This window comes from Schistosoma mansoni (assembly GCF_000237925.1).
Source record: "Schistosoma mansoni, WGS project CABG00000000 data, supercontig 0239, strain Puerto Rico, whole genome shotgun sequence".
Lineage (NCBI taxonomy): Eukaryota > Metazoa > Platyhelminthes > Trematoda > Strigeidida > Schistosomatidae > Schistosoma > Schistosoma mansoni.
In genome coordinates this window covers 2,724-74,812 of record NW_017386103.1, presented here as the reverse complement: position 1 = coordinate 74,812, position 72,089 = coordinate 2,724, and the positions used below count along the sequence as shown (strand labels likewise).

The window sequence follows — 72,089 nt, the reverse complement described above, 5'->3', positions numbered from 1 at the left end:
TCTCTTTAAACTGAACATCTACTGAGTCTTTCATGTGGTTCAACAGTTTATGTTTCACGGAAAAGCGTACAAGTGGAAGTATGCAAAAATACAATAATATGAGTATTTAATGATTAAAGAACCAGAATATAAATGATAACTTTATTTCTTTGAAAAAGCTTGGACCAGATTGCCAGGCGAAACGTTGGATTTACTTCAAATTCATTCGCTGAGATTTTACAAATATATTATTCCTATTTAATGTCTTACATCAACTCGGCGCCCAAATACTGTGGAACTATTCGCTCTAATTTGGACGAAAGTTCTTATATATTTATGTAGGACAGTTACGAAAATTTCATTCCGTTACAACAAGATGTCTATCACTTTTCATGTGAAACAGGTTGTACAAAGGAGTTTAATTTCAATTTGTTTATGATATGCTATCGATGAACTGTGTGAGAGGTAGCTTAATGGTTAAGATACTCAACTTTCAACCAATAAGTTCCATGTATGTATCTCGGTTCAAGTTGTCGTGCCCACATTGGCACAGCTAGATAAAATTGTCGGGGAAAATCCCCGAGTAGTAAAGGTAGTAACATTATTCGTGGTAATACAAAAGATTAATCACCAAAGATTCGAGTCAAGAAATAACTTGGTGGATAATCGAGTAGTATCGTTATTGTTTCTATAAAGGGAGTAGCTTAATGTCGACCACATAAACGTATGTTTTCTAAATGAGTTACTTGAAGTCAAAATTTATAAACCACTTAATGATAGAAAAGATTGTCGTCAAGGTGTATATATAATGTTTCTTTTTTCTGTCATCAATCACCAGTCATATCTATATTTTGAAGACTGTAATGGTGTTTTATTAGTACTGTACATTTTAAATGTGATGACCATCAAAAATATCATATGTTCTTCTTAAAAAGTCATCAAGTCTTTGTGTTATGCTTAGAGTTGAAGTTGGTGAAAAAGAAAGATATGTACAATTAATTGTATCGTGCCATATACATTTGATGAGCCAAATCGATAAATAGAAGAAATTTTAAACCAATGACGTTCGTACACATTCATGACTGTTTTTCAATCGTCAACATTTCACTTTATGCCAATCAAATGTATCATAAAGAATGTGATAATATGGATATGAATATGAAAATGATTGAAGCCAAATGATAGTCGGTAGTTACCAGCTGATGTCTTTAGTCAGTCAGTTAGCAACAACGTAGAACATCGTACGTACGTACATCAGTTCAAGTTGCCATACCACATTATCACAGAGATAGAATTTTCGATTCAAATCCCATAGTGATAGAAGTAGTAAGAGTGTAAGCATTAATGTGAAAGATGAGGGTTTGAAGATGTTATTGAAGGAGTCTAATGTAGTGAAATAAATTTGGGAAGAGAAAAAAAAGAAAGAGGCATGAAAAATTCGGAAGATTAGAATTTGGGAGAACACAAAGATAGGATGCACCTTCTCCATTGCAAACGATTTTGAGCCACGTCATTCAAGGTCTTTAACCATCGGTTTTTATCATCTCTCGGATCCCAACCAGGTGGTGTACACCTACCAACATGGATCAGTCCATTTGTGAGTGACTTCATGGATTTGTGCCACGTTTTGGTCTGGCCGCCCCTAGCTTTCTTCCAACCTACTCTTATACCGTAAAACACCGCTCGTCGGGGCAGTCGTTGGTTGGGCATACGAAACACATGTCCCAGTCATCTCAACTGATGAAGTTTCATTGCTTCATCAATCGAATTGCCATCCTCACCTAGTACCCGTTTCCTAACAACTGCATTACTTACTCGGTGGTCTCAGGATATATGAGCAGTGTTTCGAGAACACCAATGTTCGAATGCTAGTAACCTACGAATATCCTCTACTCTTATCGGTCATGTTTCACTGCCATAAAGTAAAACAGAGCGAACTGCTGCGCAGTAAACCCGTCGTTTGTTTGGTAAACTGATATCTCGCCTACGCTCTAAATGACTGAGGTTGGCGAAAGTTAGATGAGTCTTCTGTATCCGTGCTGAGATTTTGTCACACACCAGACCACAAGGGCTGATGAGACTCCCAAGATAAGTGAGGCGGTCGACACGCTCAACTGCTTCACTCCCTATCATTAGTTCAGGTGCCGATACGACCCAATCCTGAAGTAACATTTTACACTTCGAGGGCGAGAATCGCATCCCGAACATGCCTGCATAGTTGCTTATAGTGGTCAGAAGACTCTGCATTTTGTCAGCGTCTTCACCAAATAAAACTATGTCGTCGGCGTATTCTAAGTCAACAAGTGATCCTCCCGGTAAAAGTTCAACTTCTGGAGATTGAGATGATGAAAGTGTTATTTCTAATAGCACGTCAACTACGAAGTTAAACAAGAATGGAGAGAGTGGACAGCCCTGACGAACACCACTTGAGGTAACCAATCCTGAAGACAGTTCGCCATAGGCTCTAACTCGACCAGTTGTGTTCGAGTAGAGAGCCTTTATGAGGTTATTGTACTTCTTTGGTACTCCTTTCAGTGACAAACACTGCCATAGAACCTCACGATCAACGGAGTCAAATATCGCCTTAAGGTCAAGTAATACTACGATTGTGGGACGTCTGAATGTGTGTCTATGTTCTAGGACCTGACGTAGAGTGAATATCTGGTCTATGCAACCACGTCCAGGTAGAAAACCAGCCTGATTTTCTCTAGTCTGCTCTTCACAAGCTTTGGTTAGGCGTCCAAGTATTATTGAAGCTAATATTTTAGACACTATATTAGTCAAACTGATCCCTCTGTGATTGTCACAGGAGGACTTTTGTCCTTTCTTATAGGCTGGCACAATCAGTGATTGGGACCAGTCAGATGGAATTAAGTTCAGTTCCCAGATTCTACCTAAGACCTCAGTCAATCTCGCTGCTAGTACTGGACCACTATCCTTAAAAATCTCAGGAGTAAACCTGTCAGGGCCTGCTGCTCTCCCTCGCTTTAGATGTCCTATAGCTTTTTCAACCTCGTAGAGAGTTGGAGGACTTACATCAATTTTCCATTCAGGACGACTGGGGATCGTGGGTAACTGAAGTGTGGCTGAAGGCCAGTTGAACTGATCCCTATAGTGTTCTTCCCATCGATCCAATCTCCTGGATTGAGAATGAATGATATGTCCATCTTTTTCCGAGATAGTTTCGCTGACAGTTTAGCTCCTAATACCGGTTTCTTTAGCAAGTCTGAACAGTTGTCTGCTGTTACCTATTGCCGCTGCCTTTTCCATCTCTCTTGCTTTCGCTACCCACCACTGTTTACGATCATTTCGTAGGCTTCTTATTAGCCTGTGATTAAGCTGACTCCGCTCTTCGTTATGTTCAGATCCAGATGGGATGAGTTTTCGAGCATCTATCAGTGCGGTAGATGCTGCTGAGATTCAGTGTTTCTCCCTAATCTTATCGTTCACTGTACTATCAGATGTCACTGCTGTTTCCACAACTTTTCGGATGTCATTCCACGCTGCTTTGGGGTAGGCACAACTTACATGTCTGCCTAACTGTTTTTCTAGTTGTTCCTGAAATATATTTTAGTTTGCTTATCATTAAGTAGACCCCTAAGAGGTTTCCTTGTAGTGTGTTTCCTGAGTCCAGTAAGACGCAGACAGATACGTACTCACACTAGAGCATGATCTGAATCTAAGTATATGCTACAGAATGAGCGACAGTCTTCTATCGAGTCCCTTTATCGGTGGCTGATAGCAATGCGATCTATTTGGATCCAACGTTGGGACGAATTCGGGGGTCGCCATGTCAAATGATGTTTTTCCTTATGCTTAAAGTTAGTATTTGCAAGAAACAGGCGGTTATCTGAGCATAGCTGCAACGCACGACCGCCTTTATTTGTTCTTTTAGCCACGACACCATAAGATCCACCCAGCTGTCTTCCCCTTTCGCTTAGTTTACCTACTTGAGCACTAAAGTCACTAGCCACTATTTCTACATCAGAGCGCCTAGCTTTTCGGAGAAGGTCGGAAAATTTCCTGTAAAACCCACCTTTTACATCATGCAATGCTATACTTACGCCAGCGAGACCACGGGAAGCAGCATCAGGGCTTCTAGAAATACGAAGCCTGACTACAATACTCGGCTATCCAAACTAAATTACATAAAACGTAGCTTGGATTCGGAACTTACTTTAGTTGAAAAATGAATACTTTCGCCACTAAACCGTCGTTTCTCCTACAAACCATCTCAAAGAATAAAGTAACAAAACACCTAACGATTTGCTAGACTAGTTGATTTACAGTTGATGCTTAGCTTTATAAAGTCATTACCACTACTTTTTTCATCTTTTCCTTTAGATTGTTGGGTTTGGTTTTAGTAGTACGTGAAGAATTTATATTATTTATATTTCAAAACCGGCTTACCCGGATTATATCCCCATTCGTATAATCTGTGAAATGGTGGGTCATTGGTTATGGCGTTCAACTTTCATCCACTAAGTAGTAGGTTGAAATCCCGCTCCACCTATTTCAATTTAATCAACCAGGTAGTGTCACTAGCCTTAATATGCAAAGTGTGGCTCAAAACAAACCATACGAATCTGTATCAAACAATGAGTTTGTGATGTCCTATGACCCGTCAAATCTCACGTGACAAAATTGTCAATTAGAATATCGACTTCTATGACCTTGTTTCTGCGACAAACCAAAATAACATGTCAAACACCATTGTCAGCCTTGAGTAAACTCTCTATCCTTATTGGTCGTCTGTGTAGTAGCTTCTCGCCTAGCCCAGCCCGTCCAGTCCATTATACAAATAGCACCCGCCGCTGTATGAATCGTATATTTTATGCATACGTGGTTCATATACAAACAGACCAGACTGCATCATAACATAAAATGGAAAATAATAACTATACAAGATCAAGTCAAAAGTGACTGTAAGTGTGAGAGACTGTAGCTAATAAATTGGGAATAAATTAAGAGTTGTAAATCGTATTGCAGTAACCGACCGTTGCGGCTACCGTGACGTGGTGGCTGGGCTTACCTATCGTAATGAACTAATCGAGCTATACTGGCTGGAACAATCGTTCCTCAAGGTCCTACTATGCCAGACAGGTCGGTTGAAGGGCAGTAAGACTATAAGCCGCAAACCCAAGGTCCAAAGGCGAAGTCGTACTGAGCACTGTACATAGATGTGACGGCAGTAAGTTTTTTCCCTCAGGCAACCAGCATAACGGCGATGCTGTCTTCCCAAAAGGAGGGGTGGGGTTAGATAAGGTCGACCCTAAAAATGCACACCGACCTATCCCACAGACATCTGTCTCCAGCATTAAGGTCTCATCAAGTACGGAGCTAACACGCAAATTACTCACGAAAAGATCGTATGTGACCAACCTCAAGCAGTTGTCATTTGGACACTGAGGTCACGCTCTCAGGTCACAAAGACCGTCTATAACCCAATTTCCTTTCAATATACCTCTAGAAGAACTCTCCCACGGTGTGGGCAACCGGGAAATGAAAACCTCCTTCATACCTCTAACAGCACTCAATGTAGTTCAAATGAAAGCTTATGATAAAAGATATGTATATGCATATACACCATCTAGTAACCTAATTATCCAATTAGAATACATGTAACACCTGCTATAAGAATATATAATAATAATAACAATAATAATAATAGTCTCTAAATAATTCCTGGAAGTTACCACCCATATATTCGTCGTTCGAACATAACAGAGTTAATTACATTACGTTGTAATTTTATGTATTAATCTAGTAGTCAGTTATTATGGAGCCCATAGAGCTTTTGATTTTTTCTATCATAGATTATTTGTAATCTTGTTCTCCGTATAACATTTTACTCACAATTTATGGATGGTTTGCATTTAGTTTCTAAACTACTTAAGGTTACGTAACTTCAATAAGTCTTGAATCAACTAAAATAGCTGATTGTTGCTGCTTAGTATTCAGTTATGAACTTGTTTGATTGATCAACTTTCGATCATTATTTTAAACCAGATAACTTTCAAAGCAATAAATAAATTTCACTGTTAGTTCTCATAAAAACGTATTCATTGTTACCTTCCTGTAGTAATAGTATATATATATTCTTTATAGGTGATATCTATAATAGTATTGTTAGAACGATTAAAATATCCAAACAGGTGAAAGGCTTTGTTAATCTTCGTGTACATATGTAAACGATCAAAGCTTCTTCTTTGATGTCGACAAATTAAAAAATCTACGTATTGGTATTTCTGTTCATCACCACTTGCTTGACACGACACAGAAATGACTGAACTAATCTAGATATTCGGCAGCTATCATCTCATATATTCTAAAGTATAGTAATATTAATCACTTTAAAACTGTCGTTAATATTATTCAGGAAAAGTTAATATAACCAATCTATGTATCAAAAAGTGTTGCGAAAATCCGAAAAAGACCGAAGTAGTTCGTTGTATACGTCTTAAAAGTATAAGTCACAATATTAAGCTCAACATACTATCTGTTAACGACTACTAATGACGTAACATAACTTGTTTTAATGTAGGGAAACGCGTTAAAATTGTGACGCAGATACTAAGTGTGAATTAATGTTAGTGCACTATAAAGCATGTTTTTCTTCACAAACATCCGGTATAGATAAGGCTTACAAAAACAAACAACCCAGATTTAAAAATGTCTGATTTAGCGTACACTGGAACGCTTATATTAGTTTATAATATACGAAAAACAGTGTACGTGGACTTTCGTTGTGGAGACATATTTTAGTATGAGGTTTTAAAATTTGAGTTTTTGTCATAAGTGTAATTTTGAGAAAATGCTTTCAAATTTAGCACAGAAGTGATGATGAATGTACTTTTAAATGTTTTACATCAGCTTTGGATATAAGTTCGTTTTGTTCATTTCATAACCCTCTGAATACCCCAATACTGTCAAAAGTGAGGTGATTACACTAGTCTTCTAGTGACTTTCTCACCTAGCCATTCGTTTATAGCATCTACCAGGTGAGTCCCTGCTTACTGGCTTCATGTGGCATGGGTGTTGTCTAAGAAATTGAAAGGATAGAAATGGAACGTGTGGGGCTTACATTGCGTTGGTAGATACGGAGCATTCACCTAGAAGAGGTGAGAAACTCTGATTATAAACTGATAATACACATGATCTCCAGATTCCTAACAGGACGAATGGCTTATGAACTTGCTTTTTGCCTACCAGGTATCATGGGACGGTGTCTTAATGTTGCTCCATTGCCATATCGATTAAACTCCTGGGTCAAAACTACTGAGAATATGTCCCCAAAAGAAACCAACTTCGGTTTGGGTGCATGTGGAGTATTTTTCTATGTGGTACATACTATTTTCGGTGACCGGTTGTACCTAATTTTATGTAAATTAAATAAGGTAATAAATTTCTACTACTACTGATGCTGTCGTTACTTCTACTCTACTATATATCTTGATTACTTTGTCTGACTGTGATAATGATAACTTGAACCTATGTACACACTTGTCAAATCCTACGTTGTATACAACTGATTGATGACATAAATCAATGTTCTTCACGCAAACACTACTTCTTTATGTCCGTTTTAGGTTTACATTCGTAGACTGCCGTTGTTAAATTCATTTTGAGTTTTGCAGGCTTGAGAAACTTTCTTTAAGCGCAAAGTTGAACTTGTAATATAAGTGCAAAGTGTTTTCACAATCATACTAATTCATTTGTATGGAGGGATCTGCTTGTATTTAAATATCCTATTAAATGATCATTGTGAAACACAAATTTAGAAGAATTCTAGGTGTAGACGTTGTGATATGCAGCTGAAAGCATCAATTAATTGTTAGTATTGAAAAAAGGACTTGTACTTAGTAGTTCATACGTATTGTTTGTTTGAATTTTCTCATTGATGTTTAGGACTTTTATTGATCAGTCTCTTTTGGCATATGTGCATCGTTTACGAATGGCCTCGATATTGCCATGTTGGGGTTGCCACTAAGTCACAGACATTTTTAGCAGAAATAGACAGTAGCTAGCAGTGGAATTCAGGACGTGCCTTTCGTGCTATTTGGGACTCGTCAGCTGGATGTACCTGCATCCCAGTGTTACTGTTCACCCTGGGATTCGAACCCAGTACTAATCACTTCAAAACCATCGCATCACCCACTTAGCTACTGAGTCCATGTAGCTACTGGCTTGTGCGATAGGATGAGTTTTAATTCATACATATTGATTGTTTGAATCCTCCTACTTACGCTTAGGACTGTAATTGGTCAGTCTCTCAAGGTAATATGTATAGTAGAGTTTACTCAAAACACTTGTTACCGGTTAATTTTTGCTATCATCGTTTGTATTTTAATTTCGAAATTATTATTCAAGCATAGCATAGGGTATGAATTCTAGACTGATTGTCTCATTTATCGGGAAGTATACGTATACACTTAATGTTTATTTCTTTACCCACGTTTCATCGCATTACTTTGTATTATTACACAATATACACGCATTTAAATAGCTTTATTGCTCGAATTAAAATTTCATATTCAGCATCGTTTAATAATAAATCATCTTAGTGTAAAATTGTGCAAGTTAAATTCGACCTTATTTCCTTTCGTAGATTTGGATTGTTTCTTGTCACTCTTAATCAGATTGTATGTATGGTGAAAGGAAAGCCCTACAACTTATAAATAAATTGAAAATAATTCGCACTTGTAATCTACGTCACATAGATTTTTCTTGTTTTGTCCTATATTAAAGTCAGTGCTACATCACCGACGTAAATTAGAAATGCAGTAAATTTATTATTATTACTGACAGTAATAACATTTTTTGTAAGTTGTGATTGTCAGGCATATACACAGGTAACTGTTTTTATCTTTTTTGAATATTAAGTCCTTTCTATTCATTGATTGTATCATTTTTATCGACATTATATCATCGATATGTAGTACCAAAGTTATCAGTTTAACTAGAACAAATCAGAAAGTTACTATAAACAATTTCTGTTTCATGTTAAAGCCAATCGAATGGATGATATACTATCAGATCCTGGTTTATTCTGCTAAACTGAATCAACACCATATTACCGACAAGAACACTATGTGAGCCTATGTTGAAGTAAACATCGATGAACCATTCGTGGTGTTAAGTGGAATTCTCCTCTGTCTATTTGTTGAGCAGTGGGTTATTAGTTAAATCGCATGACTCCCAACTAGTAAGTTGTAAATTTGATCCTCACACCACTGGTTTGACTATCTAAGTACCACTAGCTCACACATTAACATTTTGAAAGCCCTATATACAAACACCTCAGGTAGAGTGTGTGCATACAACCTCCTTTCTCCATTGTTCCATTCAAGCAGTGGGGTTAGGCAAGGTTGCCCAATCTCACCATTCCTCTTCATCTTTGCCATCGATAACCTTCTGCAAACAGCTCTGATAGATGTAGATAATGATGGTGTGGATCTGTTGCCTGGAGAAGCATTTTTCAACCTTGAGTATGCAGATGATATTTTCCTACTGTGCGACCTGACCTCTCCGAGTTGAGGATGTTAGACAACTCTGTGTGTTTGATTACCACTGTCTCCAAAGGATTGCTAACATCCAGTAGCAACACCGTTTTAGTAATGCAGAGGTTCGTCATCGTGTGTTCGGACACAGCGACGATGATTCAATTAGTGTCGCTATCTTGAAACATCGACTTCGGTGGCTTGGACGTGTCTTACGAATGTTTACCTTGAAAATTCCACATCGTGCATCTTCGCCGACGCTGGGAACGGTTGGAAAAAAGCGGAGAGATGATCAGTGTATGACATGGTATCGTGGTATGAAAGAAAGCTGCACAGAACTGGCTTCTGTTGGTCCTTCACAACCCCTTGGTCGGGGTCCTAGAGATGGTCCAATACAGTGGTGTAGAGACGTTATCAGACATGGCTCAGAATAGAATCCAGGGGTGATGCTGCTGTAACTTGCTTTTAATTTCTTCATAAAAGTGAACGTAACTTCTTTAACTAAAAGAATTCCTTCTGATTGTATTCTTCCTGACTGAGGTGTCTTTTACTATTATTATTACTTCACTCTAGTGCACTAATTTCTATTCCGGTTTGTTCTTTTTCACTATACTCATCTTCCTTTCTCTATCACTTCATAACCTCATTGCTATCGTGTGGATCATATGTATTTGGTGCCCTTTTATCAGTGTCTATATCTTCAAATGAATAAATTTATTTCGCTATGCCAATTACTTTCTTATTTCACTATTTAAGATTAACAACTGAAAAATGTGAAACTTATTTTGTAATTTTTGTCGCAAGGTTGTTAATGACGCGTGGGATATATTGTGTAAATGACACAAAAGCACGTTTACATTGTTGTCCAGACTAATAAATAGGTAAATGGGTATGTTTATCTATAGACACGATTTATACTGTTGTTGCTTAACGAAGTTTAACAATATTCTTTTGAAAAATTAACACTAAGCCAATATAAAGGTGTAAATTGTAGAAATTTGCTCTAGTTTAAATGGCAATATCACTTATCAGTACAAAAGTTAATATCATATATTACTACAGATGGGGATAAGGGCGAAATAAACATTTAAGGTAAAATGATTATTATATCTAGCTATTTAATTAACCATACTGTTACTAACTATTTATTGAGATGTTAAACAAAATTATTATTTCACCGAGTTTTTAATGACCACTTTTCTAGTAAAGTGAATAAGGCCAATTTTAGCTTGGTAGTCTTTTCATTTGTTTTAACTATAATCATTTCACATCTGTAGAATATAATGTATATTCAGATGACAGTTCAGAGTAGTTGATGACTTTGCTTTTTATGTTTTGATAAAATCTATCTAAAATATTCCTTTCTTACGGTGTAACGACACTTATTATACTTTACAGTAGTTGATTTTCAATGCCATTGGTGTCTCACTGCCTTCTCGAAGCCACGGTGTTGTTTACGAAAAGCGAATGTCCAGCGCTTTAACCAGGTTAGTGGACACTCCGAGTCCACCTAGGGGAGTTGGGAAACCCTGATTCCAAACCAATGGTGCACATGGGCTCCAGTATCCTAAGGGAACAAATGGCGTATGAATCAATCGTTGGTCACCGGCTACCATGGGACTACATCTCACGATGCTCTATTGCTTTGTGGATCAGATCTTTAGGTCAAAGGCTCTGAGTGTGGCCCCCTAAGAAAACCACCTGCTTCAGTTTGGACACCTGGGCAGTGTCACAGCACTCACACAAATCGAATGAGATTTGTATGGCGCATATTTATCTGGTGCTTCCTTGTACCAATATTTATGTGTTTAAATAATAATGATAATACTTAGTGAAAATATTTTTCCCTGTTTAGAATAATGTAGTGTTTGTTAATAGAAGGGAAATTGAATTTTTTCTATTGCAAATTATTCTGAAGAATACATTGGAATCAGATTATTGTAGAGTTTTAATCGAAATATTTCATCAGCATTCTGATATTTAGCACTGCTATTATTAGAAACATACTAATTTAAGTCAACAAAAAACTTAAGTTTTAACTGAGTTCAGACTTATACTCTTCAAACAGGCACATTAGATTTGCTACCAACTTAAATAGGAGAATTGATTACTAACGAGTTTTCAACCTTTAACTATCTTATTCAATCGGTAAATAAACAAAAAGCCAGGTTACTAACTGCTTTTCATTATAGTCAACTCTACGTAACTATGTTTAGCTTAGTAAAAATAGTCATTCCGAGATTACTTACTTACTTACGCCTGTTACTCCCAATGGTGCAGAGGCCGCCGACCAGCATTTTCCAACCCACTCTGTCCTGGGCCTTCTTTTCTAGTTCTATCTAATTTTTGTTCATTCTTCTCATGTCTGTCTCTATTTCTCAGCGTAATGTGTTCTCTGGTCTTCCTCTTCTCCTTTGGCCTTCAGGATTCCATGTGAGGGCATTCCGAGATTACTTATTTTAATTCACGTGAGACATGGTTTGGTTTCTTTTCATTTCACTCAGTATCGAACAATCAAAGTTGTGTTAGATATCCCAACGAATGATCATTCATTTAATTCCAAATTAGAGTATTTTCCTATTTCATTTTCTACGTTTATTTGATCTCGCTGGTCTGTTTCTACGGTTTTATCGCTCGTTTCTTAAATGACAATTTCTCGTTTGATGTTTCTATAATTGAGTATGCAAATGTCTTTTTAAGCGAAAACGTCAGATAAATGTGAAGTATTTGATAAACTTTGAAAAAGTGTTCTTTCTACTTTTTGACTAAGATATCTTCAAATTGGTCTTGCTTAAATCAGCGCCTAGTTTTATAGTAATGACAAATGGTCTTAAATGCATAAAAAGTTAGTCATTCATAAAGTATCACCATTTATTTTTCAGAAACATTTATACGAAATTCATGCAAGTTGCAAATACATTTAACCGACTAGTCTAAAATAGCACAAAACGTACATTTTAAATTCCACTGCTATCCATTATCAAAACTTTCTTTAAATATACCTGTTACTTGATGTCACTATCGTGACAATCCGCTGAAAATGTACATCTACCTATAGAGACTGGTCAATTGAACAGTCCTTAACATCAAAAACAGACAAATCCAAACCCTTACAAATGAAATGTTATACGAAATATCGGTGTTACTCATTCTTTTTTTTAAAATTTAGTAAATATTATTCACAATCACTTCGATTTTATTAATTCATCGGTTAAGTGCTCTGGCGCGAGACTGGCAGGTCCTGGGTTCGAATCTCGCGAGTGCGGGATCGTGGATGCACACTGCTGAGGAGTCCCATAATGGGACGAAACGCCGTCCAGTGCTTCCAGGTTTTCCGTGGTGGTCTAGCTTCAATTGACTCATGATTTCAACTTTGAAAAATTCATCTTGTTTTATTTATATATCTAGCTTACTGTGTGATTGGTTTCGTCGATAAATATGTAAATTGTTCTGCATTTTTGAGACATTTTCCTAAACATTCAACCAATATAATGGATGGATTTGGATTATAGCGTTTAATTTATAAAACAAATCTAAACATGAATTCTGCATCAAGTAACTTTCAGGTATGTTCAATGTTATCTTTATTGGTTTGTTTTTGGAAAATACAAACTTTTTGTTAATTAACCTGTTTATCTTAAGTTTATATATAATTTTTAAGTTTTATTGCAACATTACGTTAGGCAGGTATCTGGTTAGTTGATGGTTCATCGTTTTACTTATCTTTTGTTTTAACTTCAAGCCCTCTGGTTTTAGTTTAGACGATATCCTCTTCAGCCAAAACTAGTTATTTTATGAGTAGTAGTGGAAACTATCATCCATTCATGTTCATTTAAAATTTTTCTAATTTACCATAAAAGTGTGCATCTAGAAGAGAAGTATGCACAATATATTTAAACCTGGATTGTTAAGCTCTACGGTGGGAGTGCGCAGACGACATAGTTCTATATTGTGAAGACTGGTAAACTCCAGAGTTTCCTAAGTGTTTTGTATTAGAGATATTCGTGATGGCTTTAATGGATTTGTAAGTCTAGATCAACTTAAGTCCACCTCAACATGTGTTATGTGTGACTAATCATTGTCTACCTCTCCGCGTAACAGTGTGTGGCTTAAGAGTAGGTGTGAAGAAAGGTTAATATACTGTTAGAATTGTCGATTATTAGTCTAATTTGTTATCAGAAGGGGTTTTGTGGAGATTTAGTATTTTCATAGTTGAAAGCGTGAGTCAATTGAAGCTAGACCACCATGGCTCGAGACTGGTAGGCCCTGGGTTCGAATCTCGCGAGTGCGGGATCGTGGATGCGCACTGCTGAGGAGTCCCATAATAGGACGAAACGGCCGTCCAGTGCTTCCAGGTTCTCCATGGTAGTCTAATTTGTGTTATGATGTCAAAAATAACTGGTTGGAATTCATTGGGTGTTTGTGATAAGTGATGGAAACCTTAAATGATCTGGGTTGAAGTCGGTAACGGTCCATCAGATGCATTTATCATTTTTCTTCTAGCTTGTGGGTTTCCATATCATTTCATACTTTTGCTCCACAAATTTATTCCTTCTTTTCAAACCATGTTCTCTATATTTATTCTTTTTATCACATATACTACTATTATTTCGATTATCTTATTGTTTATCTTGGTATCTTTATTGTTACACCATTTCTATATGTTGATGTGTTTTGGCAATTCGGACCACAGTCCATCTGTTCAAGGTTCTTAAACCGGTTGTCATATCAAACTAAAATTCGAGCCATCGATTATGTAGTTGCACTCAACTTTCGAGTTCTGAAAGATTTTAAAATCTACCATATTTAGTAATGATTTGGAAGTTTAATGAATCACATTGACAAATAGCATGAATGAATCAATTTCTGGAGTTCCTCATAATTTTTGTTTGCCTATATTGTATAGTATAGGTAATCCTCAGTCTAACATTAGGAATAATGACCATGGTTATTAATTTTTTTGTCCTTGAAATTAACACGTGATATGTTCACTTGACTTTTCATAATCCATCACATTTTCTCTCCTTGACATAAACATGTACGATTATGATACATGAAACCTAAGATCTGGGATTATAGCTTGTACAATGTAACGTAAATCTCATTGGTTATTTTAAAAAAATGTAATATAACCATATAAAAGAATTTGGCTTTTATTGAACACATTTCCCTTTGTATAATAAATTCACGTATATTCTTATTAAGAAGTGACCGAAACCCTCTCAATTTTGAAATTTTACGTGAGAAGATATTAATTAGTAAACAAATTAAATGACAGAATAGCATACAAAAGTTCACCATTTCTGATATTTTTCAGTAACAAAAAATATCGAACAACCGATAATTAAAACGTACACGGAAGTTGTTCAGTTCGAAGTAAGTTCTTTTCATGAACTGACGTCAAGTAGAGAGCTGTTAGAAACCAGGTAACAGCTGTTTTATCTTAGTTTGTAACTTTTCAGAAGTACTCATTCATAACCGTGCTAAATATTATATTTATTTATCTTCTGACATGCTCTACAACAATATTCTCAAATTATTCGAAGCTTAGCAACTTGTCCTCGTTTCGTCATAAGAGTTTTGGTCCTTTTAACCACTCAATTCATTGATTTTTACTTCGTTATCTAGCGATAGTTTACGATCTACAGGGTTCTGTTCTCCTATAAGGTCGTATCTTCACGGATCTGGTTTAGACAGTTCATGTACAATCGTTAAACTTTTGTTCATGAATCTTTTCTATTTTTCGTGCATTATGTTTCAATGTTAGATGGTTGGGGACAGTCAGCAAGTGACCATAGGACTAAGTCCCAACTAGCACGAAAACTAGGTCCAAGGTTCTCTACCAATCGCTTCAAATCACCCAACATTAGTTGATGGGTTTCAGTAGTCATTGTAGTCAAAGACCAATTGTCTTGGTATCTATCTATCAAACTAATTAGTATTGTTTTTCGCACAAATTCCTTTTTTTCTCTCATAAATCTTTATATTATTGTGAAGCGAAAGGTCAGTGTCTATTTTGCTGAGTATTATTCTGTGTATCTTGTTATTAAAAATTACTGTTTTATTTAATGATCACCAATACAATTCGTGAATAAAGTGCACAACTCTACTACCGGATTGTCTAAATTCTAATGCTTTAAAAACATCATCATTATATATGAGACGATGGAGAAGGCGTCAGTGTATAAAGTTGGAGACAGATCAAATTGAAGGACAGCAATGTCAACAACCACAACCACAACAACGACAAAAACCACTATGTAAGTGTAAAACTTAATTAATATCAAATGCAGCATGAACAAATTAACATTTTTGATTATTCATTCATTTTATTTACATAATTTTATAATAGGAATATTTATCACAGTATCTAAAATAGTTTGATGTTATGCATATTATAGCAAGCTTATAGTGAAGTGTAAATATGTGGGGTAACAAACAACGCATTGGTCACTTTCATAAGGCTATATAGAAAGTGAAAGATAAATGTGAGTGGCCCATTGTAATTAAGTGAATGATCCGTCTCCGTTTGGGCATTATTAGAATATATATATATATATATATATATATATATATATATATATATATATCAGGGTCTACATTGTTTGTGAGCACCCTATTGACTCAGTATCCTTTCATTATAACTTAGCGAAATTCAGGGAATTTGTGTAAGAAATTACTAAAGCATTGTCATGTTTATAAAACATTCTGTCTTTGTTCTTCTTCTTCAGAAAATACAGTGCATATAAAACAAGATGAGACTGTCATAATAATCTGATGGCCTAGATAACAAAATAGGGCACCTTACTTAGATTGTACAAACGTTATTATAGTTAATTCGATAAAGTGTTTAGTAGCAGTAGTAGAAATGATCAATCTACTAAGAAAAGAAAAATGGGTTTAAATTTTTGGCGTTTTAATTGTCAAGTTAGATCACTAGTAGTCTTTTTAAAACTGCTAATGTTCGGTATTTTAACGAAATAAAATTATCCTTACTTACTTGCACCTATTACTTGTTGTAAGGAAGCATAGGCCACCCACTAGCATTCCCCATCGAACTCTGTTCTGGGCAATTCTTTCCAGTTGCTGTTCAGTCTTTTAATGTCTACTTCCGGTTCTCCACGCAGTGTTCCACGGTCTTCATTTTCTGCTTTTGCCTTCAGGATTTCAAGTTAGTTCTTGCTTCGTGATACAGTTTGATGATTTCCTCAATGTATGTCCTATCCACTTCCAACGTTTTTTCCTAATTTCCTATCCGTGTTGTATTTGAGGATTTTCCTTTTCTCCTATGCTATCGTTGAACTGTGTGAGAGGTAGCTTAATGGTTAAGATACTCAACTTTCAACCAATAAGTTCCATGTATGTATCTCGGTTCAAGTTGTCGTGCCCACATTGGCACAGCTAGATAAAATTGTCGGGGAAAATCCCCGAGTAGTAAAGTTAGTAACATTATTCGTGGTAATACAAAAGATTAATCACCAAAGATTCGAGTCAAGAAATAACTTGGTGGATAATCGAGTAGTATCGTTATTGTTTCTATAAAGGGAGTAGCTTAATGTCGACCACATAAACGTATGTTTTCTAAATGAGTTACTTGAAGTCAAAATTTATAAACCACTTAATGATAGAAAAGATTGTCGTCAAGGTGTATATATAATGTTTCTTTTTTCTGTCATCAATCACCAGTCATATCTATATTTTGAAGACTGTAATGGTGTTTTATTAGTACTGTACATTTTAAATGTGATGACCATCAAAAATATCATATGTTCTTCTTAAAAAGTCATCAAGTCTTTGTGTTATGCTTAGAGTTGAAGTTGATGAAAAAGAAAGATATGTACAATTAATTGTATCGTGCCATATACATTTGATGAGCCAAATCGATAAATAGAAGAAATTTTAAACCAATGACGTTCGTACACATTCATGACTGTTTTTCAATCGTCAACATTTCACTTTATGCCAATCAAATGTATCATAAAGAATGTGATAATATGGATATGAATATGAAAATGATTGAAGCCAAATGATAGTCGGTAGTTACCAGCTGATGTCTTTAGTCAGTCAGTTAGCAACAACGTAGAACATCGTACGTACGTACATCAGTTCAAGTTGCCATACCACATTATCACAGAGATAGAATTTTCGATTCAAATCCCATAGTGATAGAAGTAGTAAGAGTGTAAGCATTAATGTGAAAGATGAGGGTTTGAAGATGTTATTGAAGGAGTCTAATGTAGTGAAATAAATTTGGGAAGAGAAAAAAAAGAAAGAGGCATGAAAAATTCGGAAGATTAGAATTTGGGAGAACACAAAGATAGGATGCACCTTCTCCATTGCAAACGATTTTGAGCCACGTCATTCAAGGTCTTTAACCATCGGTTTTTATCATCTCTCGGATCCCAACCAGGTGGTGTACACCTACCAACATGGATCAGTCCACTTGTGAGTGACTTCATGGATTTGTGCCACGTTTTGGTCTGGCCGCCCCTAGCTTTCTTCCAACCTACTCTTATACCGTAAAACACCGCTCGTCGGGGCAGTCGTTGGTTGGGCATACGAAACACATGTCCCAGTCATCTCAACTGATGAAGTTTCATTGCTTCATCAATCGAATTGCCATCCTCACCTAGTACCCGTTTCCTAACAACTGCATTACTTACTCGGTGGTCTCAGGATATATGAGCAGTGTTTCGAGAACACCAATGTTCGAATGCTAGTAACCTACGAATATCCTCTACTCTTATCGGTCATGTTTCACTGCCATAAAGTAAAACAGAGCGAACTGCTGCGCAGTAAACCCGTCGTTTGTTTGGTAAACTGATATCTCGCCTACGCTCTAAATGACTGAGGTTGGCGAAAGTTAGATGAGTCTTCTGTATCCGTGCTGAGATTTTGTCACACACCAGACCACAAGGGCTGATGAGACTCCCAAGATAAGTGAGGCGGTCGACACGCTCAACTGCTTCACTCCCTATCATTAGTTCAGGTGCCGATACGACCCAATCCTGAAGTAACATTTTACACTTCGAGGGCGAGAATCGCATCCCGAACATGCCTGCATAGTTGCTTATAGTGGTCAGAAGACTCTGCATTTTGTCAGCGTCTTCACCAAATAAAACTATGTCGTCGGCGTATTCTAAGTCAACAAGTGATCCTCCCGGTAAAAGTTCAACTTCTGGAGATTGAGATGATGAAAGTGTTATTTCTAATAGCACGTCAACTACGAAGTTAAACAAGAATGGAGAGAGTGGACAGCCCTGACGAACACCACTTGAGGTAACCAATCCTGAAGACAGTTCGCCATAGGCTCTAACTCGACCAGTTGTGTTCGAGTAGAGAGCCTTTATGAGGTTATTGTACTTCTTTGGTACTCCTTTCAGTGACAAACACTGCCATAGAACCTCACGATCAACGGAGTCAAATATCGCCTTAAGGTCAAGTAATACTACGATTGTGGGACGTCTGAATGTGTGTCTATGTTCTAGGACCTGACGTAGAGTGAATATCTGGTCTATGCAACCACGTCCAGGTAGAAAACCAGCCTGGTTTTCTCTAGTCTGCTCTTCACAAGCTTTGGTTAGGCGTCCAAGTATTATTGAAGCTAATATTTTAGACACTATATTAGTCAAACTGATCCCTCTGTGATTGTCACAGGAGGACTTTTGTCCTTTCTTATAGGCTGGCACAATCAGTGATTGGGACCAGTCAGATGGAATTAAGTTCAGTTCCCAGATTCTACCTAAGACCTCAGTCAATCTCGCTGCTAGTACTGGACCACTATCCTTAAAAATCTCAGGAGTAAACCTGTCAGGGCCTGCTGCTCTCCCTCGCTTTAGATGTCCTATAGCTTTTTCAACCTCGTAGAGAGTTGGAGGACTTACATCAATTTTCCATTCAGGACGACTGGGGATCGTGGGTAACTGAAGTGTGGCTGAAGGCCAGTTGAACTGATCCCTATAGTGTTCTTCCCATCGATCCAATCTCCTGGATTGAGAATGAATGATATGTCCATCTTTTTCCGAGATAGTTTCGCTGACAGTTTAGCTCCTAATACCGGTTTCTTTAGCAAGTCTGAACAGTTGTCTGCTGTTACCTATTGCCGCTGCCTTTTCCATCTCTCTTGCTTTCGCTACCCACCACTGTTTACGATCATTTCGTAGGCTTCTTATTAGCCTGTGATTAAGCTGACTCCGCTCTTCGTTATGTTCAGATCCAGATGGGATGAGTTTTCGAGCATCTATCAGTGCGGTAGATGCTGCTGAGATTCAGTGTTTCTCCCTAACCTTATCGTTCACTGTACTATCAGATGTCACTGCTGTTTCCACAACTTTTCGGATGTCATTCCACGCTGCTTTGGGGTAGGCACAACTTACATGTCTGCCTAACTGTTTTTCTAGTTGTTCCTGAAATATATTTTAGTTTGCTTATCATTAAGTAGACCCCTAAGAGGTTTCCTTGTAGTGTGTTTCCTGCGTCCAGTAAGACGCAGACAGATACGTACTCACACTAGAGCATGATCTGAATCTAAGTATATGCTACAGAATGAGCGACAGTCTTCTATCGAGTCCCTTTATCGGTGGCTGATAGCAATGCGATCTATTTGGATCCAACGTTGGGACGAATTCGGGGGTCGCCATGTCAAATGATGTTTTTCCTTATGCTTAAAGTTAGTATTTGCAAGAAACAGGCGGTTATCTGAGCATAGCTGCAACGCACGACCGCCTTTATTTGTTCTTTTAGCCACGACACCATAAGATCCACCCAGCTGTCTTCCCCTTTCGCTTAGTTTACCTACTTGAGCACTAAAGTCACTAGCCACTATTTCTACATCAGAGCGCCTAGCTTTTCGGAGAAGGTCGGAAAATTTCCTGTAAAACCCACCTTTTACATCATGCAATGCTATACTTACGCCAGCGAGACCACGGGAAGCAGCATCAGGGCTTCTAGAAATACGAAGCCTGAATGGAGTTGGTTCTTTATTTTGACATGGTGGGGTCAAATGAATGACGCTACTCGGATTCTGTATGCGTGTTTCGGAGACGCAGCACACATCGATGGTGGGAGATTCTAAAGTCCTAGCTAAGGAAGCCTCTTGTCCTGTTTGGCACAGTGTTCGGGCTTTAAAAGCTCTTATATGTAGTTTAGAGCGTGGTTTCAGGAGACCAGGAATAACGTTCCGTGTACCCGAATCGTTTTCCCTAACGGTGCGAGATGACAAAGGGACGTGAGGTGGGTTAGTCGTGGAGACAAGAGAGTTATTAGGAGGTGTAAGAAGGATTTGAATGTGACCAACTTGGTCTCGTGTGTTGTTACGGGTATGAGGGCCGATATCACTTCCCGGCTGCTCACACTGTAGAAGGATATTTCTTGAGGGACCTGAATGGTAAGTTGGATTAATGTTGGTCTTAACGACCTGGGAGCGTGACCGCAGAGTTCAAGGGACAACTGCTTGAGGCCGGTTACGCACGGACTTTTTGTGGGGGATTTTTGACGTGTTAGCTCCGTACTTCAAAGGACCTTACCTCCGGAGACGGAAATCCTTGAGGTAAGATGAGGTGTGACATTCTTATGGTCGACCTATTCTAACCCCTTCCTTCCTTCCTTGTGAGAAGGCAGCGTCGCTATTATTCTGGTTGTCCGAGAAAAACACCTCTGCTGTCATACCGCTCTACAGTCAGTAGTACAGCTTCGCCCTCAGACATTGAGTTGCTGCTTTTAGTCTTACCGTTCTCCAATCGACCTGCCTGGCTTGGTAGAACCTACAGGAACATATGTTTCAGCTTGGTTGGGTCATCACGATAGGCAAGCCCGACCACCACGTCAATGTAGCAACTACGGTCGGGGGTACCGGTAGTAGTGTGATACCTCTATGGTTTTCACATATTCTGAGATCTTCGTTTGGTATCTTGATGAGATATCTTTCTTTCCAGTCCATCAGTGGCACTTGTCCCTCCAAATCTTCCTGGATAGAATATGGAGCGTATTCGCAATTGCTTTTATGTCCCAAAACCTCCTGACACGTTGGAGTTAGTTCTTCTTTGATCCTTTCCCAATTGTCCTTTCTAGTAGTTTCTTCTTCTTTCAGCAGATCTTGTAAGGCTTGGAACCTATTGCTGAGAGCTATCTTGAATTTGTTGTTTGTCAGTATCTCGAATGGAATTCTGTATTATACCTTTGTAATGCTGTTTCCTCAGTTGCCTAGTGTTTTTTAGCTTCAGTTTCATCTTAGTAACCGCCAAGTGGTGATCTTAAGCTATGTCAGCTCCTCTCCTCTTTCTCACATCTTCCACTGACCTTGTGAATGTTTTAGTGATGCAAATATGATCTATCTGGTTCTCTGTGGTATGGTCCGGTGATATCCAAGTAGCTTTATTTTTGCGTTTGTATGGAAATATTGTGCCGCCTATAAACATTTTGTTGAATGCATATAGATTTGCAAGTCTCTCACCATTTTCATTTCTCTCTCCCAGTCCATGTTGTCCCATGATATCTTCATATCCGGTGTTGTCCATTCCGACTTTGGTGTTTAGGTCTCCCATCAGGATGGTCAGGTCGTTTCCTAGGCACATCACTATGATCGATTGCAGCCTCTCGTAGAACTGAACTTTATCGTCGTCATTGCTATCATTACTGGGTGCATAACATTGGATAATATTCATTGTAATTCCCTCTTTTGCTTTGATGATCCTGGGTCCATGAGATTATTATCCTATAAGTGCATTACGTGCTTCTTTGGATAGCATCAGAGCAACTCACTGGGTGTGCGCAGCATTTTCTTCTTTGTGAACGGAGTACAGCAGCATCTCTCCCATATCTAGCCTTTGCTGTCCAGCTTGGGTCCAATGGGATTCGCTTATTCCGAGGATCGCCACGTTGTATCTCCTCATTTTCGTTGCTATTTGACTGGTCTTCCTGGTCTCCTACATCGTCTGGACGTTGCATGTGTCTATATTGATTGTTGCTGCGGTTGTTATAAGTGGCGTCGGCCTCGTGACTTCCGAAGAATCTCAGCTTTCATCATGAGGCGTCGTAATTCTTCTGAATGGAGATCGTTCAACCCAGAGGACAGAGTTTAAATAGTTTAATTTATTTAATCTGGTAACCGTGCCCCCAAATGCCCTGGTACGGCCGAGAGTGGATAGAGTCCGCTCTCCCTCTCCAAATGCTCTCACATGGCCAGCGAATATATAGCCTCTGCCAGGGAAGTCCTACTCACTGCCTTCTCGTGGCGGGGGTGTTGTTTACGAAATTGAGAGGACGAAAAGCGAATGTCCGGCGCTTTAACCGGGTTGGTGGACAAGGCGAGTCCACCTAGGGGAGTTGGAAAACCCTGATTCCAAACCAATGGTGCACATGGGCTCCAGTATCCTAAGGGAACAAATGGCGTATGAATCAATCGTTGGTCACCGGCTACCATGGGACTACATCTCACGATGCTCCACTGCTTTGTGGATCAGATCTTTAGGTCAAAGGCTCCGAGTGTGGCCCCCTAAGAAAACCACCTGCTTCAGTTTGGGCACCTGGGTAGTATCACAGCCCTCATACAAATCAAATGAGATTTGTATGGCGCATATGTATCTGGTGCTTCCTTGTACCAATATTTATGTGTTTAAATAAAAAATAAATACAAATAAATAATCTGGTAACCTTAGAGAAGTTACAGTCTACAATGCCATCATAGAAACAAATTTTAAGAGTTAAGGACAACATAATATCTGTATGTTTTTTTTAAAGGATTACCACGAAATGTTTTACATCCAAAGGCTATAAGATATTTTGATCTAAATAAATACATTCATGTATTTCTTCGTAATTGCATATGCCTTTCTTTTTACGTTCTATAGATGATGATTTCGTTTCAAACACGAATCATTTCCAAAATTCAAGTGTTAATCTTAATCAATGTATGGACGATATTCATAGGACAAATTCCGTGTTAGCAATTAATGAACTTTCAAATTGTAGTGGTGATACTTCGATTACTACTACTTCTACTATTGACGTTATTTATACTAATAGTAATAATAATAATAGTGATCGAAGTTATCAGTCATTAACTACAAACACTTTAGTCGCTAATCGATCGAATACAGATGCTGAATTTTGTATGGTATCTAATTCGACGCCGGTAATGTTTAATGGTGGTGTAACATCTCCTGGAAATTATAAAAAAATATTAATTGATCGATACTTGTTGAGCCAATCAATGTCACATTGTGGTACAATCTATGAATCAATCAATCCATTTACTAAGATGGTAAATATTATTAGTGTATTTACTGATATATTTTCTTTACAACAGTTTTCATAAAAAATTAATTTAGTTTTTGAAACAGCTAAATATCATTCAGTCATGAACCTAAAGGTTTTTACACTTATCAACTTTTGGGAGTTTTCACCTCAAAGATAATCAGATTTTCTTTTCAAACTGAAATTGTATCGTATAGAATCCAAGCTGGTGATGTGCCAGGTTAGGCTGAACCTATAACATGCTTTGGAGAAAAACACTTGCTAAGTGAGTGATCTAAATGTGGGCGAGGTCACTGTGTATAGATTACTCACCCAGACAAGGTTACCGGCCACATATTCTTGTTTTGTTCAGTTCAGTGTTATACATATACGCATAACTTATACACATTAGTGGCTTAATTATGGTGATATCAATTAAATCAGGCTTCTTGTTTACAATATCTTTAAACTGTTCTTGTTTATTTTATCTTATTATCGTTTCCTAAAGTCTATTGTTTTACGGTGGAGAGATATTTTTTGTCTTATTATGGTAATGGTAAACAACTTAGATAATTAGGTAACAAAATACATGTTTTTTTATTCCATGAAGCGATTCGTACATCAAATGAATGTGGGAAAAGATAGTTTTCGTATATTTATTTGCTCATCCTCTTGAAATAGATAATTTTTTTCAATAAATATGGTCTTTAACTATTGTTCAGTATGAAGATAGTAGTTTATCACAAATTTATCCAAAAAATTATTAATATCAGTCCTTGATACGTCATAGTTACGTAGTTCCGATGATCTGAGTACTAGATTAGAACAGTTGTTCAATGCTCCCTGCTTTCCTGTGGCTGCCTGTCTTGCTAGTCGGATCATAAATTCAACTATAGTGGAAAGTATTTTCATTATTTTACTAAATAGTTTGTAGAGACTTGCTCAATTTAACAAGCATTTACAACAAAGTCCCACATTACCCAGAAAACCTTTAAAAACTTTTCTAGTTTAAAAATTCTCAGAATTACACACCCTCCGCAACTATACGAGATTATATAAAGTATTGAAGTTTAATAATACATCGACTCAGATTTTAAAAGTCATGTAAGAAATACAGGAAGTGGATAGGCGCATACGTTGGTAGAAGTATAATATAATGACGATTTTGGGCTATTTGCCAGTCTATCAAGAAACGCTGCTTAGATATGAAACAATTAACAATAGAAATTAGTAAAATAACAACTTTGGTCGTAATAATTAACCCTCACAAGTCAAATTATTCCTTGTAGTAAAGAAAGGAGAGTTTACTTATAGACGTACATATTAATAGTCGGGCTAGTGTTGTGCGTTAGGGTTATTATCACACAGAGTTTCCATCAACTGACATCAGTTATAATGCATAAGGGTTAGAGTTATGTATTAAGACTTAAACTGGAGTTATGAGGTAGGCTTACTAATAAAAGTCACAATTTTCAACACAAACTGACATCATCTATAATCCATTACCTTCCCACCTTCCTATTTACAAAACTGAGAAACTTAAGATTGAGATTTTGAGTGAGAGTAAGAAACTGAGAATATCATCAAACTTCACCAAATGCTTGATAACGCAATGAACAACATCATGTACTTTAAGACACAGTCGGCCTTGGGAGAAGGTATGCTATGTAACTTAGTCTAGCCACCGTTCAAAACTCACATTTCGGTTGCTGGGTAAATATTTTTCATTGGTTTCAAATATTTTAAAAACCAAATAGTGCCGATTTTCACGTGATTGATAATGATACGTTATCTATTACTGGCATTATCCTAATTCTGATTGGTCAACTCAAGGTCGTCGGCATAATTTACTTTCATCTATATTTGCTATCTTATACACAGGTATAAAAGAGCTACATCGCACGCGAGTAGTTGACAAGGTCAAATATTTGTTTGCGGAATAAATGGAAAGATTAGAATAATTTATCTGTCTAAAGGTTAAAATAAATCACACAGGCGTGTATCAATACTAGTTGCTACAACTTGTTAGGAATTACCCTGTCCCAAAATAAAAAAAATAATCAATGAGTTCGAACAACTCATTATACAAAAATAAATGTATTTTTATGCGTAAAATCTCAACTTGAAAAAACAAAATAATATGTTTGATAGATTGACATGCAACGATGTTTAGAGGTCATTTTAGCATCTAATAAATGTAGGACTATCAAATATTAGTCAACCTTTTATCCTTTCCAAAAGTTAAGTAGTGTTAAAACAATTCTCTGATTAGTGAAGAAAATTTAAAAAATCCATGGGATAAAGATTTTTTAAAATCATAAACAAAGAATTTTAAGTATTAACTTAACATGGTAATTTATTGGTACAACTGTGAAGCAAGGTGTTAATAGGACTATTTAGTAAATCCAGTATACAGTTTCAAATTGATCACGTGACGATTAAAAAAATTTTCAAACAGTGAAATCTGAAAGAGATAATTAAATTGAAATTTTGAGAATGTTTTTTTTGTTGGTGAATTTGAATATGCGTTTCAATCTCCCAATCAGAACCTTGGTACATGTGTTCGTCGGTCCGAGTTGTCATATTATGTCAACAAAATGAGATGAATTTATCAAGATAGATACCAGAGTAGTAGAATTAATAACAGTATCAATGTTAGTAAGCAAACATTAGGCATAGACGGTATGATTACAGAGCAAAGAAGGAATTCGTGAAGTAAAATTTAAATCTAAATGAATACAATAAGCGAATGCATCTACATCATCGAGACTGATTCTGTTTCATATCATCAACATCTCCAACCAATCCTCCCACCCTTGAACATTTTTCAGTTAATGATTTAAGTTACCCTAATTCTAGTACCTTATTGACTGGAAATCTGATACCAGGATCTCTGAAAAAATGACTCCATTGTTTTATTAGTTAAATAAAGCTATCACGCATATACATGAGATATAAAATAACTAACATTCATGTGAATAATTAAAACAAGGAAAATAGAGTGCTTCAACGAAATCTCTTTTTCAAAGATTTCATTTTGAATGTTTTACAAAATTGTGTTGGTTATGGACATCTGGAATCACAAACTGTACTTCTGAAATGAAAACTTATTCAATCTCTTTTTAATATCATAATCGTAATCTATGGCTTTATTTTTTCTCCTAATGACAAGCCGTGACCAGTGGAGCTAAACTGTGTCGGGTGTGAGACAATTACCCACCGACGACAATAGAAGATGGTTACGCGACATCGTAGATTGGTTGAGGTTAGACATTAACATCTGTGGATGCCGGCTCAGTGATCTGGAGGTTAAGTGTTTGCCCACGAGACCGTGGGTGCTTGGTTTGAATCTTGTGTGCGGAATCGCACTGCTGAGGAGTCACTTGATAGGACAAATGACCGTCCGATGCTTCCAGGCTTTCAATGGAAATCTAAAGTTGATCGATCCATGAGTTCAATGAAATTAATAATCTTCGTTTAATTGCTGATTGTTTGTTTCTTTTCTAATTTCTACAACACTATTTTATCACTCATTATACAATTAATACTTCTATTTGTGTATTATTTCTTTCATACTATAATCAATAAATTGTTTTCAGTAACAAGCAGGTTACAAATTATCACAGTTTTAAGAATGAGGTCATTTTAATGAGTCATCTTTCTTTCTTGGTTTGTATCTTATTGTGTATTTACAATTATCACAGAGCTAAAGAACTAATCAAATCCGAAACCAAACACCAGCCAATTGTGCGAAAAATTTGTATCTCAGGAGGATAATTTTACAATGACGTACTTTATGAGCTTGTTTGAACTCAAAATATGTCAATTGTCTGTATATTTTCTATCATATTTCCTTTTCCATTGCTCATGTATATGTCTAGTGGATTTCGTGTTATTTTGTACTCTTTAATACTGTACTTTTATGTTAATTAAGTTTTCATAAATTCTTAATTACGAATTGATCCTAGCTAGACCACCGTCGAAAACCTGGAAGCTCTGGATTACTGTTTCATCCTAATATTGGACTTCAGCAGTGCTCATACGTGCTCGGAATCAAACCTAAGGCCTTCGGTGTCTCGTAAGGAATTTTAACCTTTCAATTACGGTGCCAGATTCAATGGTTTACAAGTTTAAGTGACCATTTTCTACTACCTTCAGTGGATAGCTGTCAAACTCGATATGGTTGAACTCTGCTAGTCGCTGCTTCTCACTATAACTCCAAGGGTATCAATGTAGGGCATTGTGGAGATTATAAAATTGTCATAGATTTCAAACCACAAACTGGTCTTAATTTCTGTTTCTCTTAACCAATTTAAATTATGTCACAAAATTTCAAATATTAGATAATTCTATGATCGGTTATGATTTCATTTTCATGTCTTTTGATCCATTAATAATGCTACAAAATAATGAATCTTTTGTTTTCTGTGATATGGGAGTTGTGCTTGTTAGCTATATATCCTGTTCATTTATTTTAGCTGTGGTGTTTTTAATAGTTTTGTTTAATGCAGTTACGGTGTATTTCATTCCAAGATCTTTCGTATCGGAATGTGTATTTCATGTTCAATGTTCCGTGGTATTGATTATTTGTTCAGTTAGTATTTAATTTTTGGTAAATGTTCTTTCATTGTTCCTGTTTGTTATTTATATTAATTCTTTAACTTAATAGTAAGTTAAATAATTAATTTTATTTCTCATTGTTTCTCTGCTATTACGTTATAAGTGCTTTTTTAATATGTTTTAGGTACATGTCCCATTATTGCAAGGAGAACAGACAGATTTGAGCAATGAAAAAGCTATGAAGGTGCCGTTAAATACAGATACGAATTATCACTTGGAAACTAAAAGTACTATACCTGAAGAGTTGATCAATAGAAAGGAATCTAATTCATGTATTATCATACTTGTTATTTGTTTATGTTGTTTCAATCTATTTAGTATGACTGTATAGCGTTATTAATATTTGTCAGATCTGTTTAGAACTAAAATACGTTTTATCCTATTAGGGTAAAACAATAATATACTGGCGCTCTTGAGCGACCAATCAAAATTAAGCTAATCGTTGCATGAACTTAAAACGTTGAGGACAGCTTGCTGCACTTCTTGACAAAGTTGAAATTGGTAAAGTTACCAGCAGTTGAGTAAATCATGTTTATCTACAGAACGTTAAAAAATCATATGCAAGAGGTTTTCTGCGGCTTAATTAGACCAAGTTTCAGTTTCTTTCTGACGTTAGCGTAGCTTCTAAATGATAACGTTACTTTCTCAGTTACAATTTAAAAGAAATACTGATCCAACAGTTTCAGATAGCATCATATGACAAAAAATCTGTAACTCAAAGTTCAGTGTATCTGTTTCTATACAGTTGTCGAGTTATACTGGTATATTTGGCTTTAACATAGAAAAGGCTTTTTCTGTACCTAAACAGTGTTTTATTAAATAACAATAACTACTTACACAGAACAATGACTTAGTGGTTAAAATAATCAACGTTCAACCGAAAGGTTACAAATTCGAACCCTTTTTAACCTGCTTCATGTAATAAATAAAGAGATAAGTAATCAATGTATTCATCAGGTACTTAGGTATAGTCAAAAGTTCAAAAATGAGAGCTAATTATATCAATCTAGTTGCCTAGACTGAAGTAGGTCAAATATCCTAGGCACTCAACTACTGCTTGGTTTATGCAAACAATGCGTATCATTAGCTCCTAGTTTCAAAGTTTGTCTGAAAATGGAAAATGTAAATGTATATTTAGTGAATGAGTTTTTAAGTAACTTTCATTCTCCTTTTTCTCATAGTTTTTAGGTTTATGTTAATATTTTATATATCTTACGTTGTGCATAGCTTATATCACCAGTAAATTGAGTGTTTTGCATCTTTTTTTACGAATTTAGCGGACAATCAAATCAGAAATTTCCAATCTCTCTTGAGAAAGTTGCTTTGTGATATTTTAACAAGAGAACTATTGGCTAATAAATATAAAGATAAACCGTACATGATTCAGTCAACCGTTTCTTCCAATCACAAGAGATATTGTAATACATTCAATCCAAATGTTACTTTACAGAATCCTATCATCACCATCAATGATAGGATTTACAATCCTGATTCTTCAAATACTGAAACAAAACTGTCTTTTAATAGCGAAAATTATGAGGAAGCTATTTCAACTCCATGTTTTGATCCTAATGTGGGACATGAGGTGCTTGTTTATATTTTTTTTGTTTTCATTTTTGACTACATAATTTTTAGTTAGCAATATATACCACGAAGCGCAATTACTGTAGTAAATGTTGGTCTAGATAGGCATTTAGTTGGTCATTAGAATTTCGACAACTATTTGGTAATTCTTTTCTTTACCATCTTGAATAAAGTAAAAACAACAAACCATGAAGAATAAGGTGAATTCATGTACTTCGGGTTTTTTTGTTCAGCTGCTTACAATCAAAAAACAATAGTAATTATTATTTACAACCAATGTACATACTTTGTATCATCTTAATGAAGATTAGCAAAATAACGACAAGTATAGATAGATTACGGAGTGGTGAAGTGGAATAACACTTATATGTTACTAACTTTTAAAGTTCTTGGAGGATACTATAAGAACTTTCGTCTAAATTCGAATAAATAGTTTCACAGTATTTGGGCTCCGATTTGGTATGAGACATTAAGGAAGAAGAATGTGTTCCTAAATCCTAGCGAAACCTTGGATTTATTTACAATTCATTCGCTGAGATTTTACAAATACATTCTTTCTCCTTACTGCCTTGGAAAAAAGTTTAAAACATATGCAGACATGTTTAGAAAATGAAAATTAATGTTATTCACAAAATTGGATAGATCAATCGAGTAAAATGGGCAAAACTGGAAAATGAAGTAAGAATAAGGAATAGACATTATCACCGAGTTTGTGAAAGAATATATTACGTAACTGAGCGGTGAAAAATATGAGTCACTAGAGTAGTAGGAGGTTTACAGCTATATCCCTTTGAATATCTAGGTTCAGTTTCCATCTTTCAGTAGCGGTGGTCTCACGGAAACTTAGCCAGTTCTTTGTTGATTATCATGGACGGTTTTGAAACATTAAAATTCTCTTCAACATCAAGTAGATGACTGCAGTGACACTGTAGAAAACACATTGAGTGTTTCCATTCTCGTTAATTATTCCCTATTAACAAATATCTTGATGTCAAGTTAAGCGAAAGTATTTTGTTTGATTTCCTGTTGAAATATACCATAGAGCTGATCCTCTGGAGGTATAATGGAGTATACAAAAGTGCACTTGTTAAATAAATGACGAACAACAAATTATCACATCTATTTTTTTCATACGTAGCTGGCTAAACTTTTGTAAAAGTTGACAATTACTTGCTCCGTTTCACCCTTTTATCTTTTTCTACAAACTATGACAATATCATATCATTGTTTAATTTTATCTTACAGTTCTTGAATGAATTACAATCACTATTGCGCAATAACTGTTATTCAAACGGTATGAAGGCAAGTGATCATCAACCAACTGCAATGCAAATTTTAAGTCATGAGAAGAATAGTTCATTGTATACATGCTTGGGCAGTTCAAAATCATCATTATTGAAAATTAATCCAAACAATCAATTAACAACTCCTTTACTTGGTATGCGTAATTCAGTTGATAAGTTATTGTGTCCAGAAGTGATTAAGAAAAATTCAGTGGATGCTAGTAAACCAAAACATTCACAAAAATCATTTTATCATTCATTAGCAGAGACATCTATGAGTCGAATTTCAAAGGATTTCATAAATAATAACAATACTGTTAATACTACTACCACTACTACTGTATTCTCTCCTAATTTTTTACATTCACTTCATTGTTCAGTAAAAAATCCTAATATTCAAAATTCAACGTTAAATTCTTTATTGTTGGTATGTAGTCAACCATGTACAACAATGTCAATTGATTCAGAATTATCGACGTTAACTTCATCGACATGTAGTACTCACAAACAGCAACAATATCCATCAGTTGAAACATCCGTATCGCATCCTTCAAGTCCTTTATTCAAATATCGACATCCAATGGGTATATCACTTTTTTACTGTCCGTATAATCATTTTTATAAGAAATGTTTAGAAAGTAGAAAAACATTATTACATATGGTAGTAGTGGTAATCTCAGTAGTATAAGTGTTGTTAGTAGCTACGTCGTTAATAATAATAGTAACCTTAGTACACCATGGGCTAAATAAGGATTTTATAGGATACTGCTCAGTGATTATTTAGTGCATAAAAATTGTATATACAGTTTCACCCTTATATCAATGTAATCATGTATTTGTGTGCTGTCATTATTATTATTATATTTTTTCATCTGGCACAATTTTATGTGATTGAATGGGATGCTCTATCCTACTGAGATGTTGAAAGTCATGATGAAGCCAATATATCATTCATATCAACTACGGAACAAATGATCTTATTTATTTCATTTAAACACAAATATTGGTACAAAGGGGGAACCAGATATATATGCGCCGCACAAATCTCATTTGATTTGTGTGAGGGCTGTAATACTACTCAGGTGTCCAAACTGAAGCAGGTGGTTTTCTTAGGGGGCCACACCCCGAGCCTTTGACCTATAGGTCTGACCCACAAAGTAGTGGAGCATCGTAAGAAGATGTAGTCCAATGGTAGCCGGTGACCAACGATTGATTCATACGCCATTTGTTCCCTTAGGATACTGGAGCCCATGTGCACCATTGGTTTGGAATCAGGGTTTCCCAACTCCCCTAGGTGGACTTCCCATATCCACCAACTCTGTTAAGGCACCGGACATTCGCTTTTCGTCCTCTCAATTCGGGATACAACACCCCCGCCATGAGAAGGCAGTGAGTAGGACTTCCGTGGCAGTGGTTATTTGTACGTGGCCATGTGAGAGCGTTTCGGGAGGGAGAGCTAACTCTCCCCACTCTCGGCCGTACCAGGGCATTCGGGGGCAAACAAAAGACTAAGAAAATGACTTATATTTAAACTTTGCAGAGATGTTATTTTGACTTTTTCCAATAAGTCATTCGGTTGACTTAGTTCAGTTCAATCAAGTTTTTTTAGGCTGATTAAGTAATTTATCACTCCCGAATACCAAGTTGACATCAATCGGTGACCATCGTAATCTCTGTAAAGAATTTATTTACTTATATATTAATTTATGTGTTTACTTCGTTATTACACCCTTTATTTTAGATGATCACAAATTTTCGACTACATCTCCTCATTCATCATTATTATCATCAATTCATATTACGCCAGAAAAATGTTTTCACACCACTATTATTACTTCTACCACTCCTATTACTACTATTATTACCACTAATTCGAAAATAAGTGAACAAACTAATACACATCAGTCTCATTTACCTTTTACAATCACTTCAATTAGTCCTACTCAAATAAATACCCCTAATGTTAATCAGATTTCTATGTTTAATGATAATAATAATAGTAATGATAATAATCTCGTTCAAAGTTATTGCGACCTACAATTTATGGACATTGATAATTATCAATGTAAAAACTCATCAAACTGTAAACAAACTGTGTCGAATGGTACTGATAATTGTACTACGTTTAACACATTTTCATCCATACCAACACTTAATTCTAATAAACATAGTAATACTACTTCTACTACTACTACTACTACTACTAATGATACTAACAAGAGTAGTAGTATTAATAGTTCACTTATTCAGCATAGAACTTCAAATGGTTTGTTTGTATGCATGGTATGTTCTCGTCAGTTTACTCGTTCCGATATGCTTGTAAGACATGCTCATGTGCATACAGGTCATAAACCATTTGAATGTACAATATGTGGTCAAGCATTTAGTCGATCTGATCATTTATCTACACATCAACGAACACATACTGGTCAAAGACCGTATCAATGTTCATTATGTTATTATTCTGCATCTCGACGTGATATGATTACCAGACACTTAAGAGTACATCAAAGAAAAGTAAGTTTTTACCATAATTTCTTCGAAAATTTCATATTTTATTCAATTTTTTCAGATGTATGATACATTTCAAGAATTAGATTCAAATGATCGTACCAGGCAAATAATTTCCACGTTGATTATTCTACCAACTATCATAGTCTGTTTTACTCAATTCTACTTTCTTTTGAAATTCTTCATATTCTTATTCTTATCTTTATCATTGAAGCAATGTCAGGAATCATTCGGTTTGATATCGCGTGTTCGAGCTCAGTGACAATAACTCTATTGATGTCATCATTTAGAAACAGCAGCCTCGGTGGCTTGGACATGTTTTCCGAATTTCATTCAAACGTCTTCCACATTGTTTACTAATTACCAATACTAGGACTGAATCGGAAAAAAGCAGAGTGGTATTCGGTTAATTGCTTGAGACAGTGATGGAAAAGAAATTTATGTAGGACTGAAATCTCTCGATTATCCGATCTAATCTTATGACTGGCGCGCTTTAATAATGTTAGGAAACAAAGTAGCAGTTTCTTTCATTTAGCTATCATTTTGCATAGCTTTTTATACAGAAAAAGGAAATTTATATTCATGACGATTACCAACTTTCCTTCATCTTGAGGTGTATTTGGTAACATTATGCCGTTCATTAAATTTTGTCAAGATAGTTTTGATAAACTCTGGCACATATTCTACACAATCATTTTATAGCAGCATGTTTTGTGGGAAGTTCAGTCTTTGTATAGGGATGCTATGCCTGCTTGTAAATTTCAAGAACATTTCCCTCCCAGTGTTCAATATATGTGCAATATCTGGCGTTTTTTCCGTTCATTAAGTGGGTGAATGCTTGGTACAAGAACATAGTTTTTAGTGGACATTTCATTGCAAGCCTTAACTTTGATTGCATCTTTCATATGACAAGTCGAGATGCGACACAGTGGCGAGTCCACGAAAAACATGCATAAATAACTTTAGATGATTAAAATGAGTTCCACAGTGAAAACCACACTCTCATATGGAGGATTGACACATTAAATGAACGGAAAAATGCTAGATATCACACTTACTAAGCATTAAAAAAAGGTGGTTATCATCACATTATATATATATATATATATATATATATATATATATATATATACTCTAAAACACATAGTTGTAGTGTAGCTGAAGTCAAATTTTTTTAAAACAAGTTAGCACAGTCAGTGCGAGTACATAAACCAGTGGAGTGTACTAGCGGAACTGTGAAGCAAAAAATCTGTGCATATAGAACAGTAAGGAATGAGCACAAAAGTGGCGCATGTTTGTGCTTGGCAGATGAATAAAAGCTACCCACTCTGAAATTAGACTGTATGTAAGTGGTGTGCATTTGCTCAAATATAATCGGCAAATTCATTCTTAACAATATATATATAAACTCATTTATGTTACTTCTTTTAACTAAGTAGGAAATATAGCCTATTTTTTCTTTCTAGGGCCAAATAGTTTCAACCAATGAAAGTGGTGGAGCTTTGAAATTACATTTTACTATAAACTTTTCACAGTCTTCTAAGTATTCTCTGAAACATAAAGGAGACAGAAATACTAGTTCTCTAGTGAATGTAACAGATAATCGTTCTTCAGTGATATCACAGTCTTCTCATCTCAATAGTTTTCATTAGAGCATATATATAACCTCACTGGAAAAATCGGAACAATATTTGAATGCATTTTCAATTTAGCACATAAACAATTATCAGCTGAATGACAGTCGAATTTTGCTATGATAAAATCACTCCATACTTTTGTTAAGGTAAGCAACAATTTTTATCATAATTTTAAATTTTGAATTTACCATATATATATATCAGAGCTTATATGTAGTGCATCGTTTGGAGATGGATGTGCTCAAGTTACTATATATTACTTACTTAATTCCGTTACATCTCGTGAAGAAGCATAAGGCACCCACCAGCATACATGTCTGCTTCCAATTCTTGACACATTGCGTTCTTTGACCTTCCTCTTTTCTTTTTCCCTTCATGATTCTAAGCTAAGGCTTGCCTCGTGATGCAGTTTGATGATTTCCTCAATACATGTCCTGTCTACTTCCAGCATTTTTTCCTAATCTCCTCTTCAACTATGTATTATATACAAGAAAGCCCAATTCATTAAACTTTAATTTAGTAGAGAGTAATTCTAAGAAATCGCTATTTCTGAAACTAATCAGAGCTATGACGATAAATATAGGTGTTTTAAACGTGATTCCTCAATTATTTTGAGAACAATGATTTGGATATTTTCATTTATATTTTATAAGCTGAGCCGTCATGTTGTAGATTTGTTTTTATTCATTTGCTCAAACTGAAGCAAGTAGAATGTAGTTAAAACCGGTGGACCAGTGCATTATGATGTCGTGTCTGATAAATTGTAATCATTTGGTTTGTTTTAGAAATATGTTATATTTTACAAGAGAATAATTACGAAATTGATCTGCAAGTGCAACACTATGAAAAGGGAAAAAAATACACTGTATTTAAAAGCACCAAGTTTCAGTTACATTACCTGACGAGCACTAAAAGTGACAATATATTCTTCAAATTAGTATATAGCAAGAAACGGCATTTACCCTAAATGCCCTGGTACGGCTGAGAGTGGGGAGAGTTCGCTCCCCCTCTCGAAACGCTCTCACATGGCCACGTACATAAAAGTTACATGACGAGATGTGAGATTGAATATCTCTATGTATTTTTTATCTGTACACCTTAAAACTTGCTACATTGGTGATCCATAACTATTGAAGTCGTGTACATTTTTGTTTGTCAGTTATTTAAAATGAATTAAGAATATCAGGATAATATGCTTTTGACACGATATTTCAATTTATTAATACACTATAAGGTACTTAAAATGCCCTAATGTTTTTCTTCCTTATTTACTTTTTAGCTTGACTTCCATCACTAGGTCTTCCAAAAAAGTTATTTCTCCTGTGCTTATATTCATATCGATATGTGTTCGGAAGCACAAATACGTGTTTTTTTGTTTATTTTCATATTTGATCACAGCAATAAATACTCACAATTCGCCATTTTAAATCATTCAATGTTTTATTGTGAACAATAATTGACTTTATGATTTAAAATTGTTGTTATGTCGAATAAACAAACAGTATTTCACATAGATTCCAATTTATATTATGCCAGAAAAATTATATGTTCTGTCATAATAATCAGTGAAGTATAAATTATTGAATTGTCTTCATCCGATTCCTTCTCCTACCACCAATGATAATCAGATTCAATAGCACTGAAAAATTCCAAAAAAGATGAACTGTTTTCATTTATGTACGTTATATTTTTTTTCTATAACAAGATTAGTTTGTTCTTTCAATTCTATTCTCCATTTGTATACTGTCACTGTTTTCTTTTCCCGTTTTTTTTTGTTGTGAAGTCCTTTTTCCTTTAAAATAATATTGTTCATCTGTAAAAAGCATTAAAAAAAAAAAGAAAACAATCACTGAATAGATTGTCAAAGAACGAAAACAGATCACAATATCAACTAACGAATTAATGCGTTTATTTATTGATGCATTTTTAGTAATATTACTGTCATCATAAACTTGGTTTCTATGTAAAGTTCTGTTGTTGTTGTTGTTGCTGTTGTCTTTCTCCTTTTCCTATGAAAGTTTATTGTTGTATGTATTCATTCATGTTGTTAGTTTATCTATTAAATTTATTTATTTTGTTCCACAGTTTATTTATTTATTTATTTTTTTTTATGATTATTTTCACAACTGTTCATTATAGACAATTTTCTATGGAGAGTTTCATTTATGCTTAATGAATTGTTTTAATCTTCAATAGTATGGCATTATTTTTTTAATACCATTTACAAGTGATATTCCAACAGGTGACTTCTTTTTAATTTTACTGTATGCTTCAAATGATTATTATACTTCGTGTGTGTGTGTGTGTGTGCGTTTTACAATGTTTTGTTGAGTTCTTTTTTTGTTCTTTTTGTTCCTTCACTTATTGTAATTTAGTCTTAGATTTTAATGTGATTATTATTTTTCTAGTATTTTAACACTTAATGATAATAATAATTTTGGCTTGCATTCTTCAATGGTCTTGAGTGCTGTTTGAGGTATGGCAACTTGGACCGATGCATAAATGTGCCTGGTCCTATGTTTTAGCTGACTGACTAGCATTCTTCAGTAACACATATCTTACAGTAATTTGTCTTCATTCTAAGTTTCCCATCTTCATATTTGAGTTCTCTTTCCATTGAAATCATGGGTTTCATTGATCTTTTCTTTTTTTTTTTTTTTGAAAAAAAAGTGTTTTCTGTGTTTATGTTCTATTTCTAATGTGGATATTTTTTTTTTCAATCCTATTTGATAACATGACCATTTAGAGCATTCCTAATATTTTTCATATATATTTGTTTTATTTTAGTTGTATTTTAATGGATATGTTCAAATGACTACGCTTCACTATGTGTCTTCATCTTTTCATTCATTCACTCTATAGATAAATAATCGTTACAACTACTTCGTATTCACGATCACTTCTTTTGTTTTTTTGGAAAGAAAGAAGATAAAAACATTTCGATGCATATCATCATCTAGTTGTTCCATCTGCTTGTATGTCTTAATTCCTGCTGTTCTTCTCTATTTTGGTTTTTATTTTTGTTTAAATTCTTTGTATTCGCCATTAGATTGAATAAATCTAAATGTTGATTAAAATTCTGTTAATTGTTTACTATTTTATGGATAAGTGAGGTACACAAAGACATGGAATCATTACCAATCGTACTCACTAGTAGTAATTTTACAGATGTTTATGACTAGTTATATGATTATAAGTAGTTAAGTTAATTCTTCGAAATTATTCAGAACTCTTCTATAAAATGATAACCATTTACAGCGAATCAGTAACTTGTTGAAATATTTCAATATTAAAAAAATATGTAGTATATATTTTCAATTAGATCTTTAGAAGCAGTCACGATAACAATAAAGATATATAAATTCAACTTAGTATTGCGTATTGCCTTGATATAACCTAAATTCACAAGAGATTAGTCTTTGAATATATTCAAATCGAACTAGTTCATACCATCACAATTAAAGATTCAGCTAGGCCCAATACATTCTGAGTAAGTTCAGATGAATAGTTACATAGTATTTCGGTATGATCCAGTCCAATCATAAATGACAGTTACATTTTTCTATTTGTAAACTGGTGTCAATTTGTGCATTATTATTTTTCTACTATATCAAGTCTAAATAATGTTGACCTACAAAGTAAATTTACATTTTATTAGTGTTGGTAATCTATTTATTTTACACTTCACCTAATAGTTTCCGAAAAAGTGAAATTCATTGGCGATGCTATTTAGTATTTCTGGGATAAGATCAACTGATGATCAGTGTAATTGTTCTTTATAGCATCATGAAAACAAATGTTCGTGGTTGGTATCAAAGTAGTAATAATGCCTAGATGATTTCGTTGTGGATGTTCGACAATGCTGCTATGCTTAACTAAAAAAGGTGAACAAATTTGGATGAAGTCATTTTACTCATGACGATAAATGTATACAGTGAATACATTTAAAATAAATGACTTTTTGATTGTATTAAGTAGTGTCCAATAATAAGCATTTTCTGACCGGTTGTTGATCAAATAAAATTTGTATATTAAAGTAATATAACCATGTCACAAAAAGTTCAGTTAAACCTTTTTCACCATCAAAGGGTTTGTCTGTTATATAGATTCCATCCAGGATGTTTGGATCATAATTATTTCATTAATTGGTAGAAAGTTAGTGTTCGGGAAAGCGTACTTCTTTTTAAACCACTTCTACATATTGTTCTCTCCCAAAGTAGGTTTTAGCTAACAGTATCCGGCCAACGGATCTGGATTATCTTGCTTAGATAATTGTTTATAAATACCTGTACATTTTTGGTGATGGTTGTGGTAGTTCTCCAAGTTTCCACTCCATACAATAGAAATGTCTTGGCATTCATATTGAAAATCTTGACTTTGGTGTTGGTTAAAAATTGTCCCAGATGTTTTTATTTGTCGGAATGCTGCCGTTGTTCTCCGAATCCGTGCATTCACATCTGTATCAAATCCTCCTGGTTTTTCGACGATTCTATCTAGAGCTTGTCCATCAAGTGTTGTATTTCACGACCCTGCTTTTTACCTTGTGTATGTTGTGGTCTACTGCTGTTTCACTGGCTGTCTCCACCTGCATTTATTGGTATGTATAGGATAGAAGGGCTAGGTCATCTGCGGAGTCCAGATCGTCTAGTTGCATCCGAGCTGTCCATTGTATTCCGTGCTACCCCCTCAGATAAGGAGGTCTTCATAATCCTATAGACCGGCAGAACAAGGAGAAGGGGCAGTGATAAACAGCCTTGTCTGATGTCAGTTTTATGTTGAAATGTATTTGTCAGCTGTTCTTCATTCACGACTTCGCAGTGTAGTTCGTCATATAAATTGCGGATGGTGTTGATCATTTCATGTACACTACAGTGATGGAGAATTTTCCATAAAGTCCTCCTATTCGCACTGTCAAACGTCTCATACTCAATAAAGTTGACGTATAGTGACGAGTTCCATTCAATTGATTGTTCAACGATGATCCATAGTGTCGCGATTCGGTCTGTGCACGATCGATCCTTATGGGATCCGGTCTGTTGATCTAGAAGCTGGAAATCTACTGAATCTATCATCCGGTTCAGTAACACTCTTTTGAAAACATTTCCTGGTACCGATAGTAGTATGATGCCTCTATAGTTTCCACATTTGCTCAGATCTCCTTTCTTTGGTATCTTGATGAGCTGTCCTTCTTCCTTGCGGTCCATCAGTGGCACTTGTTCTCCCTCCCAAATTTTTTCCTGAATAGAATATGGAACATGTTTGCAGTTACTTCTATGTGTAACTTTAGTTCTTCAGCTGGAATATTGTCCAGTCGGCTTGTAACTCTTTTGGGGTTATTGCCAGTTCCATGGCCGGGTAAAGGAGATCGGTTAGACATGGGGTCAGCAACGTCATCCCGTGGGAAACAACCTTACTAAAAAGTGCAAACCAGAAAATGTGATTTGGGTCTAGTACTTGCCAATCAACCATGCCTTTTTGACTCGTAGCACATGTTTCACAGCTATAGATCAGTACAGAATGAATGAACTTACACTATCACTACAATTTAGGATTTATAATATCATTTTAACTTTCTTATATCAACGGTTCACCATGCTCTAATATTTTAGAATTCTTTCTCTTTCATTATGGCTTAATAACCTCAATATCTTCTATATATTTAGTAATCAATATAAACTTGATTCTCTCCAAAGAAATGGTTAACACTGATTAATATCCAATATAATGTCTTCTTTAAATATTAGAAAATAAAATGTTGTTTTAAACAAGGTACCTCTCAAAGACATTATCATTTGTTTTAAAGAACAATGGCTTCAGGGTCAAAATAACATAATGATTATTTGTTTGAATTGGCGTCAATATGAATAATTCTAATAATAAAACATAAAATGTTAGATAGTGAATTATATTTTGTATTGAATACTCAAATATGAATGAGAAAATGAAAAAAACAACAACATAATCTTAAGTGATACCTACAGAGTCTGATCTTCGTTTAGCCTTGTGTTTGACTCAAAGTGAGCTCATTATTTGCGACTATTAATTGTAGTTCTATGTATCTTTTTGGATAATTTCTCAAAATAAGTTCTTGGTAAATATCAAAATTGTTGTACATTTAGATTATCACTCTATCAAGTCTGAAGTGTAATTTTTTAGATGTTTCCTGCAGTTTATGCTCTTCATAAATATATAGTGTATATAAAATGTTTAAATTAACACTGATTACTTGATATTTTTTAATATCGAAGCCATAGTTACTTAAGTTGAGCTAAAACTGACAAACGATATTATCATAGTTGAAAGCATGAGTCAATTGAAGCTAGACCACCATGGGAAACCTGGAAGCACTGGACGGCCGTTCCGTCCTATCGTGGGACTCCTCAGCAGTGCGCACCCACGATCGCGCCTCGCGAGATTCCAACCCAGGACCTATCAGTCTCGCGCTTGAACGCTTAACCTCTAGAACATTGAGCCGGCATCCAACGGTGTTAATGCCTAACTTCAACCAATCCACGAAGTTGAGCAACCGTTCACCAATTGTCTTCAGTGTGTTGATATCTCACAACAGACCCGGTTGAACTCCACTGGTCACTGCTTCTCACAAGAACACCGTCGGATGCTGGCTCAGTGGTCTATCGGTTAAGTGCCCTGGCGCGAGACGGGTAGGTCTTGGGTTCGAATCCCGCGAGGCGAGATCATGGATGCGCCCTGCTGAGGAGTCCCACAATAGGGCGAAACGGCCGTCCAGTGCTTCCAGGTTTCCCTTGGTGGTCTAGCTTCAATCGACTCATGATTTCAACTATGAAAATAATGAAATCTCCACAAAACCCCTTCCAAATGATATTGTCTCTCTGTTTCTCATAAATATTTCAGAACATACGTTTCAAAGTCAGTATTTGATTGAGCCCATTAATTTATGTTTGTTAAAATGTTTTTGATTGAATAAAAAATCTGCAACCAGATGAAAGAAATGTCATTTTAAAAATTGATATTTAGGTTTGCTGTAGATACAGCATTAAACAGGTCAGTAATGGTACTAGAGATGTGGATCTAATAAATGGACGTAATATTTGTCATCATCAAAAAGATGCAGGCTAAAAGTTTGATTAACAGCATTTGAGACAACATAGAATTCGTTACAAAAATGGAAAAAGAAATTAATGCTATTTCCAGATCCGTTAGTTATCAGAATCATTATATGTAAGCTGGAGGAGACTGAAGTATATTGGTAGCCAACCTATACTCATCATAGGTTCGATGTATAATATCATCTGTGTAAATTTAGAGAAGCTTAAACTCTCAGAACTACCCTCTATGAAATTAATGTACATATTTTATTATCAAAATTTTGAATACTTGGATTACTGTATGCCCGCTTACAGCTAGACACAACCTCCGATATAACAACTATAAGCAGGAGAACGTGGGAGAAAATTGGGAGACTGAGAATATATTCAACTCATCAATTAGCACATAGTGCATCCGGGGGAATTCTAAACATTTCTGGTGAAATGCTTTGTGAAATCACAGTCAAAGAGTCTACGGAGAAGGGAGTAATATTTCTGACAGAACGTCCATCACTCGACCTATTGGGACTTGATTGGATAGAAAGGTTGAAATTAACAAACCGTCCCATAAACTCGATCTGTAACAACGTCAGTATGTCGGAAGTTGATGATCCAACATTGTTTTGTAGGGGAGGATAAAGTCACAAAATTCAGTCTGGATACCAACCCCGAATCTTCAAGAAAAAAAAGGGGTATTGGGATGATCCTGAAAATTTCTCACAATAGGCATGACAAGCTCAGGAAACATTAAGAAGCATTTTACCCAATCAGCGTTCGATTAGAAGTTTTGCTAGAAGTATCGCGAAAATGAAAAGTCACTTGTGGAGGTTCTGATTGTCTGATTACTACACTGCTGCTATGTTTAGTAGTATTCTAGAATTTTCAGGAAAACCCGAGGACTTCTAAAATACTATAAAAATCCTATATTTTCTGTATATAAATGAACCTTTGGAGTGAAGTGCTTCCCGCATATTTTGTGCCTTTTCTCTCGTGTTCAAGTCGCTGTGTAGTTCTAGCTTGGGGGTTACGATACTAGCTTAGGATCCGAGTATAGCCTTCAATCAGCAAGACATATCACTGTATTTTTATATTTTCCATATTATTATTTTCCTGTTAACACAGAAACTGTTGTTGAATTATTATTCATTAACTATAGGCCTTTTACCTCCACGTGAGTAGCAAACCGATGACAGAAATCTTTTGCTTCTTGAAGATATAATAATCTACCAGTCGTTTTTCTATACGATTTTCTCCATATATTTTTTTGTAAGCTTTTGTTTTATCCAAGGCACCTATTCAACGTACATTTATCTTATTAACTATAAAGCATAACCATTGTGTTCTACTTTTTGTTGTTGCAAAACTATGATGTCTTCTCTTTTAAAAAATCCCTTGTGTTGACTTTATAGTTTACAGCAAAACTTATTTATTATTTTTATTTAAACACATAAATATTGGTACAAAGGGGAACCAGATATATATGCGCCACACAAATCTCATTTGATTTGTGTGAGGGCTGTGGTACTGACCGGTTGCCCAAAATGAAGCAGATGGTTTTCTTAGGGGACGATACCCGGAGCCTTTGACCTGAAGATCTGATCCACAAGGCAGTGGAGCATCGTGAGGAGATGTTGTCCCATGGTAACCGGTGAGCAAAACTAAACAGAACTAATTATATTTGTTCATATTTCATTGTTTGTTTTACTGTATAAATATGTTCAGTTGTCTAATATGTTCGTTGAGAACTTTATCGGAAAAAAACTGTGTTATTCTGTGAACATCTACACATTAAATGAATTACGAACAAAGCAAGTCATTTTATCAAATAACTAAATATGGCCTAAATAACACATATATATATCCATTCAGAAACTAAGTTAACGATCTCTACTTTTTTTAGAAAACTACCAAGGGTCTATAAGAAACAGACAGTATCATTCACATTTTGATTAAGTTTATCTTTACCTGGAATTAATCTAAAATTCATTACAAAACTTGAATTTATTTGAAAAAGAAGACCAATCATTGAAACTGTTCTAACTTGTGTCCTGCTAATATCTCACGCGATACAATGGTCACTTAGAATCGCCAACTTATTGACCAAACCAACGACGCATAAGCCAGTACGAGCAGCTTAACGTTCTTATATGTCTTTGAGATAGCAGCTTTTTGCGTAACTTAGTAGATTCAGTCCAGAACATACATATCAGCCTACGCTATATCGAATAATCTATTTTAAACATACTTGATTTATATACAAGAAAAATCAGACCACATCACACCATAAAGTAGTGAGTAACATTTCTATAGGAACAAGCTAAAAGTGTCTGTGATTGTGAGGAAGTGTTACTAATAGATTGAGAATAATTTGAAAATAGTAACCAATAGGTCAAATAAAAGCTTATAATGAAAGAAATATGAATAAAAACATATAATATAGTTACTTAATAGTCATACAATAAGAATATTCTTATAATATTAGTCCATAAGTAATTCCATCTTTCATTTATTCTCGTCCAGATATACAGAAGTCAATGTCTCCAAAAATAAAATTACTCAGTTTTGCATTAGTAAACTTTCCAGTACTGTTTTATGTACTAATTCATATTCATTATTAATCCATTACAAACTAAAAACATTAAAATCTAGTAATTTCTAATGGTTGAGATCATGAGTCGATTGAAGCTTGACCACCGTGAAAAAATCTGGAAGCACTGGACGGCCGTTTCATCCTATTGTCGGACGCCTGATCAGTGCGCATCCACGATCGCGCCTCGCTGGTTTCGAACCTAGAACCCATAGATCTCGCGCGAACGCCTAACCTCTAAACCACTGAGTTGGCCGGCATCCAACGGTGTTAATGCCTAACCTCTTCTGATATAAATCAACATATGCTCACTAGTGACTGGCTTCAAGAGGTACTTCCTGGACTTCTAGTGAGAAGCAGTGACCAGTGTAATACAACCGGGAATGTTGTGAGATAATAACTCACTGAAGACATCGCTCGATCTCGTGAACCGGTTGAAGTTAGGCATTAATACCGTGGTCTAGAGGTTAAGCGTTCGCGCGAGATCGATGGGTTCTAGGTTCGAATCTCGCGAGGCGTGATCGTGGATGCGCACTGCTCAGGAGTCCCACAATAGGATGAAACGGCCGTCCAGTGCTCCCAGGTTTTCCTTGGTGGTCTAGCTCTTTAATCGATGATGATGACCAGGTACATGAAAGATTCCACCTCTTTCAGAGCTAATCCATCAAGTGTGATCAGATTGATATTCTCCATTTTATATATGAGGATCTTGTTTCTACCGTTGGGTATATTGAAGTTTACTGATGCTGAGGCTTCTGCTACACTGTTTATCCTGACTTGTATTTCTTGGTGTTCATAGGATAACAATAATTAGAACATTGAAAAACTGTTTAGAAATAGGTTAAGTAGTAACAATAAAATCAGTTACAAATCATTAGGAATATTCCTTCTATTTCTAATTTATTCTTATATTATTTACAGCCAAAAATCATTCGAAACTCATAAATTTTTTTTCTAATTAATAAATTCACTATTCAGAAAGGGTTTTGTAGAGATTTAGTATTTTCATAATTGAAAGCTTGAGTCAATTGAAGCTAGACCACCAAGGAAAACCTGGAAGCACTAGTCGGCCGTTTCATCCTATTGTGGGACTCCTCAGCAGTGCTCATCCGCGATCCTGCCTCACGAGATTCGAACCCAGGATCTACCCGTCTCGCGCCAAAGCACTAAACCGATAGACCACTGAGCTGGCAGGCATCCGATGGTGTTTATGTCTAACTCCAACCAATCCACGAGGAGTCCCACGATAGGACGAAACGGCAATCCAGTGCTTCCAGGTTTTCCTTGGTGGTCTAGCTTCAATTGACTCACTCTTTTAACTATGAAAATTCACTATTATTATTCTATAAATTTTGATTAATCTAAATAAAACATACAGGTTATAAATAAATGAAAAAATATTTTAAAAAATCTCGATAAAAGTAACCATTCAACTTTTTAACATTTTTTTTAACATCAAGATACCACCTATTTAAAGTCGATACACGTTACAACATGTATAAGTGATGAACTAAGTTATCCATAACCTCTTCTTTTTTTAAAAAAAATAAAAAAATAAACATAATGGAATACATTCCGTATTAGTTAGTTACTGAGAGAAAAAAAAAGTGTAATCATGCTCTTTTAAGTTAAGAAAGAATGTTTAACTTTTATAAATCCGGAACTAATTATAAGCATTTTTGCGATGGTTTTTTTCTTTCAATGATTGGTATAGTGATGAGTTTATTAAAATAAGGTGACTTACTCTTATAGAATAATCAAGGCTTCTTTTAATTTAAAGACAATGAGATTAAAAACTTTTGTGGAATGTTGTTGTGATAAATGAAAAAAAGTCTTCTTAAACATTCATAGTTGGTATTGCCAATTAAATCTTATTAGATTTTAATTCTTGGTTACTCTAAATTCTACAATGGTGTTAGATATTTGTATAACTTTTTTAAAAAAGAACAACTATTTATGATTCACTACAATTAACGCAAAGTATCCTGAAAACGGAGATAAATCTTCTCATTTGGAGCATCTAATATTATACAGAGAAACTGGTTTCTATCATTATCAGTTTGAAGTTATAAGGATTGTTGAATTATACCGAGGTGATTAACCGATTTATGTTAGATATTAAAAACTTGAAAGCACTGGATGGCCGTTTCGTCTTAGAACGAGACTTCTCACCTGTTACCTCACAACTGGAAATAAAACCATGGACCTTCGATCTCGAGCATGAACGCATAACTTCTGGGCTACTGAGCTAAGTCCAATAGCTGACAATCCTGAATTTAATTAATCCGCGATATTGAGTGACCATCTTTCATCGTCGTTGTGAGTAACTTCCTCATACTCGACATAGACATACTTCACTGACCATGAATTGTCACTAGGACTCAGGAAATTGTTTCTCAATACCGGTTGTGACGAGTGGATGCTCATTGCTAAGCAGTGCCATACTAGGTGTGAAACGACCGTCTTGTGCTCCTAGGCAGACAACGAAAGTCTAACTTAGATCGGTTCGTGATCTTAATATGGTCTAAATAACGTTTCAAAATTTATGAATATTCAGACAATAATAGAACAAATATGTTGAACTGTTTAAGTAGGGAAGTCGTCCGAATAATTATGAAAACGCGTAATTTTAGTTGATTACAAGTGTTACCTTTCGGGACCCTTAATCACTTTTCAATTGCAAATTAGTGGTAAGTCAGAATGAAGGTATACATTTATAGTGTATCCATCTAACTGCCACTAATTAACAGTACATTAATAGAAGTTAGTAAGTAACTAACACAATAAAAAATTCACCGATCCACCGCTAAAGAGTGATATATACTTTTGTAAATATCTGCTCCTAACTAGTCCATTTAGCTGAATTTGTGTACACATTTTACGATGTACAAATCTTTTTTTGTAACTCATTTGCCATCTTTTCCATTTGTAGCTGATGTATCCTTCATTCACCAAGAAACGTTCATTATGGAGCAATAATTCATGAAAAAGATTATTCTCAACGATTTATGACTATCTTTTTTAAATATACTAGGGGATAACCTCAGTAAATATTAACTCCTTTCGTTCTATCACATTTAACCTGTCTTTTGATTGGTCTCTCTTTACCTCTTACGAATAATATAAGCTTTCAGGAGATTTGGTTATTGTCAATTAGCCCTTTAAAATGTTACTCTTTGGAATTCCCTCTCATGCTGGCTATTTTGCATTATATTTGTTTTAGTTGATCATCAGTCTTTGTTATAGTATGTAGTTTATTTTGCTCTACTTGAGCTCAGTAAATATGGTTATAGGCAGCACCATCATTGATGATTGTTAATTTATTACTATAGATGTATTGATCTGACATATGGAACTTACTTTTTGACATTTGAAATACAACTGTACTACTTGAGGTATACTTATTTGAATTCCTTTGAAAATATGTCAATATTTACATTTTAAATATCAGTTCACTACTTTGATTGGTCTAGATCTCATTGAACATGCTAAGTAATATAAATAAACTATGGTATATGCTATTTGCTCTTTTCCAAAACTATTTTCGTATACAAATGTCGATTATAAATGATCTTTTGTTGTTGTTGTTGTTAAAGAAACTAATATAAGTTATTCGATTGAAATTAAGTAGTGCATAAACTAAAGCTAATATAAGTATAATAAATGTACATGAATAATTGTAATCAATGTAAAGAAACCATGTCAACTAACTTCTTTCATTCATAATTTCTGACATTAAGAACTTAAACAAAAAAAAAATATACTAATGAACATTAAAGAGTTTAATGCCATATCATGAACTAGCTAACTGCTTTACATGAGAAAATATTGTAGGTTGATTAGGAGACAGATACAGAAAAAAATCTGAAGACTTATACCAGAGCTCATTGTTAACGATCGTATACTTCTAGCTTGTTTGTGTGCACCGAGAATGATTGAGACTACTCCATACACTTCCTCTAATTGTTTAACTCGGTTATGGATTATGGCCCTGTAAATATCACGTGACAAAGTTGCCAATCAGAACACCGACTCATATAACCTTGTCCTTGTGCAAGACCAATGATGCATTAGCCAGCATCAGTAGCCAGGAGTCAACTCTGTATCCTTATTGCGTTTATGTAAAGCAGGCTATCGCCTAACTCAGCTCATTCAGTCCATAGCACAAATATTAGCCTTTGCTATATGAATCGTATATTACAGACATAGGTAGTTCATATACAGGTAGACCAGACTGCATCATAACATAAAATTAAAAATGATAATTATACAAGATCAAGCCAAAAGCGGCTGTCAGTGTGAGAGAACAGTTAATACATTGGGAATGAGTTAAGAATGATAAATCGTATTGCAGTAGCCGATAGATCAAATGAAAGCTTATGATAAAAGGGATATGAATATATATTTAGTCTAGTTTCTTGATAGTCGTCTAATGAAAATATATGTAATGATAGCCTATAAATAATACAAAGCAGTTACCATTTATTAATTCTCAGTTCTGATGTAACACACACTCGATCATTCGAGTTCGATCGGTTGCTGGAAATGTAATTCAAGAACATCTTACATGTTGGTCTCATTTAGTTGCATCTTCAATTGTACTGGTATACGTCGATCAGCCCTACGGAATATTATTGCATCAGTGGATCATATATGCTATTACAATGAAACACATAGTGCTTGTCATCAGTTACCTATAGCCTAGCACAAATATTTATTATCTTTTAATGAGTCTCATTTGTATTATCCTGACGTTATCCAATGTAAATATCGCTCTTTGAATAATTTCTGATTATTTATTATTCTCATAGTTATCAGTATTATGGACAAATAAAATTCAATACATAATTGAGAGTGATTTAGATAAATTACTGATATGATGGAGTAAAAAAGTAACATTACTTAGTTCAATATTTCTTGGATCAATTCATTATGAATTTCAGCCAGCGTAATAGATGTGAATGGTTTGAATAATGTTTTTCTGGTTAGCGTTTTTTTAGCAAGTTGTTTTTCTACGGGATGGGGTCGCTAACCCCATGCCCAACCCTCCTCCTTTACCCGGGCTTGGGACCGGCAGTAGCCCCCGGAGGAGCTACAGCCCTCACATGTATTCCTGAAGGCCAAAGGAGAGGAGGAAGACCAAAGAATACATTACACCGAGAAATGGAGACAGACATGGGAAGAATGAACAAAAACTGGATAGAACTAGAAAGGAAAGCCCAGGACAGAGTGGGTTGGAGAATGCTGGTCGGCGGCCTATGCTCTATTGTGAGTAACAAGCGTGAGTAAGTAAGTAATAGATGTGAATCTTGTTCAATGTGACGTTTTAAGACCAATATTTCTTGCATCAACTCAACATAGAATTTTTTATAATTTTTAGATAAACGGAATATACTTACTGAGAAAATATAATACTTCTCTAAACCAATCTTTGTTATTTCGTTCAATATAACAAGTATGAACTTTCATTCACTGAGAAAGTAGTACTTCTTGTATCAATTCAGATGAACTATATTAAGTTTGTACTTTTCTATAGTAACTTCATATTATCTCTGCCCTATGTGATACGGTGTAAAAATTGGCATGTGAACGATCGTATTTTGGTCTAAAGACATGTTTAGGAATGTATTTTTAGTCAATAAATCTTCATTGAACTAGTCCTTCGGGTTAGGTTAACGGGTCTTTTAGGATCCTTGTAAGATGACATATACATCGAAAAAAGGTAGCCGATGATTCAATCCGAAATATTTATCTGCGGGAGAAATGTGTGAGTACTATACATATATGTAGCGACATTCAACAAGCGTGAATTTATGATATATCACACTAGTCTTCCATCTGAAGACATTTTATTTTTGTTTATTTAAACACAGAAACATCAGTACAAGGAGGCACCAAATAAATATGCGCCACACAAATCGAATGATTTGTGTGGGAGGTGAAATACTGTCCGGGTGCTCGAAACAAAGCCGGGGGTTCTATTAGGGAGCCACAACCCGTTCCTTTGGCAGAGAGGTTTAATCTACAAGGCAGTGGAGCATCGTGAGGAGATGCGGTCCTATGGTAGCCAGTGACCAACAAAACTCTAGGTGGATCCTGTTAACCCGGTTTGATCGCCGGACATTCGCTTTTTTTCTTCTCAATTTCGTAAACAACAGCCCCGCCGCGAGAAAGCAGTGGGTAGGACTTCCCTGGCAATCGCTGTATACGCATGGCCATTTGAGAGCATTTCGAGAGAAAGGGCAGATTCTCCCCACCCTGAGCCGTAGCAGGGCATTTAGAAGCCATCTGAAGACCAAAAGAATAAATAGCCACTTTTCCTTAGTGTAGCCATAAACCTGAGAGCTGATAACAGATAAAAAGCTATATCTGTAAAATGTCCACATAAACAGAGCATTTACCCTGACAAGTGTAAGACAGAAGACTTTGGATAAGGAGCTTTGTTTATTAGGCTATTCAGCTGTTAATAGAAGCTCTAGCAAGAAATGGATAGCCATCAAGGCTAATAAGCCTAAGGAAAGTTCTTAAGGTGTAGTGACCAAAGTTGTCAGGACTAAAAAAGCATGCATTACTGTATGATTTAGACGTGAGTTTGAAGACTTACATCTCTCAGCAGAACCTTTCGTCCAACCAAAAGTATCACAACTGAAAAAGCTGCATGCTTTGGCATTAATCGAAACAGCGAGTAGACATTTGTCATATTCACTGTGTTTATTTATTTAGATGTGTTTTCGTGCAAAGGAACAATCTTAATATGAAATTACGACTGGTCTTATGTACACCTAAATAACACTAATCAGATATTCTTGAGATACCTGTAATAACTAAAGGTCCTTGGCTCTATCCCATATCAAGTCTTGGGTACTTACCGGAGTGCTATATCAAAAAAAACACAATTGACCTGTATACTCCAGTTTTTAGTGTTTTTCCATATGATATTAGCCAGCGATGAAGCTAAACTAGTCCCTGAAAATCATAAAAATAAATCAATATGATTCGTTAATGAGTCTTCTCAGTAACGGAATCTTTTTCAACGAATTCACTTTCAAAGCAATACGATTGAATTATCAGTCCAAAAACAATATATAAGTTTATTAAAACATTACCATGATGAATCATGGTCAGGAAATCGACTACATCATTCAAAGCAAAGAAAAAATAAAGGAATAAATTATGAAAGACAGGGACTATATAGTTATTAGGGTCAGTTGAATAATTACACATGCAAAGTTGAAATGAAAAACACGTAGCACAAATGGTAATCAAAAATTCCAAGTCAATAAAGTAGTCCTCTTTAGTAACAGAATAAAATTAGGAAAAATGGAAACACTTTGCTAAACGGAAAGGGAAGATAAAATAAAATTAGTGCCATAGTAAGGAGATGCATTTAAGAGTTTCTGTACACATAACTCTAGTTTTAATCCGCAAATGTCTGAAGCTGAGATTAGAGGGAAGCTTGCAGTACTATTCAACTGAATTATGTAATTAACGCAGAATGAATAATCGGAGACAGAATCTTTTGATTGTATTATGTATTTTGATTACAGGACGCGACTGATTAGCGATCTTCGTTTCTAATTCTCTCTGGCGAATGTCCTTGAGTGTGACAAAGAGGAGGACTCAGTGTAAGACATACATGACTCACGTCATACGAACTATGGAGAGACGAATGCTCATTGTACTGATCAGTTGTGGTAATTTGTCTTTCACGTAAAGGTAGTATATAAACTTCCGTAGTCCCAGTTTCCACTGCTATGCTGTGAATCTAGAAAAATCAAATGGATTAAATAACTGAATCGAAAATACAAACTTGATATCTGTTCAAGTTGTTTTATTCAAAAACGGCACAACGAAATTAAACCAACTTGTGAACAAGCAAGAAAAAAAGGTAGCACTCGAAAAAAGTATTCAATTAAGAGATGTTAACACAGATGAAAGTGTATCTGTGCCAAGATAATCGATAATAAATATAAAAGCTTAACGATAAGCAGTAATAATCCCTTTCATATTAAGGACCTCCAAATAATAAGCTTATGACCAGAATTAGTAGATGATACATGCATTTACGTCATTTGAGAGCGTGATGTTAAAGCGAGTTATGATTAAACTGATGAGCATTCTGATCATAAAAGTCAAGTCAACTACATTGAGACAGAAATATTCATCTGACATTCTGTTGGATATTACGTTAAAATAATTTCCAACAAATGAAGATGTCTAGAATTATATATATATATATAAGTAGATAGATAGATAATATAAAGATTTGTGAGAAAAAAAGGAATTTGTGTGAAAAACAATAATTAATTTGATAGATAGATACTCAAAACAACTGATCTCTAACTCAGTCAGTTACAACGTAGGACCAGGCATACATATGCATCGATCCAAGCTGCCATACCTCGTTAGCACAACAATATGAACACCGAATTCATAGTAGTTAATTTACTGGTGGTAATATATAAAAGAGAGATTGTATATAAGGATGTAGTACAGGAAGAAAGACAGATATGAAGCAATTTTAATCTCAAGGTTTAAGAGAAGATAAAGAGTGTATTCACCTGCGCCATTGTGATTGATTCTGAACCATGTCGCCTAGAGTCTCCAGCCATTGGTTACGATAGTCACGCGGACCCCAACCAAGTAGTCTGCATCTACCAACATGGCTCAGACTAGAAGTTAGTGACTTCAAGCACTGATGCCACGTTTTGGTTTGGCCGCCCCTAACTATATTGTATGCAAATAATTTGTTAGTATCATATTACATAAACTTACTTACTATCCATTTTCTGTGAGAAGCGACATTGAGAACTTTTTCGATGAATTCACTGAGGTGTTTAGCTTAATATGTATGATACAAATTATTTTAATATGTGGATAGTTTTGAAATTGGAATACATGATCAGTATATTAAGAGTAGCATTGAAGTAGAAAAACACCTTACATAGAAAGTTATGAATAAGAATTAATCCAAATAACACTACATAAGCATATCAACAATAGTCACAACATAGAAGGGAATACTTAGACATTTTTCTGTGAACCTGGTTAGGTAAATCCGCCATTATTTATGAATTATGCAATTAAATATGGCGAAAATTTCAATAATTTTGGAATTTTACCAAAAAGTTTACTCATAACACAAAGCACTAACTTTTCGATGATCGGTGAAATTGGTAAAAGCTTAAGTTGCTACGCTGTCTACAAACAAAACAAGAACACTAGACACAGAGGAAAACAATAGTAAGATTAAAAACAATTATATCTTGAAAATATGCACTTCAAGAAGAGCGTACGTGTTTACCGCATAACTGGTAGTTTTCAGCATTTAGAGAATTAAATTTTGAATTTATTATACTACTCAGACTATCAATAAGCAACTTCATCAATAGATGGTGTTGGTTATATCGCATTTGCTTTCCTATTGGAGCGTTTTTGTTGTGACCTACATTGTCGGCAGTGATTTTATGTGCAACAATACATATTCCAACCATTTCGGTTAGCAAAAATTAAATCCATCAATCGAATCACCCTCTATGCAGAATATTACTACGTGACTGTTCCCTTGGTTGTAGAATGAATGTGATGGACAATATTTGAATGTCATATATCGGGAGAATATAATACCAATTTCAACTTGTCACTAATCATGTTAAGTGAGATTTGTTAAGGACCTCGTTTTAGAATGACTCGGTTTTTATCGAGTTACTATCCTAGGTATAGTATATATGCCAGAGAAGTCGTTTTTCAAAAGGTATCCTGCTTTCGTACAAGTTGATCAGTGATGTTCATCAAGGTTTAAGAGCAAGCATATAGTGGAAACCGAAACCAGTACTCTGGAAAAAAATGGTGATTGTTTACCTGGATAGGTTTCGAATGGCTAATGAGAATGAGATTTACCAAGACGAACTTAAGCCACAAATACAGTAAGCGATTGTCAGTATGGGGTTGTGGAGTTCGTTGGATTTCATTGGAATCACGGACCGAGATCAACGGTCCTCGGTTTGATTTCCAGTTGCGGGCTCCTGAATAGACATTGGTGGGGAGTTCCACACTGAGATAGGGACGTCCGTCCAGTGCTTCCAGTGGTGGCTTAACTTAAATCAGTTCGTGATTTCAATGAGTAAGCAATCACTAACTAATGTGCAAATTTATTTTCCTTGAAGCTCTAACATCCTGATCATGCGGTATCGCTCCATGTGAAAATATGCCTCTTTAGTGTTTAATCATTCTCCATAAGAAGTATTACTTTAAGTGGTACACTAAATTCTCTAGTCCTACGAAGAACAATCTAAATTTTAGATGGAACCTAACCAAAATTAAGATCATAATTAAATTAAACCGACAAGATTAAAATTTACAACTATCTGAAATTTGATTTCAGACTTGACGCTAATTTTTCTGAAACCAAATATCAATCATGTACAACTCGATGTCGCACTAAAGGCGGACTAAATATGATTCTTTCACAACAGCTGAAAATATTCACATTAAACGTTGCTCCAGTCGGTTTGCAAAGTTTAGCAGATTACTAGTTGGAATTTTGATACTAACTCAAATAACTGATGTTCCGAATCACAAACGTAGACGGACAAATTGGAAGGGCGAAATCTCCACAGTAAATTTTAGAAGGCATTGCCGATGAAGAAATAAATTGATAATATACCATAAATAGTGTTATGCATAGGATATTACGAGTAGCTTAAAGTCCACTGAAGAATGATAAATTCGGTGTTCCATCAAGATGCACATATAACAGGTTCTATCTTAGAAATTTATTACTTACTATATACAAGAAGCGGTGCCTGACTGGTCTGTTAGTATGCATGTTCAACACAAACTAAAAGTTTGAAATGTTAATCCTGAATCTTTATGGAGTACGAATAAGAAAGTGATTATCATGTTTTAAGAAACTTGATGTTGACCCACTTGGATCGATAAAAATTCATAGGACTAACAAATTTGCCACAACTCATACAAGTATACTGTCACACTAAAATGGATATTAATTCAACAACTGGAAAGTTGTGTGAAAACGAACGTACTTTTACGTCAAAGATTTCAAGTAATTAAATATTATTTCTAGAACTACAATTCATATAATGATAGATTATATGATTCACCCCTACTTTGATTATGTGAATCAATGATCAACTAGAATGCCAAGTAGGAAACAAGATATTATATAAAAGTACTCTCCTATATTATCTGTTCAGAAATATTGACAGGAGATTAATCCAAAGCATATCCCGAAATTCATTATAAGTTAGCAATGACTCGTTTGTAACATATCTTGCTGTAACACAAATATCTTTAGATAGTGTACATATGAAAATCCCCACTATTAGTCGTACAAATCTCGAATGAGTAATAAAAACATCTTCATGACTTTAACAGTTTTTAGAAATCTACTTCCTATAAGATCAAACCTTTAATAAATGCTTAGCATTCATGCGTTATAAATCACTCATTATTCTATGATTTTAATTAAATATAGAACCATAGATCTATTTATGTTCTTGTACTAAACTAGGTTGAACTTCGGTTGAACACCGTTTACACAAAATACCAAAAAGGATGATATGCATTACATAATGCTGTAGTTTGAAATTTCAATAAATTTGAAAGGTTGTAAAGAATTCGACTGCGTAAAAATATATTTGCTGACTCGTGAAAAATAGAAAACTTTTATCACAGTAGTTAAATTTTTAAAAGAGTAGTCGAATGGACGTGCTGAATATTACTGATATTTGTGTAAGACGTTTTTAACTGTGTTGACAATTTATCATCATACGCAAATGTGTTGAAAAATACAACTAAGTTTTCAATTACTAGTATGTTGATTTTCCCAATATATCTTCGGTATAATTAAACTACACTGACGGGCTTGAAATATATCAAATAAAAACGAAGATAACGGTTGTTAAGTTTGTACGCGATTTTTAAAACGGAATTGTGGGTAGCCTGTTACCTGAAAAAATGGTTTTGAGCAGGTCTTGCGTTTTGACTAACTCGGTCGGTGGTACGATTGAAGATTACCTACAGAACTCTGGACCATTGAGAAAAAGCATCCTATATAGCTGTGGTCACAAAATGATATGGGGAGAAGTTAGAGTCCGGGAGGGAAGGGGAAATTTTTGGAGGTATTAAAATCAGAAGTATTAAGTTTAAGACAAGAGAGTTAGGGCGCTAGCATTCGAAAACCCATTTTTTACAATTATACTATTTTTACATATTATGCAACTCATTTACAAAAGCTACATCCTGACTGAACAATATTCTGTCGGTTGATCCCAAGGTCTTTTCAAGAACCGTTCAAGACCGTCAGTATAGTATAGTTTTACCGAATCTACTTTTCAACATATAATTATCCGTATTGAGTAATTAAAAACCTATATAATCAAAATTTATAATTTTTAACTCATTATTCTGGTTGGGATAACTTGTTCAATGAGTGAGCACGTCCAATTAACCTTACATTACTTGACAATCTATTTATATCAGGCTAGTTAAGTGTTCAAATTAATACTTGATGCTCAAAGTTTTGCCCCTAATGTGTGACTTGAATGTGTCAGACACATATACATACCATGAATACCTACTGACAAAGAATACATCAAACATTATTAAACGAAACATAATTAAACATTACTCAGAAACTACTGTAATCTCCCAGTAGTATTAAAACAAAACACAATAAACATCTAAGCATCCTAATATAACATTTACAGTAGATTTATTCATAGAAAAGACAGAGGGAGATCAAATAATAATGCATATATTTGACAAAAAAAGAGGCAAACAATAACACGATAGAACTGAAAACATAACAGAAAAAGAAAGAGAAGACCAAGTAAATCATAGACTATAATTAACTAGGTATATAATAATGAATTAGAATACACAAAAATTAATGAACAATATTTGATGAGACCAGGAGGATACAAAAAGACACAGAAAACAAAACCTGAATACTACAATTACATTTATGTTTTGATGAAACAATGGTTTTATGAATATCCTGTATATGATGCCGTGCTGACTGATGATTAATGATGGCATGTTCAGTTTTGTGCAGTGATGATAATGATGATGATGATGATCAATTGAGATATATAGGATCGATAATATAATGATCTCTAAGTAAAGTAAATTAATTACGAAGGTGATTACTTTGGTTGTGAAGATATTCTTAAAAAATATGGTCAAGCTAAGAGTGTTATATTCGCATAAGTAAACGTAAATAGGTGAAGTTAAAATTTCCTTTCAATAAAGAGACAAATAACATCTAATGACAGACAAGCAAACTTTAAGTGGACATTTATATATATCACCTGTTGGAAATTAGTTATGTTAAGAAACTCCTTCGACAATAAAATAAATTACTGTGCCTTAGATATAAATGAAGAATTGTCAGTAGGGCTGCCTGTGCTTCGTGCTTGTCGGTTATTTCCCCTTATATCTGATAATTAATCTATTGTTATGCTATTTTAATTGAATATTTTGTATACCTAGTCAGTTGGTTTTTCAAAATCTATTCGGTTTAGATTTAGGACACAGTTTTGTGGTCAAACTAATTTAAGACCGGTTATTCATATTCATTTCGACCAATTGTACCGTCATAATACAATATTTTTTTACTAGTTCTCCTTATTTCCTAGCAGCGATGAGTTGAAAGTAAATTTTAAAAAGAAACTAAAGTGACGATGGGAGAAATGAGACAAACAATTAAATATACTACAGATTGAGTATTAATAATGCTAGATATTATATCAAGTTTATACTACTTAATAAAACAGAATGTAATGTGAATTCACTTAGTATTGTTTGTTTGAATCTTCCCATTGATGTGTTAGGACTGCAACTGGTCAGTCTCTAATTGGCATATGTGCATACTGTGCGTATTGCCTCAATATAGCCTTAAGAATGTAATGTAATCTATAATGAGAGATATTCACAATTCCAATGAGGTTGAAGAATCTTAACTAATCAGATAATATTATAAATATCATGTTTCATTTATATGTGGAGTTTCAAGTTTATTTAGCATTACTTACTGGTTAAACGTAAGTAAATTAGTGGAATTTCAAGTCAGAACAATAGAACTCACTAAAATTATTCTGTATGATTTCGTCCATTTTCCTCATTGCTCTTATCACTTCCAACATGAATCGGTTCAGCAGATAAACTAGGACTCGCGAATGCAAACTTAATAGTAAACGGATATGTACATTCTTCATCTTTAATGGGTTGATGATTACATAAAGCCAAAGCTTCACATGCTTCGGCATCTGTAGTCCATTTTATAAAACCAGATGAGGATTTATCTGAAGCTTTTGAAAACTGTTCAATACGTCTGAAAATACAAATTGTTAGGAACTTAGAGTTTCTGATTACGTAATGAATGTACAAACAATATTAACTGACTGATAAACAATAATGGCATTACTATGTAAGGAATTAGTCAACAGATTTAAGGCAAATGGCACGATGATACTTAAAGAAAAAGACGTAAAAACGACATTAAAAAGGAGTGAAAGACCGAATCAAAGAAGAACAAATAAAACCTTAAACATGGAATGACATGAAGGAACATTGCTTGTAATTTAAACATCAAAAAGCAATTTATTGGTCATTTCTGGTAATACGACATCCTCTTTTAATCACTCTATTAAGTATTATTGTGGTGTGGGCTACTTATATCGACATAAGTAGTATATATTGTGAGTGAGGGATAGAATATCTGACAGCAGAAGATTGGGAAGAGAAGAACAGAAACAGAAAGCAAATGGTGTGGAAATCCAGGAACAATGAAGCCTGCGACAATTAATGAGCACTTTGCAAATAGAGTATCAGAGTATGGTTTTTGTATTTTATCAAGCAACTTTGTAACTTGTGCTAAATACATAATTAGTTGTCATCACCTGTGTTCTCATTCACTACACTATGTCCCGGCACAAGACTTTCCAATTGTGAAATTTAACTATATCCTTTATGTTACAGAATTTAGTTAGTATAGAATGCTATTGAATGTCACTAGTAATAAAACTAAAAGGTCCGAGAATATAGCCTTGGTGCTCCAGACTTTAATGAGATATGACGGCGGTAAAATGTTTCTCACAGGTAACCAGCATCGCCAACAATGTCTCTTTTGGTCGCGACCTTAGGTCAACAAGACTATTATTAACTCAACTAGCTTTTCAGATTTATAAAGAAGAATTCTTCTACAGCTTCAGTGACCTGCCCCCTACTTTTAACAGCACTTACCTTCAAAATAATACGTTTTAAAGTTCGGTTGCTTATCCCCAAAATGTGACGGGATGTGGTAAAAGAATACATGATCTTACGATATGAAATATGTAGTCTTAATGCTCTAAAGAACTTATAGTCAAAGAGCAGAAATAAACTGATGATAAAGGGTAGAATTTGTTTAACTTGCTGTATTTAAACACTGTGCATGAACAGAGATACATAATGAATTGAATACGAACACGAGATGGGAGTTAAAAGCATGGAACAAATAGATGTACACGAATAGAGGGACGTGACAAGATACACCATTCCATTACATATATATGCATAAGTTATTTCATTCAGGATCTTTAACCATTAATTTTCTTACTGTTTTATGGGTTACACGTAGACAATGGATACTAACAATACCATGAACTGACAAGTCTTTCCAACATAAAGTCTTACATCTGACCTTATTATAGCCATCTGTTTACAGAATAGACAAGCAGTACTTTTAATCAATTAGCGACTGAAGTGTATAGTTTCTACCTTTAATTCTCATGGTTGAATTTTATAAGACAATGGACATAAGAACCATGCAGATAACTATATATAACATGTCAAACATTTATTCTCTATATTTAAGTCTATTTTACACACTTTTAAAACTCCAAGGAAATCATAAAGTATATTCTAATAAAAAAAACTATGTGCAGGTTTAGACAATAGATTATGACCCACATATACTGCATCAAGATCGATGATGCCCATAGGATAGAATGGAGGTATGAGAAAATATGTGCATTAATATTTCAAATTAAAATGTGAAGTGTCAGGAAATGATGTAAAACAGTATGAATCACAAAAAGTGTTGAGAATGAGAACAGCTTTACTTTTATTGAGATGAACTGTGAGAAAAGCGTTTAAAAAATCACTATTCATTTCATTTTATCAAATCCTAAGTAATATAACTTGTAGCAAGTAAAATTCAGAGTGCTCATTAATGGATCACGATAATTTCCAAAACTTCTCGGTAAGGTAAAGTATTTAAACGGTTTTTAATGACCTCGTGATCAGGTATTCCATAAAAATCTGCTTAAATAATTTGTGAATTTACTGTAACATTTGTGTACACCAAAACAAAATATGAATACGTACTGAGGTTCAGGGGCTCCACATTTTCGCACGAACTCTAATAACTCATTATTCGAAATTTTAGGAGGAGCATTCCAGTAGTGCAGCGTACGTGAAGGTGGATGAATACGATTCTTTTTAGCCATGATTGCTGTAGTATACCTGTTATTACGATCCTTGCTGTAATCTTTAAAAGAAGGAGAACCGTCAGGCAACTGGAATGGACTAGAAACATCCAAAATGACATCTTGCTTACTAGTTCGTACCTGGAAGCCAAAAGAAATGAGGTGAATAAATGATGGAGAAATCGAATAATAGGAAGTTAAGCCCACTAAGACAAATCAAATAAAACATACAAACTAAATTAAAATTGCAACAATTAGTAATTGACAGTCAACAGTGGTCTATATCAATACAATCAATACAATGGAATTAAAATCAGTGGAATGAACCTTAGTTCTGCACAGTCCAATGCTATTTTCAACAAAGATTACATGCGTCTACCTTCGACGTATGTTATCTACGAAGTAATGGAGTGTGTTAACTATTTCATAGCTAAAGAAGTTACAAACACAGTTAGTTCAAAACGATGTTAAAAAATAGCTACTTGTTAATAGTAAGTCATATAGAAATGAAATGTGATTATCATATGTAGTGGGGTTAATAGTATTCAATTACTACTGCTCTTGGAAAACTACCTGCATGTAACAGGATTATTAAAGCAGTTCTAAAACATGTTGAATTGAATGTCACATGCTTCGGAATCAATTGAAAATAAGAGACTGAAACAATTTAGTACGTAATAGTGTTCAATTATCTTGTAGCCAGTTCAGGAATGTTATGACGAAACCTAAATTTCTGGATAGAAAAAGTAGTACCAAACAAGGAACATGAATACCAAATGAGTGATGACAGCAAAGTTGATTTTAAAATGTTGGTTAGTGAAGAGAGAAAATCCGTAGATTCTTTTATATTAGTATTCTATTATATTAATGCTCTATTTACTCCTAGAATTATTTTAACATGGCCTATTCATTGACAGAATGAATATGGAAGTCAACAAGAAGTTTGGATCAATGGTTTTTGAATTTCCTAGAAGTGTACACCGAAGAAAATTCACCAGACAAAAACGAGATTATGATGAACCAAGGAGAAAGAGGCGAGCGAACAAGAAATAAACAAACATAGAATAATTAAATATTTATTGTTCTGGGGGAATCTTGTTAAGATATTTGTAATGAATTTATCGACTTCGGATAGGAACACTTAGCTTCCATATACTCGTTTCCACTATCTTGTAGATCGCAAGCTGACGAAATATCAACTTTTTCAGAAAATATATTCACTAAGTTACCGTTGGTGTTCATCTTGCTGTACTAATGAGGTGCGGGATATTGGACCGATGCATATATGTGCCTGGTCCTACGTTGTAGTTGATTGATTGATAAGTCACCGTCTGATTATCACTTCAAGAAGAGTTGTGCAACTGTATAGAACTCTGTTACGAAAATACAGAGAGTAAAAATTTCGGAGGTTTTTATTATTGAAACTGTAAAAGGACTAATATAAAACTCATGCAGAGATAATAGTCATGTTATTAGATGAGGACCTTTACTGAAACAACTAACAATTATGAGGTAAGAATTTTAGGCTGTTTGGTAAAGAATTTCTGTTTATTTGTTTCCCACGAAAATGAAACGATTCCTAACATGCATGTGTCAGCAAAGATGATGATATGAACTTTGTGTTTTCGACAAATATGCATTTTCCATACACTGAGGTCAAATTATTCCCGTTTATTTGGACTTATACAATACATAGGTAAAAACAAAACGTGAACTTGTCTGTAGTCGAACGCCAGTTTCACAGACCGATAAGCGGCCAAACCAAAACATGGCATCAGTGGTTGAAGTCACTAACTTCTAGTCTGAGTCATGTTGGCAGATGCAGACTACTTGGTTGGGGTCCGCGTGACTATCGTAACCAATGGTTGGAGACTCTGGGTGACATGGCTCAGAATCGATCACAATGGCGCAGGTGTATACACTCCTTATCTTCCCTTAAACCTTGAGATTAAAATTGCTTCATAACTTTTTTCCTTCCTATACTATATTCTTATATACTACCACCACTAAATTAATTACTTCTATGAATCCGGTGTTCATCCTGTTGTGCTAACGAGGTATGGCAACTTGGACCGATGCATAAATGTGCCTGGTCCTACGTTGTAGCTGACTGACTGACATACATTTGAGTAACTGATATACTACGGTGCTACAAAGCTAGACAAAAGAATGAAAAGTGAAAAGAGAACAGCATATGGAAAACAATGTGAATGAAGAAGTTCCAAAGTGGAAATAAGACGGAAAAACATAATACGAGGACATAAAACATACAACGTAAAGGGGACGTCAGTCTCAGATAAGACATTACTCACCATTAACTGGTTGCCCATAAACGAAACACCTGACAGATTTCGGATAAGGCGGGTAGCTGATTCAACATCGCCCATTTCAACCATAGCTGAACCTTCTTTAGTACGGAGAAATTTAACACGGATGACGTTGCCATAAATACACAAAATATTGAATACGCTAGATAAGGAACCAAAATGAGTGTTAGGAATGACATGAAAATCACAAGACACTGGATATTAATTAGTTAAACATATTTAAAAGATTCGACATCAGATTTTAGCTACATTATTATTTAGTTTTCACAAGTTTACATATTCTCTAAACCTCACCGGAAAGATTCAAATTGATGGTAGTTATAAACAAGGGTTAAGTAATTTGGGGGTACATAATCTGAATTGATAAATTCAATGAGTGAAATAAGAAAAGAAAAAAACAAAACCAAGTATTTTTATTTTGTTCAGATACGCACATTGTACGGTTAGAGTTAATAAAAGCAATTGCTTGAGAATAAGTCATTTTAATACAAACCACACTGGGTAATAGACAACGTGGTATCTGGTACAAATGAGCTAAGATTCAATTTCCCACGCCCTACATCATAATTCAGGTGAAATATTAGGATAAAAACGCATAGGAAAAAATAACAATACCAGTTTTGGTAAAAATGTAAACATAAGAAACACAATTTTAAATAAACTAATGAAACCGACCACGGAAGGAAATTAGTTAAAGATGTTTATGATAGACTTTTATACTCTAGAAGAACTCATTTGTTAGCCTGCCAACTAAAACTGAACTACTGAACCTCTGAAGGGTATTTGAAGTTAACTCGCTAATGAATGCCACTTTTTATGCTTTAGGTCTGTTACTGAATTTTTGACTTTTTTAAGAACTAAGATCGTAGTATAATTATAAGCAGCATTTACCACTATTTCCATATCAGACAGCATACTATAAATCGGTACCTGATTATGAGGGTTCAGGTTACATTTCACTAAATACCAAGTTAACCATAATAAAAAAAGTGTTTGAAGAAGAAACTTACACTAAATCGCGAAACATCAGAAATTCGACTTTTTACTGATTGCGATATTACAAATACATTTTATTGTATTTAGCAATCCACTTAAAGCTTAATTCGTTTCTAGATATCAAGTTATATCTTAATAGTGTGATAAATAACAAGTTAAACATTCCTAAAAACAATCTTGCTATTCGAATTTAAGAGCTAGATTTGAACAAGTCTTCCAGTACAATTTTTCTGCCTATATCTTGGAATAAATGCATTGTTTGAGCGTAAGGATATGGTGGAAGAGTGATAATCTTTCATTTATCATGCTGTATATTAACTGATTATTTATTGTCGGAAATAAGATATCCAGAGGAAGTAAACAATGAAAATATTATTTTACATTTACATTTTTACTGGATTAATTGTACCGTGACAGCTAGAAACACAATCAGTGCAGACAATTAGATCTGAATTTCAATCATCTATTTCGAAATAATTTTCAGATGCATTTACCTTTTAAAAGTTTGAAGTGATATCAATCTAGAGTCTAATCCCATTTATGGATATTCTCAAAATACCATACTATTAAAAACATAACATCGGATGTACGGCTGTGTTAGTGCGTCACTTGATAAAAATCTGCAGTAAAGCCATACACCAAAATAGCGGCATTCAGCAGTTTTAATGGTCGAAATTGAATGGTTTGCCATTAGCCAATAGTGGTTAATAATCAAATTAAATGAACTCGTTCACCAAGTACTTAGGTATGAGCCACACTTTGAGTGTGAGAACGAATGATACTACTCGGTTGCTCAAACCGAAGTAGGGCGAGGTTTGAAACTAGAACTTAGGGGCAGAAGAACGAGTACCTTAACCATTAAACCATTGCTTTGTCCTATCTGGTTAATAGTAGATTGTCTTTTAATTACAATCGTGTGATCATAACCGTATAGATTCATAAAATTATGGAAAAATAAACTAACCGATCACAGTTCATTTTCTTCATATCAATATTGTACAGCATAACCACTGCCGTGGAGTTAGAATTTCTATTCCTATTTTGAGCACCATTTAGTGCAGGAATATTGTGAGGTCCCACAGGTATGTTCTTACTTTCTGAGGGGTATGGGTGTCCGTAATCGTTTGAATTTTCGTAAGGATACTGCCCATAAGGATGTTCGTAATCGTAATGACCCTCATCCATATAACCTGAAGAATGAAAATAATGTTGCTAAGATACTTACCGAGAAGCGAATTTTGGTAATGACCATCCTGAAAATTGCAGAATGGGTCACGTTCGCATTTCTCGAAGTCCCAGTTATCCTGATCATTCCTGGGCACAGATAATCGAGCTGGACGAGCATAGTCTACCTTTAGAGTACAACATCCTGGGAAAATATCTGCACCATTCAAATGGAGCTTTGCATTACGTGCTTCTTGTACACTTCCAAACTCCACCATTGCCTGAAACACAGGTTGGTTTTTATTTTGTCACTCACTTGAACCTGGGATTTCCGAAAAATGACTATTCGAAGGACACTACCGTACGAAAATGTTATTCGATAAATTGTTTCAACAGTTATAGGACGATCAGTATCGTAAATTGTAAACAGAAGGATATGATTATCTGCTGAAAGCGAACTTTGTTCATCGGTAGGAACTCTATTTGCAGCTCGCTGAACTATGTGTTTTGATGTGCTGAAACTGATTTGAACCAGGCTATTCAGAATTTTCACTTCGGGATTTCTAAACATTAAGAATAAGAGTACGTATATGATTATCAGGATTTTGTTTCTCTGTACACGAGATTTCATTGTAAACGAGAACTAGATCTTAAGTATAATCTGGGAATATAAACCACTCTAATAACTTGTGTAAATTGCTTAAGATATATAAATTGAATACTTATGCATAGGAAACAGTTGTGAGGATAATTATCACTTTGAAATCTAACCCAATCAGGATAACGATATGAACTGTTTTGATGAATTCGATGACTTGAATTTCGGTAATCAACGTACTAGTAGATATTGGAAACCACGTTATTCTGAGCACGACGTTCAACAACTTTTAGGGTCGATTCCACTATGTCTAATTACTGAATCACCTGAAAACGTAGTCAGCAGAGTACATTTGATGAATTGACCACTTTTAACAGGTTAGTTTACCACACAAAAACATAAAACAATAAGGGATATTAAGGGGTCCTCGGTAGTAACATCTTAAATTGAGACACCCAAAGAAATTAACAACATGAAGATAAACACGAGATTTGTTAAAATAATGCAAATTTTAAAGAAAAATACTTGATTTATTGTCATCACATCAAAGGGTTAGCGATTGAGTGAGATCTAACGTTTTTGCTTTACGAGTCCATATTATGCGGAGTACTTTCCCGACCGTGACATGTATTAGTGCTTTGAGAAAAAACCAATTACTTCCGTATTCGAAGACTGATCCGTTTCAACTGGTACAGTGGATGAATATACATAGACCAAGGCGAGTATGAGCTAACTAGTATCACTCTTTTCTCGTTATACGATATTTCAGCCTTTCTTTAGTTCCCTTAATTTACATTTTCACCATTTTTTATCCACTTGATATTGCTTTCACTCCATGTTTCTTTTTTAAATCCTCTTATTAGAACCCCAATAGAATCAGCTAGCTGACTGCCCGATAGGACGACCATCTGTTTGCAGTAATCCTATTGACTTGAAACGACCATTCTCGCCTACCTTCGAATTTTTATGTCATAGAGATTATTAAGGTTGTTTGCATGATCACAAACGAAACCAATGAAGATCTAGGACCATTCCATGTAATTAAGAGACGAATCACGAAGCCAAATGGTCTGGATCAGATCTTCATGCAGACATATAACATCAGTGAACAGCCTAGGACGGATATTCACACCATTGTTGAATAAAAAATCTGACAGGAAGCTAACCAGCGACTAAAGTCAACTTTTTAACTATTTTGAAAGCCTCTTAAACTACTAAAATAATCAAGTAACCGTACTCTTTTGTTTCGAATTAAATCACTGGGAGAAAAAAAACGACTGACAAGTCTATTTCATTATGTAACGGAAGGAGATACGACACGAAACTGGCATCACGCTCGCCGATATTGGAGAGGCCAACATGATCAGTTTGTTGCAGTGTGCAAAAACACCAGTAATAAGATGTGACTTTTAAAACGTACCTATTACACACCTTATAAAAACCAGGTGAAAATAATTAAGTAATGACTTTCGAGTCACTTTTAAACGACCAAGATAGACACTGAATCTTTAACTAAGACACCATACCTTTCTATAAGAGCTTCAGCTGATGATATATCTTCAAACTCAACCAAAGCTTGTTTTTTCTGAGGCATCATTGTTACGTCACGAATACGTCCATAAGACTCAAATGCTTTGACGACATCAAATTCCACACTATGTCTCGGTAGACCACGGACATGAACAACTGGGGAAGGATCAATCTCACCCCAGTCTTCTGGTCGACTTCTTTTACAACCTGAACCTGTGCCTCTATCAGACATGGTAACGGAGAGCTTGTAATTAGCGGCTGCAGACACCCTTACATGTGAATGAATAAAACACAGAAACTATTAACAGGCATCGGAAGACTGGTCCTGAATATGACTTAAACATGGCATATCGAGAACTCTCGAATATTTTTCCATGTGTTGGCTTTCATAAAAAGAATTGAGCTTACATGAGTCTAATCTGTTTCAGTTTGGAAAGGACAGGAGGTTTGATGGCCTGTGTTAGTCCTGGCAATGATGGTCTCTCAGTTCATACAAATTTCTTTTGAAAGAGTCGACGGATGGAGTCTCAACCATTTGCTGAGGTAATTATTTTCACTCGTTAATGATTCGATGGGAAAGTCGATAGTCAGCTGACAAGTAATTTGTTCTGGGCTTGTGAACTTTTTTGGGGTATCCTCGTAAATTTTCTGTTTTGGAAAACAAGAAAAATGACGACAAATCAGGTGCAAATTTATCACTAAGCAATTTGAAAACCGTAATTAAGTCTCCTCTGATTCTTCGATATGACAGTACCTATTTTTAATTTATTTGATAATCTATCCTTTGTTGTTCAGTTAGTCATGGGAAACTGATATCTGACTTGGAAAAGTTATGACTGGACTGTAAGGAAGTAGAAGTCTGAGAACTTTTAAATTTGTTTTCCGACTAATTATCTGGATTTATGAACAATAAGAAGTGAGTTCTTGGCATTCCTGTTAGTTTTTAATAGTAATGAGTTTGTTCTGACATTCCTGGAAACCAGAGGCCTGAAATTCCAATGATGATTTTACTCTTCTAAAAAACGATAGAACAATGGATAATTGGTCTACCAGGAACTAGCTCTTTTGAGCGTAGTCAAGTACAGAAAGCCAATGGTGAACATTATTGATGTATCCACCTTGTACTTTATGCGGTATTTTAGCCACACACTTACTGATATACAAAGGTGCATGGGTATTAATCCGTCTGATATTCTAGGTGTCCAACATCATTTACACTATATAGCAAGCAAAACATACTGTCATGTGAATCCAATGATTCCTAAGGTTATTACGGTCTTTCCTTATGTTTATCTGTCCAATGAAAGATGACTTATTGCCTGTTTTCAGGAGGTGACAGAAGCTATCAACTCTATGGCATGACTACTACTGGCCCCTTCTTACGTATTTAATTTTAGGTGCAGCCTGATAATGCTTAACTAACTAACGCTTAACCAAATAGTGGTAAGCTAAGGTTATCCATTTCACAAATACTGAAAGAATTTTATTTTGTATTGACGTACATAATAATAATTTGAATGCAACCCACAAACAAACCAGCAACTGAATAGAAAGAAACAAGACGCTCGCAGTCGTTCGTGATGCTTGCGGACAAAAAAATGTACAGAAGTGAAAATGTTAACACAGTCGATGATAGGAAGTGGTAACAGCGACTTCCTCTTACAATGCATGTTTTACTGGTAATGTCTATGTTTAAAATCGACTTAATATTAATAAGAAAAACTATAAACGAAAATTAAATGCCCTACGTGATATAACGATAACATGGAATAATTGATGGCAAAGCTATTTGTGGATATAGTAACATCAATAATATATTTACCATATGCCTTTGTCAAGGTGTGTAGGTAGCAACCGTTGTTTACGCATGACTTAAAGTCATATAGTATTGCGTAAAGTATTGATAGGGTTCGCCTTGTGATGCAGCTTGATGATGTCTTTCCCAACTCCGTCATTTTTTCCTGATTTCCTCTTCAGATGGAGGTTGGTTTGTTCTCTCTCACAGTAGGTTGCTGTTGATGGCATCCGGACAACGGACATCAAGTACCTTGAGTAGACATTTGGTCATAGAAACCTGTACTTCGTTGATGACGGTTGTAGTAGTTCTCCAAGTTCCAGGTCCGTACAATACAAATGACTTAACATTCGTATTGGAGATTTCGACTTTGATTTTGGCTAGCAGACAGATGTTTTAATTTCCGTATGTTCTTCAATTGTAGGAATACCTTAGTTGTTTTATCAATCCGTGCCCTCAAATCTGCATCGAAATCATTTGTTCATCAATGATTCTGTCCAAGTACGTAAAACTCCCCACTTCTTCCAGCTCCTTATCCGAACTGCACACTGTGTTCCGTGCTTCCCATCAGATAAGGATGTCTTCATAATCCAGCAAACTACTTGAATGAGGACAAAAGGCAGGAGTAAACGGAGTTTTCTGACGTTGGTCCTCACTTTGAATGCATCTGTCAGCTGTCCTTAATTCGCTACTTCGCGTTGTAGTCCATCGTATGAATTCCGGATGATGTTGACGATTTCATCAGCTACTCATATCATAGTGTCGAAGAAGTCTCCATCATGTTCTCCTATCCCCACAGTCAAATGCTTTCTCATAAGGTATTTACTAGGTGATAATATGAAGACACCTTCAGTAGAGAAATTAGTGAAGCGGTAAATGTGCTGAAACAATGGCTATGAATGTAAATGACAGGTTCGTAACCCATGAAGGATTGAAAGGGGAAAATATAATGCCTTGACAAAGAGTTCTAAAACAAAAAGAAAGACAACTATTCTAGGTGATCGGGGCAAGAAGAAGACCATCTATACGAATGATATATTGTGTACAAATTGACCAGTGAAACGACAAGAGATTCGTGCCACAATTCTCAACCTTAAAGTAATGAAGACGAATTCATGTACTCTATATGTAGTGCCAATTACAGTTTCGAGTTTCATTACAATGAATTAGGATATGGTAGTGCGCCCAGATGAATTAAAGTTTCGAAAAAAACCTATTGTCAGAATAATATCTATGTTAGTAACAGGTTCATTTATCCTTGCTACCAGAAAAACAGACGGAATGCACAAATTGTTGGTTTATCAGGATGTGAGTACGTAGAAATCACATCATTTCTATTGTGGCTCGTCTTATCATGACAGGAAAAAGTATGCTTCTCACGAACATATTTGGGCTGAGGACGGAATAATATATTCAGTATGGAAAGTGAGAAGTTACACACAGTGACTACGCCTTCATAACCAAGTCATACCGTTCCCATCGGGTGTTCACGCGCTCACATTCTTTTTGACCTTCTCGAAGTGCTAAATGTTGGACGCAAATCTCAGTTATCGTATGTTTGGCCTTAAGGATACTGTGGTTGAGAGCCAATACCACTAAAAGGTAAGAAGTATCTGTCTAGTGCGATAAGTGAAAGCTCTGAAATCACCATACAGTCTAGCATCTAAAGAGTTTTCCTCGAGTACTATGTACAGTAGTGATGGACAGAAGCTCCTGGAAGGACATAGAATGCCTAAATCTATCATCATAAATTCGCCGTTCGTCATAGTAAGCTGTCCAGAGTTGAGACGTCTGGAGTATACAAAGTCAAAGAGTCTTGTTGTAATGCAGTTAACTATTTTATGACGGATTTTTAGTTTGGTATGTATTCAGTAATCAATAAGTGACTTATTGAACAACCCAACATGTTTACTAGCGCCGTTTTGTGTCTTGACTGATGGTTATTTAGATGTCTCTTTAGACACAACCCCTCTACTTTCAATATTTCAGTTAGCAAAAGAAGTCTACGATTTGTGATGTTTATAAAAGGATTTTGAGATCAAAAGAGGTTTTTATCTGTCACTAGGTTTAGATTTTCGGTTGTCATTCAAGTCCATTAAAAAGTAACTTCGTTCTTGAGATTAAATGTCAGCTGTCGTCTACCGAGCTGAGTTATGTGAGATCAATCAGCATCTCGTATCAGGGAT

The 72,089-nt window shown here is 35.2% G+C and overlaps 4 protein-coding genes across 4 annotated transcripts; 1 reads left to right on the top strand and 3 right to left on the bottom strand.

The window, feature by feature from the left end:
- Positions 1 to 23,388: 23,388 nt before the first annotated feature.
- On the top strand, positions 23,389 to 35,447 carry Smp_149680 (early growth response protein, putative; the record flags this gene model as incomplete). Its single annotated transcript, XM_018792617.1, has 6 exons — positions 23,389 to 23,739; positions 28,456 to 28,603; positions 29,609 to 29,916; positions 31,161 to 31,868; positions 33,497 to 33,715; positions 35,352 to 35,447. 6 exons carry the CDS (start codon positions 23,389 to 23,391, stop codon positions 35,445 to 35,447), a joined length of 1,830 nt encoding a protein of 609 aa, XP_018644245.1.
- A 1,568-nt stretch (positions 35,448 to 37,015) lies between these two features.
- Positions 37,016 to 51,700, bottom strand: Smp_149690 (hypothetical protein; the record flags this gene model as incomplete). Its single annotated transcript, XM_018792616.1, has 2 exons — positions 37,016 to 37,159; positions 51,605 to 51,700. 2 exons carry the CDS (start codon positions 51,698 to 51,700, stop codon positions 37,016 to 37,018), a joined length of 240 nt encoding a protein of 79 aa, XP_018644246.1.
- Positions 51,701 to 52,485: 785 nt separating this feature from the next.
- Smp_051580 (hypothetical protein) lies at positions 52,486 to 54,494 on the bottom strand (the record flags this gene model as incomplete). Its single annotated transcript, XM_018792615.1, has 2 exons — positions 52,486 to 52,596; positions 54,297 to 54,494. 2 exons carry the CDS (start codon positions 54,492 to 54,494, stop codon positions 52,486 to 52,488), a joined length of 309 nt encoding a protein of 102 aa, XP_018644247.1.
- Positions 54,495 to 59,115: 4,621 nt separating this feature from the next.
- Smp_149700 (heterogeneous nuclear ribonucleoprotein l (hnrnp l), putative) lies at positions 59,116 to 68,340 on the bottom strand (the record flags this gene model as incomplete). Its single annotated transcript, XM_018792614.1, has 7 exons — positions 59,116 to 59,356; positions 61,393 to 61,634; positions 63,806 to 63,962; positions 65,781 to 66,006; positions 66,042 to 66,261; positions 66,297 to 66,543; positions 68,105 to 68,340. The coding sequence occupies 7 exons, from the start codon at positions 68,338 to 68,340 to the stop codon at positions 59,116 to 59,118; spliced, it is 1,569 nt and encodes a 522-aa protein (XP_018644248.1).
- Positions 68,341 to 72,089: the final 3,749 nt, after the last annotated feature.